This window comes from Scatophagus argus, chromosome 22 (genome assembly GCF_020382885.2).
Source record: "Scatophagus argus isolate fScaArg1 chromosome 22, fScaArg1.pri, whole genome shotgun sequence".
NCBI lineage: Eukaryota > Metazoa > Chordata > Actinopteri > Scatophagidae > Scatophagus > Scatophagus argus.
Window position 1 is genome coordinate 10,988,096 of NC_058514.1, and position 72,089 is coordinate 11,060,184.

Here is a 72,089-nt window from a genome sequence, read left to right on the forward strand (position 1 = left end):
GTGATACAGAGCCCCCCCCCCCAAAAAAAATCTCCAATATTTTCCATGTAACAAAAGATATCAGGCTTGCCAGCCTCCCAGCCACAACCTCACCGCTGCAATCTGTCAGTAATCTGAAAAACAATCTGGAAATCCACCATCCAATGTATCCCTCAAAGCCACACTGTGGCAAAACTGAAAACGCAGCTGACCTGTCAGCTCAGTCCATTGGTCACGAGACGAAGGAGATTTTTTTTTTTTTTTGCTAAGAAGTTGAGTGTACAGTACAGGAGAAGAAAAAAAGAAAAGGAGCCGAGTATAGTACAGCACAGCAAGAGAGGTACGAAGGACAGATAGAAAGAGGTCTTTTCTTCACTGTGGAAGATTATTCACCTATTTCAGCGTTCACATCTCTGCAGAAGTTCAGGGGCATCCTTTGGAACTGCCATCACTTCCAACATTCAAGATTCTTTCCTTTATCACTTTAATCAGCTCTGAACAGACCATATTACTTCTTGACAATTTTAAGTCATGACAAGTGAAATTACGAGGTGTCTAAATGTTCATGTTGGAGTATTTCTGACTTTTGATGCTTTACAAAAAGGCTCCCCTGAGCAGCCAAATTTTGGTGGCTGACCAATTCTGAACTTCTATAGAGATATGAAACACCAACAAATAACTAAATACCCAAATATTAGAGTGTCCTTGGTCTAAAGAAGAAGAGGAAAGTGCAAACAGCACTAAGGGAATTGAAAGGGGGATTCTCAGTCCAGGATTACTCATTCCTCTTGGTTTAAGAGCCTACATGCCCTTCAGGTCCTTGAACCTCAGCATCTCTGTTGGGCTCCTCAGGGCTGCCGGTTGCCATACATCAGCGGTATGATGAAGACTGAGATGTCATCTCCCGAGCCCAAACGCTCATTGGTGATCCTCCAGCCTCTGTCCCTCAGCATCCCACGTGCTCGCATCACTAGGTCTTGTGCTGCCATTGTATACCTGGACATCAGAGGAAACAATAATAAAACTGTTAATCCACAGTATGTAGAACTGAAAGCACCAGCCCTGAGGTGCATAGAATTAAAGCAACAATCCTGTAATGAGAGAGAAAGAAAAAAAACCAAAAAAAACACAGACCTGTGCAGATCATCTGGGTCACAGTTGGCTAGGAATGTGGTCACAGATTCGGCTACTTCCTGGTTGGAGAGGACGTCCCAGAGGCCGTCAGTTGCCATCACCAGAACATCATCAGCCCCGTGCTCATACTGTGTCAGGTTATATACCTTAACCTGCACGCCAAAACACAAAACATGAAGGGTTTTATTAAAAATGCTCTTTGCCAACCAACACTGTGATGCCTGAGATTCTCAAAACTGAAGCAGCAACAAAATTTCTCTGGTACATTTTTCATTGACATCGTCTCATATGGGACACTTTGGTAAGGGTTGAGAGTTGTGTTTGCAAGAGAAAGAAAGAGACACAGACTGAGACACAAAGTGCTGAGAGGAGTTGAGTCTTCCATGTGAACCTGGTATGAACCCTGGTATTAATGAATTAAAGATCAAGCAGAGCGCTGAGGGAGGAAAAATGCAAAACTGTATAAGACAAACTACATCAGGAGATGAAAGCGCTTTGAAACCAGTGCCAGACAGTCAGACAGGTGAGCTCAAGTTCTCCTGCAGCAGAGGACCTTGTTCAGACAGAGATGCAGCAAAAAGCTTCCTCCTGTGACAGTAGTGTAGATACAGATAGAGAAAGAGGTAGTGATAGAGGTAGAGGTAGACATGGAGGTGGGAAAAGTCATGTGACAGACTTATCTTTTCATATAGGGCATCATTTGTGAGACAAAACAAGGTGAGGGATGGGTCTGGCAAGAAAAACTAGTTTGAAAAGGAGAAAAGAAAAGAAGCATCTGCAACATCTGATTCGAATTGTTCATAAGTTCATTCGTTGAGGTTGTAACCGTACCAGCTACAGGAAACAACCCCAGACTGAGGGTTAATGGGTTTAAGGAAACATATGAAGACATATGAGCCCACAAGCCCTTGTGTTCGGAAAGACTAGCATGACAAAATGAAACACAGGCCACCTACAGATGTTTTCTATTCACAAACATACTTCTTCATGTACTCCTTACTGGTATGAGCACTACAGACAGGACAAGTTCGATATGTTCTGCCTGAGATACAACGACCAGAATGGCATTTTGCTGCTAAAGTCTATAACCTGCTGGGATAACAGGACATTAAAAGGTATGTTGAAAAGGTTGCTCATGAGTCCACAGTTTTGTATAAACTGTAAGGTTCATTTGTAGCAGAATCCTAAATGACCCACATACACAAAAGGAGGAGGATAAAATAAAGGAAAATATTCAAGGATTGGCTCCTCCACGGCAAACCTTAGTCAAATGTGTAAAGACTGCAAAACGGGGAAAGAGTTAGTCTGGTGAGATAATGTGTGGTAATTAGTCAGCCATTTTATGCAAAGCAGTTTGGTTAATTAACTATTTGAATCCTTCAACCTGTACCACAAATGGCTGCAAATAATCAACTACTGCTCAACTGAAAGCTAGCAGGACTCAGTTTACATTTGACTTTGTTGCCATTCTGGAGGAAATGTTCCCACACTGAGCTTCATTTTTTTACCTCACATTTCTTTGGTGTGTTTTGTGTGTAAACAAATATTCTAACATTCTCAAGAGTAAACCAGGTAATTACATCTAACTCTTGGCAAAAACAAGTATAAACATATTTCCAAGTGTGTATGATTATTCCCTTTATCACAACTTTAAATCATGCAACATTCTTGCAGTCCATATGTAAAAAAAAGCAGTTTTTTTGCTTTTTGATAATTCTGAAACCTGCATTGTCCACTTCCATGTTTAGCGGTTTTCTTCACCACATTTGCTGGCACACTGCTGTGTTTCTTGGCATGTTGCTGCCAAGAAATGTGTTTTAAGTGCATTATTAATAGTTTTTTTATTATCTAAAAGGGGAAAAATGACAAATGCTTCTTTTTTCTCAGCCAGCTGGAGGGGCGTGTCGGTTTGACTGACAGCAGCTGGCAGGCTGTCAGTGTGCTGGTGTTACGCCGCAGCGTGTTATTAGCGGTACCAAAGAGTAAGGATGAGTCCAGCATCTCAGGTACAGCTATATACTGTCTAATGTGCTGCAGCTGAGCAGCTTATTAGCTACCTAGCCTACACAGTAGCCTACAAGCTTACTTTTTAATGACTGAACGTGTGTCAGGAGGCTGCTTGTAGAACTGGCACTCACCTCAGGGCAACAGGAAAGGAACGGTTTGATGTAGATGTTGGAGTCATGAACTTTGAGGTCATGGTCCCCCAGCCCACGAGTCACACCGATGGTGGCCAACACCCTCGCCTGTAAAACACAGACTGGTTTAGTTGGGGATTCTCAAATATTTGCATTTTTACAAAGAATTTTTGTTGGTTTAAAAGCTATTCTGGTGTTTGTCAGTTAGCCAGTAATGAACATATGGATGTAAATATGGTCCCATATTGACTGACAGTAGCCATGATGGCAGTGTTTCACCGTGTGGTCTCCCAGTCAGGATTTACAACACAAGCAGATGGTTTACCTGGTAATCACTAACAGTACAGTTACAATATAGTGGTGTACTTTTTAGGGGGGAAATACATTTGATGGTGCACTAAACAAATATCTCAACATGAGACAGTGTTCAGAGGTCTGTAGTGTATGTGCTGGAACTCAGCTCCTTTAATTATCAAATTCTCTTTCCATTTTCCTCTAATCTGTCATCCCTGTGTGGAAACTCTTGATTTTATCTGCTCTTTGAATCCAGCAGCCATTCATCAGACGACAATGGCACTGTGCGGTCGTCAGATGCTTTTCTTCCTCTCTGATGGAGACTCTTGTTACGTCTCTCTTTCAAACCGAATTGATTGAAAATACGAAACAAACGCAACACAGCTGAGAATTTGAAGCATTTTGTGCGGTTTATTTGGTGGAATGTTTTCAGTTTCAGGCTCTTCTTCTCATCTCTCCCTCTGCTGTCCCAGTGGGGATTAACTTCACTTCTCAGGGAGACGACTGTCATCTCCCGAGTGGTGTGTGTCTGTCTGAATGTCCGGGTGCGTTAGATGTAGCTACTGGAGTGAAACAGATGGACCGTCTGCTCTATCTTCTAGTGAGGGTGTACACTGACACACACACACACACACACACCCACACACACACACACACAAGGACACACAGTGTGTTACTTGCACATCAGAGAGCAAGTGTTCGCCCACTCACTGGGTGGCTGGCAGGCATGTAGTGTGTGTGTGTGTGTGTGTGTCAGACTGACAATGTTAGAGTGAGTGATTTTTCTCTGCAATGCTGAATTCAAGAGTAAACGTACAGAGCCTCGAGTCGACACACAATCTTACCTTTTTCCCTTCCCCGTATATTAGCGGAAACTTGAGATCTTCATCCTCAATGGTCTTGTATGCCCTGCGTTGGAGGAAAGAAGAGAAAACCAGACCAAGACAGTGAATGAATCTTTTCTTTCTTTCTGTGTGACATTCTGACATACATTCACTCATGAACAATAAACTGCAAAAAACACTCTTAACAAAAGCTTCCTGTTGTCACAACAAACCCATGTTCATAACATAACCAACTGTTGCCACCTGTCGTCAGCCAGGCACTTTCACACTGTCATTGAGAACATCAAATATCAACCATCACAACAAAAACCAGGAGGGAAACTCAATCAAATGTAATTACTAATCTCATTCACAAGACCATGATCACTGATTAACTGAATTGTGGTGGTGGAGACCAAAACAGAGCTAAAAGGAGAGCAAATATTGGAATGACATTCAACAGGTAACCAGAAAAACTTCAGCTTCTGTAAGTTATATGGCAGTGTTTACAGTTTATCCTGCTTCCCCCAAGGCTGCTTTAAGTTCTGCATAATTTTCCTTACACTGTCTTAGATTGTTAAAGGTCTCAAGCCATTTAGTATTGAACATTGATAAAACTGGAGGACTTGTTGGTGTAATATTTTAAAAAGAATGGCCCAAGTTGGTGCAACACGAGCTGAGTTATCCTGTCTTTTTAGTCCCTAGTGTGGAGCGCGCTCCAAAAATTCACTTCCCATAATGCAATCTAAGAGCATCTCTTTGTTAGACTTCACACCTCAGTGTGTAATGCAGGTTTTCTGTTGAGATAAGCTGAGATAATCCAGGCAACATCATTAGAGGTACTACACTTATATTAAACAGTACTCAACATGATGAGTACTCTTCTTGAGCTGCAAATACGGTGGAGCCTCCCTTTAATGTTGCGAGTTAAGGTTTAAGGTCTAATGTTTGTCAGTTTGTCTCACGCTTAAGTTTTTAATTTGTTCTCGCTCTTGCTCAACCCTTTCTAATAAGCATATGAGTGCGAAACAAAGACACTCTTGCAGGTTTTGATTCCGTGTCTCATTGCAAGAGTCTCTCTCTAGAGTGCAATAACAAGTGTTTTTGCTTGTGAAAGAATCTAGCAGGCGTAAGTGAGCGAGCAAACACAAGCAACAGCAAAAAATGAGTTCAGAAGTGCACAAATTGAAGTGGAAGATCAGAAAACACACTTAGAAATGGAGCTTTGAAGTCAGACTGAAAGACTCCACGGCTGACGCCAATGTACTTATACTAGATAGATTAGACTTGGCGTCACCAGTCGGCAGAGAATATCAACTTCAAACGGCTTCTTATCTGACCAGGGTTTGCCCTGTCTGTCAGTCCATGTCTTTCCTTGCCCATTATTCTGTCTCAGAATGGAGAAGTGTACTTTTCCCGACCCAAACACAACACTCTCTCTCTCTCTTGCCTGGCTCTTTTACCCTGTGCCTTTGTGCTGCAGATGTACAGAGACAACATCTTCATCCATCAGTCGCCCTATCATCCCTGTCCGTCACACTTAACACCTCTGATAGCATGAGTCACATACTGCACTAATATCTTCCCACTCTGGGTCGGTAAGGGCTGCCGGCTCGGAATGCTTATTCTCACTGTTCTTCATTTCAGGGTCATACACGTATGTACTTAAATGTGCTTTGCTCATGGGCACCTCAGTTGTAGCTGCTTGCAGAAAATACACCACAGAAGACAAAAGCGGAGCCATCATTCATCTGTTGGCTTTATCAAAAGCTATTCCTGCACTGATTTGTGACCCAAGCTAATCTTCAAGCTGAAGGACATAAACATGGCCCACACAAGAGTCCAGGGTGTGATGTAGAGTTTACCTTTTCAGTGGCATTCCTGTCTGGACAAAGAGGTGACAAAAGAGGAGTCAGAAATGTGCCCATGTATGAGGCATACTACATCTATGATATGGAAATATTCAATAGAGCTTTACTGAAGAAGTCAGCTTTTGAGCAAAAGGAACACAAACAGAAGGGTTCAGCTGTCTTCCTTGTTGTTCCATGCTACAGTAACCCCCTAGCTGCCATGTTCACACTTTAGCTCATGCTTGAAGGGCTTGAACATCACTGCTTCATCGGAACTATCAAGTGCGTCCTGAGCAGCTGCATCACTGCCTGGTTTGGGAACTGCACCATCCTGGACCGCAACTCCCTGCAGTGGATTGTTAGGACAGCTGAGAGCATCACTGGAGTCCCTCTCCCATCTATCACAGACAGTTACACCACACAGTGCATCCGCAAAGCAATTAGCATAGTAGATTACACCTCACACACACTCTTCACCCTTCTGCCGTCTGTTAGGAGGTATCGGAGCATTCGGTCCACCACTACCAGGCACTGAAATAGTCTCTTTACCCAAGCCATCAGACTCCTAAACTCCCAGGGACAGGACTGACACAGTCATACACATACACAAACACACACACACACACACACACACACACACACCCAACACTTGGACACCTCTGCACAACACACACAGTCTTGTCTGTGTACTTGTGTATATCTGTGCATATTTTTTATTCTATATTTCTATTTCTATTCTTCATTTCTATATTTTTATTTTTTACTTATGTGTAGTCTTCTGTGTAGCACCATGTAGCATCCTGGATGAATGCTGTTCCATTGCTCTATGTGCTACACATACTTAGCTGCAAAGACAAATAAAGCTCTTTGAATCCTTGAGTCATTGAATAATGTCAAGTGCAAAAGGTGGGCACTGGATGATTTTTCAAATTCAAAATGTTGTTTGCTTATTCCTTGACCACAGCAAATTCAAGTGAAAGTGTCTGCTTTAACAGCCTGCAAACTTTAATGTTTTTGATTACTTCCTAATTCCTTCTACTCCTACTTCCTATTCCCTACTTCCTAGGGAATATTTGAGGTAATTAAATATAAGTAGCAGTGCAGCACACAGTCCTTTGAAGAAACTGACAATATATATAAAAAATGATTCCAAACAGCAGTAGTCCACATAGTGGCACATCCTGGCTGGCACATTTCTGCTCCTGAGGGGTGGACTTACAGTGAAATATACATCACACAGCACAATACACGCTGTACTGTATGTGTATGTGTGTCAGTGAGTGAGAGCTGAGTGTGTCAGGAAAAGGCACATCTCATTACTGGCTTCCACTGCAGCTACAGTCAAACCGTACGGTGCCTTGCTAAAGTCACAACACCTGCACATACAGGACCACCTCTGCTGTGTCATTATATGGTATCAGCTTAGGCTGCTTTCTCATTAGGTCTCTGCTGCTCTCTTCAGCTTCCTGTATAGAAGAGTGCAAGCAGCAGGAAAGGAGGGAAATTGAGGGAGAAGAGCAGAGATTCAGACTAATGAAATCTTCTTCAGATTATCGTTTCATTTAAGGTGGATGTAGCTGGAGAGGGCTGGAGTTTGCAGTCCCAGAACATCAGCAGATTTCATTTAACAGGTATGATTCATAGTGAAGTCATTTATCTTAGGCTCTCATTTTGAGGACTCAGGAATCTTTCTCTGCTCATTGAAAATAGTGTGTAAAAAAAGAAAATGGAAGACAGGGGAAGACTTACCATCCATTCATGGTGAAATCTCTGTAGAGCATCTTCTTGCCCACCTCCTTCCTCTGAACTCTCCGGGGAAATTCCAAGTGCGTGAACTCATTTCCTAACAGGTGAGGCTGCATAAAACCCTGGAGAACAGATAATGATGGTCACTGGTCAAGCAGATATATGTGTGGCAGATTTACACTCAAAATGTCAACTTCCATCCCTTTGGTTTTTTTTGTCCATATTCCATCTTTTTTCTCTCTCTCCAAAGCCACCAGACTCTTTTGACTGGAATTTTAGCTAACACAACGTAAGTTTAACCGCTGCTTTGATCGATTTATTTGTTTGTGTTATTTGGCTTTTAAAGTTTTAAAGGGTTAGTTCGACTTCACCAAGGGCACACAATAACAAAACTCCTGTGTTCTGTTAATTAAAATTCTTGCTTTTGTAAATGGAGTCCGGTGACTTGAGCAATACAAAGGCTTCACTCTCCTGTTGAAAAGGGCTGTCTGAAAGCAGGAGTGAAAATATTCTAAATATAGCATCCGCTTAAACTAATATTGATCTCCTTAGGTGGCTAAAATGTGTTTTGCTGTTGCCCCCGTCCACACTGCTTACCTTCCTACCTCAGTACTCCTGCTGCTTTTCGCAAACTGGGGGAAGTGCTGACTGCAGTCTACTGTAGGAAATACACAGACTATGGCTAAGAACCTCATATAAACCCATTCCAAATCCAAACTATCTGAACTATCCCTTTAATAATGCAACAACTAGAGCCTGTTTCTTCCTTTGGTTCACATAAAGAAAATTGTGCTGGGTTCTATGAACTATGCAGAGGGAAAGAATTAAGAGGTGAGATTTCCACTCCTTCCAACTAAAGAAGCAACTGTTTATCCAAATATTTATGAGACATTTACTCCTGGAATCAAAAGGAAACACAGCAGTGCAGAGATGTGAATCAGTGCAGACTGCTACTGCCTATAAAAAGGTCAATCACGGCCAGTTATTTTCAGCTGACAAGCTTGTTGAGATTGTTGCACAGCTCTATAGGAAACTGATGGACTTAAAATATCTCGCTGATTGTGTTGCTTGTTGTGTGAACACACAGTTGGAAACTGTGGTCGACAATAAGCACAGCTTCTCTGGTCAACTTAATAAACTGAATTCATGTACAGGGGGGTCTCCAGCTGCTCTTCCGTGTGTGCAGAAGGTGCAGTTTCATATAAGCTAACATGCCTTTTTGTAACTAATCTTAACACATATATTTGTCAAGATTCAAACTGCACATCAGATTAGAACTCACACAGAGTTTTCTTACCAAAAACTGGAGTCGCTGTCGTTCAGATTCTGGCGTGAACTCCGTCGACATGGGAATTATTTCATTGTTTCTAATAATGATAGCCCTGCAGACACACACAAAAAGTCAGAAAAGTAACGTTCATACAAGAAGCGGTTGAAGCTACAAGTGTCTTTGCTCCAGCATGTGCATGTTGTCACAGACAGGCTCAGGGAACGTGACCAGGAGGAAGCCCATGTAAGAGGTGTAATTAAAATCAAACAACTTTATTCAACAGATAAGGTAAGCACACACACCTGCTGTCACCTGCGTTCCCAACGTATAGTTTTCCCAGCAGGTAAACAACAGTGAGGGCTGTGCATCCTCCTGTGACATTATAGACTTGTTTCTCCTTCTCAATCTGGGCATCCTGGGGAAGGGAGAGACAGCGACGGTTTTGTTAATGTTTCATGAAACATCAGTTAAAAAGACAACAGGCAGGGAGCTTTAAAAACCTCCCACATCCACCCACAGACGACAGTAAAAATTAAGAAATGTCAGTGTCATGTCAAAATCCACACTGCAAGCAGCCCACACATGCAGAAGTCTGGGCCTTTGTCTATGCAGCAGCATTCATAAATATGACTATAAGGCCACGAGGGAGAGAGAGAGAGAGAGAGTGAGGCAAGACTGAAAATCTTATCAACATTTTAGAAAGACAGATGGTGTGTGGGCATTGTTGTAGACCATCTATCGCTTGAACCTGAACCTGACGTTGGCCACGCGTCAGTACACAAAGACTTTTCTTACATGAATAATGTAAAACTGACACATGAGGAGGTTTGAATTTTGACCCGAGAAGCCTTATACTGATCATACATGCAGACATTTAAGTGAACATAACGGCTTAATTTGTTACATGAATCCCTCTTGCTTGCTTTTTCTGTTCCAAACCTTCTACAATAGGAATTTAATCACATGAAACCCCGCAGACAGAACTCTGGGAGGAGGAGTGTTTTTCTCCTGCAGGTGGACGTCTTTCTACGGAGGCCACGGCTTTAACCGATGCAGCGATAATCTCCTACAAAGAATGTCAAATCAAGTGTAAGAGTGTTTCTTTTTTTCTGCCAGTGAAAAGGTGACAGGGAGGGGGCTGATCTGAGAGGAGATTTCACAGGAATCTTTTTAATCTGGGCACCACAGGGTCCAGCTTCAGCAGTGTGGGCTGTTTTCCATTGCCATCTAGTGGTAATATGGCATAGACTTTGGCTTGTACAGACACGCACAGAAACACAGAAGTGAATATCAGTTGGGTAATATAAAGACTGCAGATCTCTGTATGAATTAAAACATTTGGGATACATTTAGTTCCAAAAAAGCTGACTGCCCTGATGCTGTTTCTTCAAAAATGAACAAGGCTTTCAGCTAAATGCCCTTTACCTAAAATGACACATTTATCAGATGGTGCCTTTGACTGCGACAAAATGACTGAAATTCATGGTGCAATGTGTACAGTTGAGTGGCGTTCAGCCAGGAACCATTGTTTCATAACCCAGCTCTCTGAGGCCAGATGTCTAAAGTGTGTCTGCACTCAGAGACACTAAAGGTTGTAGTCGACTCTGTAGTGCGACTCTCTCTAAAGTGTGATCAGAATATCACACCGTGTGACTAACTAACTATTATGACAGCAAACACAGGGAGGTTTTATGTGTCTTTACTTGCATGTATTGGCTCCTTCACTAATAAATGCCCATATCTGCTTAGCAAGTTTTAATACATACCCGAGGTGGAATGTAACAAAGTACATTTACTCAAGTCCTGTGCTGAAGATGAACTGATGATCAGGGTTGATGGTAGATTAATAATCCTGTCATCATCCATTTACTGATTATTTCATCTCTAAATTTGTGCACATTTACTTTACAAATATCAGGTAGTTAACAGATAAATCACAAAGCAAAGCATTTGTTAAAACCGTGAAGCCATTGAACTGCAAAAAAAAGAAAAAGCCTCAATAAATATGCGACAAATATTTTGACAGAAGTCGAAGCCTAGAGGAAATGCACAGTATGTCTGAAACTTATTCATGTAACATGCTGTAAGAATGTAACGTACATCAGCTTTCCTGCTGTCAGGTGAGTGTTTTCAAAGTGTGGATAAAGTTTCACAGTGTAGGTGCTACAGCTGCTGATGATGTGGTGATGACAGAGTCAGACAACTGATCCCTGCGAGAAGAAAATGAACACTTCTGAGTGTCAGCTGATGAGGATGTGCAGACTGAAATGATATCTCTCACCATTTCTTTGAAGGCGTTTTCTATGGCTCCTATCACCAGGCTCTCATGCTGGATCTTCTTCTCGATAAAGAAGCGTGGAGGAGGCGGGGTGCTGCACGGAGAGCCGGGTGCACCTGTGGCGCCCCGCAGCGAAGCAGCCCGAGTCAGGGCTCGGTGAGGGCCTGGGGTGTTTCCCTGGAGGTAGGGGTTGTTGTCAGGCTCCTCGCCCAGGACGGTCGGGGGCAGGGAGGCTACATTGCGCAAGATCTCGATGACACCCTGGAGCTGGCAGGCGATGTGGTGCTGCAGTAGGCGGGAAGCGACGACTGCCGCACCTGAACCAGCGTGGCCATCAAACAAGGCCCAGTAGTGGAACACGAATCCTTCACTGTCCTGCAGATACATATACAACATGTGCATTGAATTCATATTCGAGTGGTAGTTTCAACAGCAGACAGTTACAAAGCAACAGCTCAACAGATTCAACCTCATAATCACGACAAAAATTATGATGGGATTATGATTTTTAGCTCAAACATGCATCTCCACATCCACTGATCAGTGTCCCACCCAATGCTTGTGTCACTGTCAAATCAGAACTTTCATAGAAAGGACCTATGAGACCATCAGCATTCAGAGCCATTTATTAAAAAGTCAAAACACCAGAGGGGTTTCTCGGAAAAACTGTGACTGTCCAGAGACATTTGTCTGAACATAAACTATGTCCAGATGTAACACTATTTTCCAGCTGTTGTGCCAAACATAAATACAGTGATGTGAACCGTGGTTCTGACAGTAATGTATTATATTCCAAAGAAAACATGTTGCCAACAGAAAACACAAATGAGCGAAAGATCACTTCCTCGAACATTAAGTGACTAAAACAAGTGTCAAAGCTGATATAAATCAGTGCTGAGAGAAAAGTTATCCCTGTGCCTTTGTCATTTTGTAGCAACAAGACATTGTACTTTAAAATCCTTTTTGACCTTATAGCAAAGCAACAAGCATTAAGTATATGTCAGCCAATTTACCCAAAATGCTAAATAATTTTGACAGAAGTATTCAAAAAACCTCCTCCAGCTCATTAATCCACACTCATTTAAAAATAATTTGAAAAAAAAAAAAGCCAATAAATGACTAATGCTGCAGGCTGAATTTGTAGAGTGTGTGAGTCATCTCCTGGAGGACAGACCCAGAAGACAACATCATGACTCATCCGGTCCAACAGCATGTGGGAGCTGCTGAGGTCAAACGCCCTCCTCCCTTCAATCCAGTCTGGAGGCAGGAACAGAAAGTTTCCCTTCCTGCTTGGTATTGCCTGACCTTGAACACACATACTCCCTCAAATAAAGATGATTTTTATTTTCTGCTGCCATTTCAACTAAAACTCACCAACAGCAGCTTTTACGAAACTGACTGCATTTTTCCCCATTAAAGCAAAGTTCTTTTTTTCACTTTTTAAGTTTGGTTTGTGTAGATACATTCTGCCTCATTAAAACTGTACCAGGATTTACTTTGCTTCTGAGGCTGAAAGGACAATTAACATCTGGAGGTGACAGGAATAGTCAATGAATCAAATGACAATTGATAATTGATTGTCCAAGTCACCAAATGGTTCCAGCTTCTCAGCTGTTGGTTCTGCTGCTTTTCTATGTCTTGTGCTGTGATTGGAAACAAAACATTGTAGAAATTTGAACTGTTGGTCAGACAAAGCAAGAAATTTGAAGATCTCACCTTGGAGGTTTAGGAAAATTGTGATGGACATTTTTCACTAATTTCCAATCATTTTATTGACAAATTGGCAAAGTTATTGAGTGAGATATTTATTAAAATAATTGTGCAGCCTTGGACATGTCATTCTCTACCATTTTCATTTTCAGGATGTGATTTACTGTACATGGCAGCAGTGACCACACTACAGGGACTCTCGACTGCACCCCAACAGCTCCACATGTACAGTACATGATGTGAACATGCACTTGCACTCCAGCTGTTTAGCTCTGGTCGTGAGGTTACTGCTCCTTGTGTGTATACCTGTGAGCAAAACTGCGTTATGTATATACACACTCATTCAATGGAGTGTGCACTTGTGTGTTGCTGTACCTCTCCCAGCCTGCTGTGCTCTATACGGAGCCCCAGGGCCTCCCCGTTGGGCAGGGAGTTGCGTCTCTTGGTCGTGGGAGTCTTGCTGGGCGTGGAAGGAGGGCAGTAGCTCATAGGCCTCCGTCTTGCTACCACCACCTCGCAGCAGGCCTGGTCCTCATTCAGCGCACTCTTACCAGCATTGATCACCCTAAAACAGGAGAGTGATAGGCACAGGTTGACTGATATTTTAGCTTCGACTATAACCTTATCCACAGCCAATCAGAGGTCCTGCTATCGAAAAATCACATTTAGCAACACGTGCGTTCATTTTTTTTCCAGCAACAATTTTTCTACAAGCAACGGATGAACTTGCTACTGTTTCCCAGTGTGACAGCTGTGGTCTGGAACAGGCAGTTGGATGAAAGCTGATGCTTTTTGTCGAATGAAACGGCGCTGCAGTCCTTTCATGGTCATTATGGCTCACTGCAGGATCACAACAATTAGTCTGAGCCACAGCCTGAGGTTTTTATCTGTACGCCCGGCGATGCAGCGGGCTTTGTATGTTTCATCTTCCTGATGAAGATCAAACAGTAGGGCTCATTTGCGGTACTGCTCTGCCCGGACTGTCCTGACGCATTGGGACAGTCGCTTCTTGGTGAATTAGAAGTCATTGTTGGTGTGCGACTGTACATTTATGCCCAAAGCTGTTTGTGTGTGTGCTGCCTTATTCATCTTTGGTCTCTTATTTAACTAGGCAGACCGCAGAGAGACAGCACCAAGAAGACAAAGAAATTGAGGACAGCCACACAATAACTGAGAGGTTTGCATGAAAGTGAATTATGTGTGTTACATTTATACAACTAATACTAAAAGTTGGTTAAAAGTCAAACTGCCAGTAATAAAAACTGAAAAAATAAATAACTGGGAATTACTGAATGAAAGACATTTATTTTTGGGTTGGTTAATGGCACAAGAGAGGGCAATTCATTCTGTCAGCCAGTCAGTCTTCAAACTCAAATATAGCAACAACTATTTGATGGATCACCTGAAATTTCATACAGACATTCATGATCCCCAGAGGACAAATGCCCCCGAATCTGGTGATACCTGACTTTTCATCCAATGCCACAAGAGAACAAAGATCTCATTTAAACAGTAGATCACTTCCATCTATTACTTGGATTTCCAAAGCAGACGATAAATCATACTGATTTTGGTGATCCCCTGACTGTTTCTTCTCTTGCCACCACAAGGTTGAAATGTCTGTTCTTAAAGTAAAATGGCTGAAAAACTGTTGAATGAACTGTCACAAAATTTGCTATAGACATTCATACTCTACAGAATGAAACCCCCTCAACTTTTCATGTGACACCATCATCATAAAGTCAAGTTTGTCCAATATTCTGGTTTATGATCAAATGCCTGCAGCTGCGCTTTCAGGTCCGGAAGCCAGACGGCAGGAAAAATCTTTGCATCTCTGGCAGACATCTCTTACTGGATGTTGATACACCACCTGAAGCTAAATCAGGACAAGACTGATCTGCTTTTCGTGACAGGTAATGGGTCTTCACCCTGCGTCAGTACTGAGGACTGCATGGAACCCGGGTTTGACGCTGGATGACCAGCTATCCTTTCCAGCCAACACTGCATTGACAACCTGCTCCTGAAGATTCACGCTCCTCATTAACATCAGGAGGATGCTTTTGGTCATTGCATTATTACAGACTTAACACAGCAGTTATAGTTTAAAAAACTTAATCCAGCTTCTACTTGCACCAGTGAAAATGAGCATTAAAATCCTGGCACATTAGCCTTTTTGTGTCACCCTAATCTTTTACGAGACGTCTCAAATGTCACTAAACCTTGCTGAATAATAGCTAATGATGGTGCTTGGGTTACCAATAAATAGTGAGAAGTGAGATTGTGGAGGCAGCTCCAATGAGACTGGCAAGTCTGATAGACATCTCTGGAGGGTGTTGTGAATGTGTGTGTGTGTGTGTGTGTGTGTAAGAGAGTTGAGAATTTGGCCTATTTATAGACACAGACTGTGGATGTTTTCTGCTAGGCAGCATCATTGCCTGGTTCTCTGCCTCAAATGCTTGTTAACCTCAGAGGAAGATAAAAATATATGGCAAAGGTGATTATGCATTATGCTCATGCATGCATCGAAAGCCTGCATATGAGTATATGTAATGTATGTACAATATATGCATGTACGTAAAAAATTATGTGCTTAAGCAGAGATGTATTTATATTTTGTTCCAATCTTTCATAGTGTTGAGCTACATATTTGACTATGACTATGGCTGACAAATGCAAATAAAGGCGAATAAAGCGTTTTTCAATCTGAGAGAGAGATAAAGAGAGATAGTAAATGGGACAAAGAGATGGAGATGTTGTCTTGAAAGCCTTGTGTAGCTGTCTGTTGCACCTGTGTGCAGAGAGAGGGAGACGCTGCTGAGAAAACGCATCAGATTTCCTGACAATCTTGCAGCCTTTTAAAACTCCAAACAGGCTATTAAAATGCTTTTGAAACATGGTTAATTAGATTCTGCTGGGACTGCAGAAGCAGTGAAAATACTACACCCAAAATCTATTTCTTCCTCTGTATAACAATCTTAAACCTGCACTACACTCCACATATGCACATTAGACAACTACAAATAGCTGCAACAGGCAAGAATCTGCACATATTTATGAAGTAAATCATCCCATAAAGCATAAGGTGCTTAAACAGAACTGGTTGTGGTATTGAGGGAGTTCCTGTGCTAAAACTGGCTTTATGCTTTGGTTGTGATGTGTCATTCACCATGCGGACGTTGTATAAAAGCCATTAAGTCCAGAGGGCTGTTCTTTGCTCTGATTATTCAGCTCTCCTAATGTTACTGCTGCAGCCATAATTACAGAAGAAAATGCCCCCTGACTTATTACAGTCATAACACATCCTGACAAATCGACCACTTTTGAGTCCAGGAAGCCTTCATTAAAGTCTGCTGTCAACAAACACAATGAAGTGATGACCTGTGTATTTGTGTGGTGTGATTATGGTCTCCTGATGATTTTACATTATTGGGTGTGTAAAAAAAACAACAAAAAATATATATATATTTATATGAACTGTTGAACCATAAATATAAAAACTATTAAAGGAGAATCCTTCATGACTATGATGCATTTAATTTAATAGGTTAAATAATAGTTAGTCATTCTGTTTTACTATATTTCATGGCAGGTGCAGCTACTGCTATGTGTGGTGTGTGTCTGTGTGTGTGTGTGCACACGTGTGGTTTTAAGTACTCTTGCATTTGGCCTCATTTCACCATTTGCAAGAGGAATGATAGTTACCTCATTTCCCTGCCAATCAAACTTTTGTTCCACTAGGATCAATTAGCTTTCCTCCCATTAGGAACAAAACCTAATTTTCCCCTCCATTGTCAGACATCTAATGCCCTCTTTGTTTCTCCAGCCTTGGCAACAGATTCTGGGCCAGACATTGGCCCTAAGGATGAGATAATTATTTTGTGAAGCATAGCTTTGCCTCTGTTTAACGCTACATCAAAGGAACAATAACAGCAAAAGAGCTGGGAGTTAGATACTAAAACCATCTTTCAAAAAGTCCAAATTTGGCACTTTTTCTTCAGGGATTTGGTCAGGATTGCACTAACACCTGAATATATGAGATAAGAAAACACAAAGACAAAATAGGAGAGCTTGAATGGAATGCAGGAATGGGTGGGTTTAGCTATCTTCCTCAATACGTACTCCTGATGGGACTGTGAGGCACATCACTACAAAGGACAACATGTAGTTTACGCTGATAATGGTGGAAAATTTACCACTCATAGTTTTTGATACACCTTTTTTCTGTTTTTTTTTTCTTTTTTTTTTAATTTATTTTACATGTAGAGGACATGGAAACAAGGTGTCTAGAATATGGACTAATCAATGTGATTAATTAGAATAATGCTATCTTGAAGAACAGATATATCTGGGGTTTCTGAAATATAAACTTCTCAAAATCTAATAAAGAGAAGGGTATTGATGCTAACATTACGATAAATTCTGATTTATATTAGCATCCAGGACCAGCTTCCACGAAGTGGAGAAATATTAAGGACTTTCATAAAGCTTGGATGTAAAGCTCAGTTACTGCTAGGTTGTTAGCCTGAAGCTAGTTAGCTGGGCATGTTAACATTTGCAGTTTAGATTAGAGCAGAACACAACAACACTTCCACAATAGTCTATCTTAAGTCTCTGTTAAGCAAAGTAGCTTTCAGTATTGATAGGTCATTTCTCATGATATGTAACCAATCAGAAACTGCTGTGGGCGGGACATGAGTGAGTGAAACTATAGAGTGACGATGTATCGCAAGATACAATACCTATATAATGTAATAAATGGACAAATGAAATAAAAATCATGAATAAATTAAATAATAGTACTTGAATTGGATGTAGAGCCAAAATGGCTGCTGTAATGACAACACAGGATGTTTTAATCACAGATTACGCAGACATGTACTGAACTCATTAAAACACCAGTCCCGAAGAGACACTTCATGCCTGCTCTGAGAATCAGTGTGTGGTGAAAGTGTGTGTTAAAGAGAGAGAAAAAAAGAAAAAGAAAGGGATGTGTGACCAGAGACCAGAGTAAGAACCAGATCATGCAAACTTCATGTGTAATCAAATATAATCTGCATTATTAGACATAGAAATGATGTGGCAATCATGAGGCTAGTCTGCATTTCCTAATACCACGTCACTGTAATGTACTACTTCACTTAAAAAGACACAACTATTGACTAACACTTATGTAATATGGGAGGAACTGACGTGGATTCACGGATATGTAGGAACAACTGTCAGACAATACTTCATTGATGCTATCAATGACACTATTGTAATATCTACAATGGCACCCTTTTCTTCTTTATCCTTATCATCTTTTTTATCAAAGTTAGTCAGGATTATTGCAAAATGTTAAGCACACACTGGTATCAGGGTGGACACCTGGTGACTTTTGTCTTATGTCAACCAAAGGTGGAAACATACAGCAGGCAACATTTGATCAAGTGATACAAACTGTGGCTAAAAGACTTTTGAGCTGCCTTTTCCGCAGACGCTTTATTCTTTAGCAACAAATAAATCTAATCATATCATGTCTTCCTTGGCGAGAGGAAGATCTGGTGTAGGTTTTACATGTCTATCATGTATTGAATGTCTTGAGTGTTCAAAAGAATGCAACAGACACAGACAATCGGATGCTTACTGTGCTATGTATAATGAGCAGTAGTGTTGATTTAATGATCGAAGACCTTCATAAGTTAGAGTTTTACACTGCTTTTAATGCTGCTACTATAGTTGCATTGTGGGGCTTGTACCGTGCCCTTATCCTACAGATGATCGTCTCTCTGCAATACTGCACTCATTGCTGTTAGGACGTTCAGTCATGCCATTAAAGGTACAGTATGTACATTAGGAACATGAGCCAACTTAAAATACACACCCATCTACTGCAGTTCGCAATGAATTTCAAAATATAAGACCTTTTCTCGTGTCATAATTTTGTTTTAAAATTTCATTTTCGCAAGACTGTTTGGCACTTCTCAGTATCAAGAGGAGGAAGAGGAGGATTTGATGCTTTTCTTTGTTATTTATGATAGTAAATAAAGAGACTTTGGACTGTTTGACCAAAGAGGCAATTTGAGGACGTCGCTTTAGAATCTGGGAAATTCAATTCAGTTTTCAATTCAGTTTATTTATATAGCGACAATTCACAACAAAAGTTATCTCATGACATTTTCCAATTAGAGCAGGTCTAGACCAAACTCTTTAATTAAATTGTAATACAGCAAAATGAGCATTTTTCACCAATTTACGACATTCCAGAGACTTATCGGCATATTTGACAAACAGGAATCAATCAATAATGAACATAACCATTATGCATGCGGCCCTGCTTCTCTTCTAGATGCTGACAGAGGCAGCAAACTCTTCATTTAGCTGCATTTAAAACTAGTCAGAGTCAGGAAGGCCAGACCAGAATGTAAGAGTGCAAACTGGTTTTGCTACAGCATATCTAGAAGCTGTTCACATGCAATCCCCCACTGACACACACACAGCCAGCCATAAATAGAACCCAGTTGCAGACTAATACCCAGATGCTCTTGGTAGAAGGTGCATCATCCTCTTGCACGTGAAAACCAGCTCGGGCTGTGATCCTTTGGATGACAGCACGCGATTTAAATTTGTTTCAAAGCGTGGATTGCGCAATGCGAAAGGACTCTGTATGGACCCGATGCCATGCTGGAGATGGATGTGGATCACAACAGGTGCAGCAAGTCAGCTCTTCTCATTTCAGATCTACAGCAGACTTGAGCAGACCAGTGTTGTGATGATCACCTGCACGCACTTGGGCCTCCGCAGGACAGATGCTTTCACGTGACATGCAACTGTGATGACACCTGGAGGGCGACAAGAGCCGCTTTAAGAGCACCTGCAGTCGGGTTACTTACTCAGCGTAGCCGGTGGCCCACGGTAATCTCCTGGTTTCCTTCAGGATGAGGATGGGCCGGGCTATGTGGTCCGCGGAGCACTCGATTTCATCCGGGGACAGTCCAAGGAACTGAGGTCTCATATATGGAAATTTCAGCGGCAGCTCGGAACCAGCGTTGCCCCCTCCGCCGGAGCTGCCCCCGGCCATGATTCCACCCATGAACCCGGCCACGGCGGACTTGACCCTGGTGAGCATGTTGGTGGTGCGTCGCGGCGGAGCGTCCGTCGGCCGGTGCGCGGCGCCGCGGCTCCCTTTCCCCGGATTGCCCCCCAGCTCGGCCTCGCTGGTCGACAACAGGAATATAAGAGGCGGGTGCAGGCGGAGGAGACCCTCAGATGGTTAAAGCTTCATTCATTCAGGGCGGAGAAAGCAGCCGCAGCCGGAGAAGAAGAGGAGGAGGAGGAGGAGGATGAAAACAGCAATGATGCTTTAAGTAAGACCCTGCTCAGCCCCATGGAGAGAGTCATTGATAACAGCTCGGCCGACGTGAACGCGGAAATACACAGGAGATTATCAGAGTCATGTGATCAACCGTGGACGCACACTGCAAAAGATTTCACTCCGATCGTGATCTCCAGGCTCGCGTGTTTGTTTTTTTTTACGTTGAAATTGAAAAGCAACACATTAACATAAATTCTCATTGTTTCCCCCCCCGCTGCTGTAGCGTGACAATTTCAATTGTTAATCAAACAACCAGATCTCATCGGAAGGGAGCGACGGACTGCTGCTTCAGGACAGCTCTGTTTGGGAATTAGAAACAAGCGAGAATTGTTTCTTTTGTAAACAACAGCTTTTGACTTATTTGTACAAAACGGGATTTCGAGGCTCGCAAGGCCAAACGAGAGACGGATATATTTTTTGCAGTGTAGTATGAGCTCAGCTTTCTCATTCTCACAGCGCAGGATGAGCAGCTTACAGCGGCTGACAGGGGGTTAAAGGTAAGCCAGGTCTATAGACATTATAGACTCTGTAGAAACCCGCAGAACTCTGCAGGCCACAATCTCATAGTGGAGGAAGCCTTCTTAAATGGGCTGCTCTGTAGTCTGTGTTGCCAGGGCTTGAGAGGTCCAGCAGATTTACTACTTTTCTAAACGAAAATATACATAAGATAAGAATGTAACACTGACTGCTTTCATTTTCATGTCGGTTATTACAGAAGAAAACAGATACTACTGAGAGCATTTTATTTGGTTACCAACTGCTCATCCAGAGTTTATGAATTGTAAGTTATGTCTGTGAATCATTTCTTTTCACACAGTCTCTTATTATACATCAGCAGTGTTCTCCAGCCTGACTCGCTGTAGCTGGTTATTTTTATGGCAGTCAAATCCTTTGTGTACTTTGTACTTTGTGAGGTGCAGAAAATACTGGTGACTCCAGTAAGGAATCACTTATTAATGACAGACAGACTTGATTCCTCATGATAAATAAAAACCCACTGGATGAATTATTAATAGCTTACCAACATTATTATTATTACAACTGAATTATTGTCACACAGAAAACTAAAGCATGTGTTTCTGAGAAAAGTGTCATTGCTAAATAACAACAAAACAAAACAGAATACACACACACACACACAAACTGTACTGCAATACACACTGAATCCCAGTAGATAGAGCCATTACACCAAAGGAGATGAGGAGGTTTAACCCACTGAAACCACAATGGCTGTCCAAGAGACCTGAGAATTTTCTTCCAAGAGTGTTTAATCAGGAAATGTTTCCGACCATATTTACATTGTTCGTCTGTGAAACAGTAACAAGTGCTGTGAAGAAATCCTCTAATAAACAGGGCTTATGTCAATAGTGCTTTCTTTAGTGCTGCATGCAGACTAGTTTATTTCTTGTTTGCTCCTTGATTGCCCATTAGTTTCCACCTGCCTGACATAGTTTTTTTTGTGTAATTGTGTGTAATTGATTTTGATTCAAGACAACTATGTGTGCGTGTTTGTCTGAAGCAGGGTTGAGCACACTGGTTGGAAGAACAATGGTAACATAGCTGAATAGTAACTACACTTCCATTATTAGGAACATGTAAAACCAGGTCAGAACAATTAGAATTCTTCTGATCTAATTGTTATTTTTTTTGAGGATGTATCCCTAAGATTTACCTTTAGTATATTGTTTAGATAAAAGATTAAATCTGCTTTTAAGGCCATGGCTTCAAGAAACACTTTTGTATAGGCTGACACTGACTGCGGAAGTAATCAGTTTATTGGTCCTGTTGAGTCAGGTCTTTTATGGTCTTGAGCTTTGATGTTATTGCACAACCCAGCATTTAAAGGAAGAGCAGCATTTGACAGTAACTGCAACTTTGCTGTTGTACCCTGACAGGTTTACTGTGGGGAGTCTTTTATCATCATCTTGGAAGAGCTTGGAATATGGCTGATCATTCCCCAGTCTTCTTCCCAGCATTAGAGTAATAAATAAAAACAATATGCAATTCCTTTTGACCTATTTTCAGTCAATACAGTACAAAGCCAAGGCATTCATAGTTCAAACTGATAAACTTTGTTGCTTTTGTAAGTATACATTCATTCTGAGTATGATGCCCGCAACATGTTCCAAACAAGTTGGGATACGTACGACAAAAGACTGGAAAAGTTGACTGATTGGGTATGAAAGGGGTATCCTTGAAAGATTCAGTTGCTGACAAGCAGGGATGGGGGCGAGGTTCACCACACTGTGATAAACTGCATGGGCAGATAGTTCAAAAGTTTAAGAATGTTTTTTTTTCAGTGCGCATTTGCAAAGTATTTAGGGATTTCACCACCTACACTATCACTCAATGATTATGGCCAAGCAAATTCATGATGATGATATTGAGGTGATATCTATGCAAAGTTTTGTCTCTTTTTTTTCAAAATGTAATGTCGGATGAATTGGCGCGGAGTGGAAGAGTGTGCTGTAGTGTAGGTTGCGCAAGGTGAATGTGACATAATAAGGATCATGCTTATATCGAATTTCAGCCACCATATCCCAGCTGTCTTCCTCTCTTGGCTTGACTGAGCGAACCAGATTTAACTGTAGGATTGGTGTGTTCACAGTGAATGTAAAAGGTTTTCTGTTTTCTGTCAAAGAGAAAAAAAAGAAGACGTGCCAGGCACACTTGGTTGTCTGTATGAATCAGTATCATCTGAGGCAATAGTAAAAACATTTTAGTTGGGAAATTTTCGTCTAAATCAAGGTGAAGAGTTGTTGCTGTATTGTTTGTGAGTGTGTAGGGTGCGGCAGTACCACTTCCATCTAATTATGGTTCATTATTATGACAGTCAAAAGGACATTTTAAAGTATGTCATGAGCACTGGTTCCAGAAAGCAGATGAAGGTAAGAGGATGTGCTGTGACATAAACTGAAACCTTATTGGAAGTATTGCAAAAGAGGAAAAGCCTTTGTGTCTGTTTCTGTTTCCTTCACACAACCAATGTTAAATATGCCCTGCAAGCCCCGCCTCTACCCCCCCTCCCACCCCACTGAGGAATATTTAAATTCTCACTATGCTGCAGCCTGCCTTTCACATTGTGTGTTTGGTTCTTCCACAGCACAACTACACACTGACTATCATCACATTCAGGACAAAATAAAGAGAAGAGCATCCTCACCATTCAGATACCTCCCAGAGCTGACCCTCATCACCTGACCCCGGCTAGCCAGCCCGGCCTGAGAAGAAGAGAAAAGAAGAGGGATATAAAGGATAAGAAGAGCCATAGATCACAGGACCTGGAGAAGAAACAGAGCAGAAGAAAAAGAAGAAGTGATGAAAATGATCCTTTGGGTTGCTGTGTTGATGTTCCCTTGTTTTTTGGGTCTGATTGCAGCTGCAACAGGACTGGAGAGGATAGAGAAATGTGGCACCAACTGCTCTCAGGTAAAACTCAGCAGAAACATTAAACTCAAACTGTTAAAAAATATACTCTCACAGATAGTCACAGAGTCACTCAATGCAATTGCTGCTTATTATTCACTTCTAATATTTCCTATTTCTGATGATACTACCACTGCTAATACTAAAGTAAAACACTAATGACTGACTCTACTACTACACATAATAACACTTCTCCTATGACCACGACTAATAATAAGTCCCTGAGGTAAACCATGTGAACAGATTGCCTGCAAGGCTCTCCAAGTCAATTCCTGCCACTGTGTGAATCACCTGTTGAGTCATTTTTAGTATTTTCACTGTTTAAGGGCACATCAAAGGTGAGTGTGCACACTAAACTACAAGCAGTCACACTGTATGATCACGTTACGGAGGGCACACTCACCTGTGTTCACGTTTAGTCATCTCCTCAGATCTAAGGAGGAAACTAGCACAGCTGCCAGTCTTCTTGCAGAGTGGATAGGTGACACCTTTGAGGCAAAAATGACTTATCACACTGCAAATTTCCATGCTCTGTATGAGGTTTTGAATCCAGGACCTCTACTTGTGTTTTCACAGAGAGGTGTTAGCACTTTTCCTTACATGAGGAATCTGAATATTCTCAATAACCTGAGCAGACTCATAAACTCAGATTTCAGCTATATCTCTTTTGTCCTCGTTCCAAGGGCACAATCAAGCCACCTTTCTCTTTTGCGGTTTCTACGGGTATATGTACTCCTAACATAAATCAGGGTCTTGTTGTAACAGGTAACCACCTCTTGTTCCATATATCTGATAACAGTTTGAAACTCAAATATGAAATGTTTTGACTTGTAGACGATGACCTAATGCGAATTGTGGCTGCTGCTGTTGTTATACCAGACACTGTTTGGTCTGACAACAAAATACTGGATGGATACTTCAGAACAGTGCCACCTAAAGAGATGTCATAGACCTGCTCAGACTTTTTTACATAGAAAAATCTCAAAGCCTTCAGTGACGAATGGCATTTTCCATGTCATAAAAGTGAAAGCATACTCTCATACTGTCAGTCATCACTGGGTGCAGACGTAGCAGCAGATGTGAATATCCGGAATAGTTTTTATAGGACATGTTTCCTGACTGATGACTAACCAAACATATTTTGCATGTTTTGGAAGCAAACCCAGGCCTTTAATGTTGATGCACATCACTGCTGCATGTTTTGCATCACTGTGAAACTGAATTCATGTGGATTGAGGACAGACTGCGACTGCCCACAAAAAGCGCAATGTGGGGATTTGAATAAAAGATAGGGCTGCTGTGCTTTTACCCATAGCTAGCTGCAGCAGAAAAAAACTGGTTGGGTGTTACGTGAAGGAACAATGAGGATGTGAAATACTCCATTGTCTGGGAATTCCCTGTTCTGCAGAGCTGTTATCTTTGTTCTCTTTATTGAGAATTACATTATTTATGCAGCTCATTATACTGAAAAAAGCAAAGCAAAACAAAACAAAACAAAAAAACACAGTCTGTTTCACTCGAGTGCCTCTTTTGTCCCCTCCCTCCTTTCAGGGCCTTCACTGCAAGACCAAGCCATATTGTGAGTATAGACATGTGGTGGCTACATCACATCTACACTTATGCATGCACACAAGATATAATTCTGCAAGATTACCAACTTAATGCTGTGTTCTGTTGCCAAAAACCAATATTTTCCACATTTAATTTGTTTTTATTTTATTGTTATATTGCCACAGAAACTGTAATCATAACTCATTTTGGACAGCTTTTACAGAGTGCCCCACCTTAAATTCATAGCTACCTGACATGCATTGAAAATAACTACACTGACAGGACTCTGACTCCTACTCTAGACTATTTGCTCTCTGGATCATGTGCTTTCTAAGAACACAAAGCACCAGTGTGGAATCACAATGCTGTTCATGAGAATAGTAGAGGAAATTCTAGTGTGTTGTTTTCCTCAATGAATAGTCAAGCCTGAATCACCTCAGGACATGGACGTATTCACCCACTGTGATCACTTCCATTGGACTTGTACCCTGAAAGATGATATTTTACATTTATTTTCTTGTATCCTTGTCCTGTCCTGTGTAGTTTTCTTTCCCCCTGCATGTCAGAACGCCGCTGAGGGTCTCAGCACCTCCTCCGTGTTCCACAACATCAGCCTGTCTGCAGTCATGAGGTGTGAGGGCAGGCAGAAGTGCTCACTACACCTCAGAGTCAAAACCAAGCTACAACTTACTGGTATGTAAATGGGATAAATTAAGTACACACAACACATTGCTTTATACTAAAATACCATTCAGCTGCCACTGCGTTGTCCGGTGATTTGTCGTCTAGCTCATTTTTTTCATGCAGTGACTTTCAACTGAGCTACAAAGTCTTACTATATGGAAACACACATGGCTATACACTGTGGGTCTTGCAGTAATAGTAATCCTAAAACAAAAAAAGGTTCTGGCAAGTGAAATTTGTTTTTTTTTCAGGATAATTTTCATGTTGTAAATAGGACTAAAAGCATTCATGTTTTCTTCCAGATGAGCTTTAATTTCTCCATGCACTCTAAACATGACATAATTTCTAGCCAAAATGTATTTTAATTGGCATGACTTGTTTCACAGATGAAAAAAAGTAAGAGTAAGTCACTCTCAGTTCAGGGCCTCAGTTCATCTGTTAGTTTAACAATTTGATTAAAGCCATTTTAAAGAAATTCAAAATTGTGACTTTGGAGCCGAAAATGGTAACAATTTTGCAACAGTACTTATGCAATACTTTAGCTGTCAGTGGCCGCCTATTGTCCTCACTGCCTTTACGTTTTAGAATTAGTGTGCTTTCTCTATAACCAACCTCCATAATGTAAGGTCTGACCCATTTAATTTTGCAATGATGAGGAAGTTTTGTTTGAAACACTTTGGGTGCGGTCAAGCCATGTGACTAGTCATGGCTAGAGACAGTATCATCATGATGCAGATAAATTGTGAAGGAAGTCTCATTCATAAAAAAGAACACTTTCCGTGATCAAACTTCTTCTTTTGCATAATGAATATGTCAAATGACATTTTTTGTTCCTGATTCCGCACACACACGCTGCATGATCTGATTAAGTGTGGATCAAAGCACGCATTCAGGCACATTTGTCTGCATAAGAACTACATTGTAATAACCTTTATGGATTTCCTCACTATCTGGGATGGAGAGGGGAAATCCCTTCGGTCCCATGTGAGCCTTTAATTGACCTGGCCAGTAAAATGTGACACATAGACAGTGCTAATTTTGGAATGGCTAACTGGCTGGTTAACAGTTACTCCTTGACATCTGTGTCTTTGTGTCTTCAAGTCATCTTCTGGCTGCTTACCTTGATATATTTTTCTCTGCAGAGTCCATCCATGGTGTGTCCATCTGCACCATCACTGAAGGGATGATGGAGAACTGCAGAATCCTCAGCTTTACAAGAGCATCCAGAGAACGAATGTCTGGACTGCAGGTACTGTCAACAGATCCACTACCATCAAAGGGTATTTTTTTTTGGACATTTAGTTTAATTAATTAATTTATTCCAGACTGTTTTGCAAGAGTGACTTTTATGTTTGAGTAAGTTTTCATGTCTCACCAGTATTATAATCAAGTAAGTGCACATAGGAAATAAGAGTGTAAACTACATGCAATTTCTGCATCACTCGGGCTTTGCAAGTTGACACCACAAGCTTCCGAATCATGGGATGCACTTTTCTTGTGCGTTGTGACACTACTGTATGCTGACATGGTTTCAAACACGTACAGCAATTTCCACAGAAAGATTGCTGAAATGTGGCTGACATGTAACCGCTATCTCTCTTTATCTGACCTTTTGCTGAAGGTGGAAGTTGAGAATGACTGCACTGATATTTCTCCGAGTCAACACGTCAAAGTGACGGTGAAAACTGTGCCGAGCTACTGTGGCGTAACGTGGACAGGCACTTTTGAAGCTCCTGGTAAGAGCACGTGCATGTTGGCATGACTATGCAGAGCACATATTCATAGAAACATGACTAACTAACAGGAAATTAAGTTGCTGAATCTACACTGCCTTCAGAATGAATAATTGAAGTCAGTAAGCGGTGTTGTGTAAATATTTCCTTGTAAGTGATAGGAGCACGTCACATTGGAGACACTTTAATCCAGTTATATTAAGATGAAGGTAAATGATTCATCGGGAGAAAATGTGGTGGGTGGATGTTATGTAAAGTTCTCACATGCAGTTGTTATGTCACATTTGTCTTGCTGTGATCTTTCCCCAACACAGCTATAAGCACTTTAAACATTGTTACTTTTCTCCACAGGATGCATCAATGAAGATTTGAAAAAACATGTCCCTGAATGCATCAGTAAGTGCTTGTTTTTTCTCAACCAAACTAGGCAATGCGTCATTATGTACAGTATTGTAAGCCAAGTGGTCTGCTCATAGGTTGTATATTACATGCAGTAACGTGTCTTTCAGCTGGCAGGCTGTCCTATGACATAAACCCAGAGAGGAAGGAGCTGAGTGTCAGTGTGTCAGACATGCTGGAGGATTACGACTACCACCTCCGTCTGTGCCGTAAGGATTTCATCTGCATCGGCATGGGGGTCAATACTCTGGTTAGTCCTTTCATTTATTGGAATGACTGTGTTGCAAAATATTGAAAATGAACTTGAAAGATAGGGTAGAATGGTAAAAGGACATATGTTTTTGCCTTCATAGAGTATAGCCACCGACTTTTGAAAGTTTTGTAAGTTTTACTAAAAAGTAAAAAGTGAATCCACTACAAGCACTATGGGATCTACGTCATCACCACGTGGTACTTCTTCCCTCAATTGGCCAAAGGTTTGCAAGTATGAAGAGTCTAAATATAAGCACTACGACCATCTCAACAAATGATTTTCGAATGTCACCATGCCCTTTATTACTTGAAACCTTTCCCCTGCTAACCAGTTGGTGCTTTGGGAGCTCATGCCCTTATTAGGTATTAAATCAACTTGCTCACTGACTCACATCACTTCACTTGATGCCTCTGCATATTTCAAGAGAGCAAAGGTAGCTGCTACTAATGTAGTGCTGTCACTGTTGAAACCTCTCATTGCCTTGCTCGTACAGTAGGACACTGTCAGTGACAAAATCACTTATGTGACTCATGAATCACAAAGAATGGCCAAGCACAAACATATACACACATGGACCCACAAACACACATGCCAAGGAAAGATATATTAATGCTATTCATCTTTGTACTTTCCAGATTAAGAAGGAGGAACCTGTAAAGAGTGTTACCCTCCCATACGGCAGACCTTTGCCTTGCCTCTGCATTGAGGTAAAACACTCCTCTGCAGTTATGATCAGTACTATTCAAGGGATTGAAACCTTGGTAAACATTAACAAATTCCTCACAGGGATGGTCAGCTGTGATGGATGCTCCCAGAGTCCAGGTCTGCCCCTTCAATGACCGTGAGTCAGCTGATTACTTTCAGTCAGATTAAATTCCATAGTAACTAACTAATCAATACCATATCATACAAAAAGATTGTGACCTCTCCTGACCCCTGCAGGTCTCGAGGAGCTGTGGTTTGGAATTACCTTTGACCCAATGGAGGGGATGTTATCGTGGGAGCCGAGCTGTTCAGTTACTGCTGTTGTTACATTGTGTCAGAAAAGAGAGGATGGCATCTGTGTGGATCTGCCTCATGCCTCACAGAGTGTCAGGAGAGAAAAGGTACAAGTCTCATGTTGACATGTTGAAGCGGTAGTTGTGTTTACCTGGCAACATTTCTGACTGCTTGTTATGGTCGCAAATCATTTGAAGTTGGTGTTCGTGTGAGAAAACGCACAAGATCAAGCACATACAAGACGTGCCAGATAACAACACTCTGAGAGGAATTTGAACACATCATGATGCTATTTGAGAAGAATGTCTTGTGATTCATCGGTTTGTAGCTTATGATCTCAGCTGTGCACACAGTATGAATAGTCTTGAGTTACTCTACATCTTCCTCATTGACTCAGCATACTTTAGGTCACAAAGTCATGATGACATGGTTTTTTTTTTTTGATTTTTTGGCTTTTTGTTTTTGCCAGTGACGCCTTTCCAGTCTTAACCTGTTCAGATGATGTCAAAAGAAAGTGTTTATATACTAACATATGCTGTTTAATGTTGTACTTAGCCTCTGTAAGTAAAGCCAGAACCGTACAAAACGTGTCCAAACAGTTGCTGACCTAACAGTAGTGTTACAAGAACAAAGTGAGAGCACCTGAGGCTATGTCACTTGAGAACGGAATGCTCTGTTAACATAAAAATAGCTGGTGACTCATAGTCTCCCACAACTGAAAGCTGAATCCAGCTGGCCCAAAAAAAGAAAAAGAAATAGCAATTACATCTGAACCCAAACAAAACGTGGCTAGTGTAGTGTTTAATGCATCTGATCTAAACCTAAGTATCCACTTTAGTAGTTGCAACGCTGCTCTGTGAGTGAAGGTTATCACCTGTAACTATTCAATCAACCTTTTCTTTTCAGATAACATTTGGTAAAGTGGATCCACACCCTCAGCTATGCATGAAGGTAATGATTACTTTTCCCCCACTGGCTCTTCAGAGGTTTTCACCATAGTGAAATAATCATGACGTGAATCCTGATAATGTTGCTTTATTAACTCACGCTAAGTTAACTGGATGCTGGCAGTAACTTTATATGTACATGATAATGGCAGAAAAACTTTTTACCTTCGACATAAACATAATTATATGTAAATGTTTGGTGGTATGGAGTGACAGAATTTAAACTTTGATAGAAATTAGATAAAAAATAAAGGACCAGACATCTCTTTGGGAATAGCAGTGATACCAGTTCCTCTGTTCAGTTATTTGATTTCTATTTAAGGACACCTACAGTGTATTATCAGACCTTTATTGTGGTAACTACAGTGAAAAAAATGGGGAAGCTGTGTTCAAATCCACATGCCTTCCAGTTTATTTCAGCACTGAGAGATAACTTGTAACCCAACCATAAAGCAGAACTATTGGTGCTGTGTTTTTTTTGTGCACTTATTTACAATAGTGGCTTAAGAGTTCACTGGAACTACTTTCTGTGGGCATGGTGTGACATGTTAAACAGACTCTCTGTTGCAAATTCTCATGTTTAGATTTCTGGGTCATGTTTATGAGCTTTTAATTGTTACAAAATATAATTGTTCTACTTTCTTCAGTTCACTGCAGGCTCTCAGTCTTGGACGAAGTGCCCCTTTGCTGATACACGATTCCAAGGTACCAGTTTTTGCCACATCATGCTAATCTTATCATGAGTATCACCTGGTTATTGCACCATGAGGTCAGTCTATGGCTGTAAATCCTTCTTAGAGTAATTTCAGAGAAACATTTAGATTATATCATAAGGGTGATTACAGAGCATGCTTTTGTAGAATTGATCAGTGTGATAATATCTTCCAGTATGGGAGGTGGTTGTGACGAGAAGACAAGATCATGAAGATGTTAAGATGTTGTCGCAGATCACTGCAACATTTTCTGTGGGGCTGTGTGCAAAGTCCGAAGGGTCTTCTGCATGCCAGATCACCGAAACACACACCGTACATGTGGTAGGTATTACACACTTGCTTGAATTTGGGGGGGAGGGAATTTGGTGTTTGAGGAAGGTGATCAACGCATTGTCAAGCACGTTCTTCCAATTACGCCAGAGCATATGCTTTACATGATTTTCATACTTCTCATAACTTTACTGAGCCCTTGTGTGGAAGCTTTTGCATTGATACGAAGGAGCTGCCAAGACTTGCTTGCAGTGATTTCCGGAAAGCCACACAACAGTTAAAGCTAATTGCACCTTTAAAATGCACCTATAGAAATCACTGGGTATCTGCACATACATTGGTCACAGGAAATCTACAACAGCACTGTTTTTTTGGTATCAATCAATCCTCTCTCTTGTGAGTTACTACAGGGCAGTGACATGACTCATAGCACGTGGAAGAGATAATAAAAGCAAAACAGAATCTCAACCATGACAACTTCCATAACACCTGCACAGTAAAGCTCCTAATGTTTTTCTTGTGTCTTTTGTGTGTTTTTCAGGAGAAACACAAAGCTGTTGGCTTAAACCTGGCAGAGGAACTATGTGACTGTTGTCTTCAGGTATGTTTGTGTAGTTAAGGTAAACCATCCTTTCACTTCTGGACATATTTTCTGACTTTGAGTACACATTCTCTATTTGGATAGGTGACAAGGCTCGATGTGAATTTTGCTGCCACGGTCATTCACTGTCTTGACAAGTGCAGTAAGTATGTTATTTTGGGCTACTGCTCCTTATAAAATAGGGATGAATCCTTCTCTTCTTTTCTCTTATCCTCCTGTGTGGTCTAATCTTGGCGTATTGACATAACTTTTTTTTTTTAACCTTCCTTTTTTGTTAAATATTCACACCCTGAGGCAACACACCAACCTCAAATTTAAATGGCTTCCACCACCACTTCTTCTTCTTTTTCTTCTTCTTCTTTTTGTTTAAATGTGGTTTGAAGCAGCAACAGATCAGAAGCTGCAATTTCTAAAAAGTTTATTTATAGTTTATAACATATGAACCTCTGAAGTTTGGCCTTAAGTGGTTTCTTGGCATCATTCTGAAAAATAAAAGGATTCTTTGTGCCACCATCATTGACTCTACTCTATTTTTTTGAGTTTTGATGAATGAAACCATTATCCATAAACATAAGGGAACTGAAGAAAGCGAAGAAGACCTTCTTTTTGACACACTGTTTTCATTTAACTCCAGTTTCTTTATGCAAACTTAAGAAGACAAAACACTGAGAAACTGTAGGGAGCAGAATGCTTACTGGTTGTATTATCTTTCAAAGGTCTTATAAACACAGAGGACTATGCCATTATCCTCAACAAGAACAGTTCACGTGGTTAATATGCTCATTTACTTTCTTACAGAGAGTTACCTGAGACGGGCAAGACCACTTTAATGTCTCTCTGTATTATATGAAGCTGGAGTCAGTTAGCTTAGCTTAGCATAAAAAGTGAACATAAAGAGGAAACAGCTATTTTGGCTTCAACCTAAGTTTAAAAAAGATCCACCTACCAACACCTTCAAAGCTCACAAGTGAGCATGCTATATCTGATTTGTTTATTATGTACAAATTCTGTTTCCACTATCCAAGCCAAGCTGACTTCTGGGTCTAGATTAATATTTATGCATGTGAAACAAAAAGTCAGCTACTGAATATATTCCTCCTCTGTAAGGAGTGACTGGTGACAGTATGTTTGGTTAATACATGTGATTTACATATTTTGCCCAGATGCCTCATCATTCAGTTTATGTGCTGTTGATTAACGTTCAGCTAAATGTTCTTCACAGATCAATCATTGCATCTCAAACCTGTCATCTCCAGTCAGGCCTCTTGGGACTTGACCTGGGTTGTTGCAGCGGCTGGTGCTCTCCTCTCTAGCATCATAATTGTCACTCTGATGCTTCACACACTGTTAACAGGTAGGTAGAAAACTGCACAGTCATATTCAGGCCTGCGGTATTGTATCTCCTGTTTACATGCTGTTCTGTCAGCACTTGTCAAAAGTGTCCACCCTTCAGATTTTGTTGTGTGCTCCTGATAAGGCCTGATAAGGTCTCAGGACTGGACTTCCCGAGTCCAGCTATTCCTGTTTAGAGCTATTATCTGCGTGTATTTTATCTCTTGTTATCTGATTGAGCAAAATGAATTAGCAATATTACATCCAATGGTGGAACAAGTAATCAGATCTTTCACTTAAGTGAAGATAATATATATATATATATATATAATATACTTAGCACAAAAAGTAAGTACTCATTATACAGAACAGTTCTTTTCAGTATAATGTGTATTATATTATTGAATTATAATCATTGCTTTATTGCAAAATGTGCAAGTCATTTGAAAACTGGCCACTGAATCTTTGGGTATATTTGTCTATTTCCTCACCTCATTCTCCATATTCTGTTTCAGTTTATCAGAGGAGGAAACAAAGAAGAAATGGGGGCTGTACCTCCCAAAAGCAAACAGGTAAAATTACCACAATCATTTTTTGTTGTGTTGATATGTGCATTTTCAAGTTCTTAAAACCTGCACCTGCTCCTTTGTTTCGACAGATCCCGCTTTTGACTATGTGGTCCCTACATTACAAACTAAATCCCTTCTCCATGGACGAACCTTCATACCCGATTCACCGCAGTGTGGAAACACTGAAAAAGCCAACTTAATCTCTGACTGACCTAGGAACAGTGCTCCGCTCTGAAAGCATTACCTGTAAAGTGCAGCCTAAGACTGTAAAGATGTTACCCAAACCAGTAAGTTCTCTGTTGAATGCAGTGTACAACGCTTGCACAGATATTTCAATTGTTATGTATGTTATGTTATGTTACATACTATGTGTCTTTTAATACGCTTGTTAAAGTTATTGGCTGTTGTTTATGTATTCTGTAAAATGTTGTCTCTTTGGGTGAAAGTTAATGTGTATTAAGTTGAAATATTCATTCAGCTTGCAGCTAAACAGTAAGTTCATGTCCTAATTTAAATTTATATTTTCAATAAAAAATGCAAAATATAAAGAAAAACCTGCAGAGCTCTTGTTTTTTTCCTCACTGAACTTCGGTGTGGGGAAGTAAGGATTCACTTCTTCTTAGTTTAGCATTGTCAATATTTTTTTTGGTTTTACATCTTTGATTAAATACAAACATTTTCTTTTCTAATTTTTCTTCCACTAGAAACAAATGTGTCTGACTATACTGTAATGTGTATTTTTTGTTATTTTGTCCACACCCATAGATAACTATCCTTTATACATAACAATATCCAAGAAACGAGTTTTCACTCTTTGTTTGCACACTTGTTCAAACAAGTCACTGTTGCTTTGTTTCCTTTTTGGTAATGCCTCTTTTTTTCTTATACTCACATAATTCTGGTGAATTGGAGAGTACTGCTCCCCTCCTGTGACATTCTTACCAAAATGAATGAAATTATTTATGGAAACTCATAAAGTGTCACAGGTGAAGATGAACACTTTTTATCAATATCGAAACTGCTGTAAATAGAAACTGCAGTAAAAGAACCTCCAAGCCTGCTGTTACGTGTGTTTTTACATTGCCAGTAAATCAAATGAGGTTGTGTAAAGAGAACGGATCAATAATTAACCAATAAACCTACATTATCACCCAAGTCAGCAGCAGTTTCCTTCAGCTGTAGAGTATCTTAGCATCTTTCAGCTCAGTGTTTTGCTTTTCTGCTGTGTTTTGGTTCAGTCTCACCACTTCCATTAACCATGTTTCCTGCAGTAGCTGCTGTCAGTCAGAAAGCTTGAATAAACCAAAGATACACTATCTCCCCTGCACCAAACATCAAAAAAATGGCAAAGTGCTGGTGAACATGGTGGAGCATACAAGATAAAAAGCCATACAGTTTTATCAGGAGTTGTTGAAGACCGGCACTAGAAGGGCTGAGTACTGGACTTACATTCATCAGGTGGACAGAAACTTGACTCAAGAAGAATACTAGTGCTCTGTTGGGAGTAGGAGTATTGCTCAGACACAATGTTTTCAACTTCTGGTCTATTTTTCCTACTGATTCCACTCCATTGCTTTAGCTTGACAAAACTGAATTTAAAGACTGGCCTCTGATTTGCCCTGGAAGTCTGAAAACAGCCAAATGTCCTGAAGAAGAATGTCCTGCAGGCAGAGGTGCTTCCAGCTCTCCCTTCATGCTACCATCTCTTCTCCTACCACTTAGCTGTGCTATCCACATCTCTCTCTTTATGGGAAGGATTTCGGCTTGGTTTACATAGGCAAATGATGTTGCTTTAAGCAGCACACCAATACCAGAAAGTGAATAGAGGCCTCTATGTGCAAATACTTGCGCAAATACGCAAAAGGCCCACAGGTGAGGACAAGCCACCCTGTGACCAGGCTTTCACGCAGGAGGAACTTGTTCCTGTAAAATCTCTAAATGGGTCGGTCTTTTGGTGTGGAACACATTTCCTTGTTAGATTATTTTTGAATTTACAGCAAGCAAGCATGTAAAACACAGTGAGAGGTATAAAATAAACACGAGAAGAAAATAATGGACTCTTTGAAATATACAAGTAACCACATGGCAGGAAGTAGAAACGTAAAAAATAGTGTCTCTTTATCACGAAAATCACACACACACACACACACACACTAGGACTGAGAACATCAAATAATAAAGCCATGTATGTACTATGCTGGCCTTTTCCCTTAAGCTGTATATGCAGAAATGCTTCCGCATAGCAGAAAGTAGTTGAATCTTGCATGAATCACAAAACATGTCCAGATCTGTTTAATGACAACATTAGTGACCTTTACCTTGCCTTATATTATATCTTTGAGGAAACTATCGGTGACAAAGCAAAAAACAAACTAGAGCAGGTATCAGGTGGTAACTTAATTCACAAAGGATCCTCGACCTGAGACAAATATAAGCATATGATTGTGCTTACTCACCTTTTTAAAGGGTAACTCCACCTAATTTTTAATTACATACAAGTAGTTTCTATTTGCCAGCTACTACTTCCAGAATAAGTGCCCTGTTTAGTCAGATTACTCCACACTTCTCAGCTGATCAATACCAATACACAGTGATAGTCTAGCTTCCACCATCTGACTTTCTTTCTTATTTCAGTTTATACAGTGACTGCATCCGCAAGTGTTTATGAAGCATGAACAGTGGCACAACAAGACAAATGTCAACCTCCTTCACTCCACATTGCCAGAAATGTGAAGAAGTACTCAGTCCCTCATTTCTGTTTACTGGCATGAATGTGGACAATTAAATCAATTCAAAATAAAATACAATAAATAAAAATCCTGTGCTGTGAATGGAGCAATCAAGCAAAAAAAAAAAATAAAAATAAAAATAAATAAATAAATAAAATAAAATAAAATAAACAATAAATAGTCAATAAACCCCAAGTTGTACATGGTTAGGAAGGAGAAGTGAAAAAAATACAAGAAGGAAAGAAAACAAGAAAGAAATACAAGAATGAAAGGGCAAGAAAGATGAAACATCTAAAAACAAACAGAACAGAAAACATCAAATGGCAACATGGAGAAAATGATGCACAGATTCCACAATCAACCCAATTTCATGGGAAAAACACAACCACAAGGGTGTTATCGGGAAGGAATGCATGACTGAATGAATGCGTGACTGAGTTTTAGGGACTACTATATTTTTTCTGCTCTCATGGTTTACCACCCATATGAGATCTCAGTTCAAAGCCTTTACTGATAGAAGCAAAATAATCATCATCGTGTATCATAAACACAGCACTACTTGGCTGAATACTCCAACACGAGTTTCACCCATTCAAAGAAAATGTTGGATGCATGTTGGTACCTGCTGGTGCTACGTCACACGGGGGTGGGGTGTGTGTGTGTGTGTGTGTGTGTGTGTGTGGTGGGGAGGAGGATTGGGGGGGGGGGGGCATAATCTCAAATACTCTGTTAAATACTTGATGAACAATGACACCTTCAGGCCAGATTTTCCACAAGAGAGTTTTTACTATTATTATTGTTTATTATTAATGACAGTTGTGTGTTGCAGTATTCACCCAAAAATTTGAAATTTGAAAAAAATTTATTTGAAATTGAGTCTGAGATTGGTGTCATGGTCAACTACAAAACAGCTACCATCATATTGTTAACAATCAAGTTATTAAGGAAGGTAACTTTAAGAAAGTTGATTTAAAACAGCAGGCCACAGACAGAGATACTGATTCAAGGAAATACTTGTGATTTATTTTTATTCATTATGCTGATCAAATCTAGGTTTATGTGGTGCCACACAGTTGAAGAACCTGGACATTGTCAAAGCTCATAAGAATCATCTCAACCTGAGAACACAGTTGAATCCCAGGAGCTGATCTTCTCACCTCCAAAATCAACATACTTTTAAAAAATTCCATCACTATAATAATAATAATAGTAATAATAATAATAATAATAATAATAATAATATGGCTATAGAAAATCATATTAACTGGTTCCTGATCCAGAAGAAGAAGCAGTGATCCAGTGTGCTTTAGTGATTGTCCTAAAACAAGAAATACTGCAGTGCCCTTGGAGCTCAGTCCCTCACAAATTAGAAAACTTCTGCTTCACGGTATTCACCTAATAAAGCACAAACATGAACTATTTGTATTGCTGCAGAAAAAGGTGTTAAACCGCTTATAGTTGATATTTAGGACTTTTTATACAGTGAAAAGCAAATATTTAATATGGTGCAGATAATCTCATTGTCATGTGCTGCCTGTGAGCTGTGTTGGAGGTCTGGCTGATAAATCAAGCTGACAGCTGACCATCATTTTTACTGTCCTACAGGACCATCAGGTCCTACTTGTTGTTCTACAATAACCACAGGATGGCGCTGTTCACCAAGCTTTAGACCAAGGCAGCACCAGAGACGTGAGTGGCTTCTGTCATGGTGCAAAATAGTAGTAAAATTATTACAAATAAGAATTTCATAATTGACTTTTAAACAAACAATAGTGTATATATAAATAACATTAAATAATATTTCTTCAAATATAGATAGATAGATATAATGCTTTCATATAGTTTGTTTTATTTTATTGCTGATGTTATTGTTTAGGTTCTATTCTAATTTAATATTTAATAATATTTAATATTTAAACATATATATTGGAATATGTGCTTGTACATTTTGTGTTTGTGTGACAACAGAAGGAGCCAGGAGTGCAACCTCTAAAGAACAAAGTGGCTTCAGGGCCTCCACGTCAAAAATCTGTGACATATCATCAGTCTGTGTTGTTTAATGCTGTATTTTGTAATGAAGGGCTGTAGTTAACTTTTATTTGATGATTATCCTTCTCAGGCTGGTTTTACTTCAATTAGGGGTTTCCTATATTTGCCTCTTAATAATGTCGATGGGGAGCTGAATGCATTCAGCCGTAGGTTTCACATCTAGCCTATATAGTTAGAAGTACTGTTAATACTGACTCCATAATGTAAGGGAAAGTGAGAGTTTTCCTATTAAGAAGGGAGAACTGCACACTCATTTTTAAAATTCATCACATCTAGACGCTGCATTGCATTTATGTCTATATTTGTATTTTTCAGTGTCCTACAAAGAACTCAGACCGAGTGAGTGTTTAACTTTGATCTCTTCAGATTGTTGAAACATTTCCTAAAATAAACTCTATTGTAGCCTTGCTGGAATTATCTGAACATGATGTCATGCTGTCTAAGCATGGCCGGTGATCCACAGGGATAAAAATGCCAGGTGTAGTGCCAACAGCTGCCTTTGGTGGAGTTTTCCTTCAAAACAATTAGGTAATAAAGTAAGAAAAAACTAAACCAAAGCTTTTTCAGTCTAGAATTGGCACATAAGATGAAGCTTAAGGCCTTCAGGTACAAAAACAAGCATGTTTCTCTGTTTGTCTCTATCTGTCTGTCCATCTCTGCCTCTAAGCCCATGCAGTGAAAGAATGACAAACAGGGAGAGCCAGAGACAACAGACAGGGATGAGCTAATCCTTGTTGGGTGTAATTCCAGACATTCCAATGGGGTGTTGTTCACGGACGGGCTAATCGGTGAGCGCCAACGCAGCGCTCATGCCGGGGCTTTGGGCTAAACAAACAAACACAGGCCTTTAGAGCCCCATAGAGTGGAAAACTGATGTCAAACAGGCAAGTATTCACATAGAGAGGCACTTACAACCTTGGGCATGCATGGAAAGACACATATCAGTAGAACACATAGGTACACTTAGCAGGAGTGCTGCGTAACTGGGATAAAGGTGAAAGGTTCAGGGGTGGAGAATGGATGGGGGTATGGGAAGCAGTAGACTTCATACTGATGAGGGGAAGTTGCTGTTACTTTGGCATTTCAAATAAATGGAAAGCGTTTTGTTTTAAGGCAGTACGTTCTGAAAATTCAAGAATATCGACTTCTTAAACTGACATTTTGTTCCGGTCAGCTTTTGGTAAACTACATTTTCAAGTGACACATGAAGTAGTCTTTAGGTCCAGACCTGCAATTCTTGGAGCTGCCAGGTTTGTAGGCCATTAGGTGAAGAGCACAGGAGGATGAGAAACAACATGAGTACAAAATGAAAGGATGGAGAGAGAAACAGGGGAGGAAGAGGGTAATAGGTACTGCGAGTCTAAGTGGTGACAGATGACAAGGTAAAAGAACCTCCTGTAGATGAAAGGATGAAAGACGGAGGGGGGACTGTCAGGCTGAGAGGACGAGCAGACAGGGAGCCCGGAGAGAAGACGACAAGCGTGTCAGCAGAGGAGAGACAGGCGGGCTTTCGAAGAAAAGTACAGTGCGCGTCGGTAGGTCCTGTTGACGAGGATAGGAAAAGCTCTCTCACACACAGAGGCCTCTTTGTTCCTTTGTGAGTCATTCTAGAAAGGGCACAGCTGTAAACAGTCGAGATCAGTCCATTAGGCCCCCGAGGTGCCAGAGCTCCAGTGTTGACTGTGTATCCGGAAAGAAACGGCAAGCTTGAGTCATCAATAAACAGAACAGTCAGATGAGTGTGTAAGTGTGTGTGTGTGTATGCGTGTGTGTGTGTGGGGGGTGGTGGTGGTAATAGGAGGCAGAGACAGGAGGAGTGCAGGGTTTAGGGGATAATGGCACAGAGTAGCGTGGGGCAATGATCTCATGCCCCTCCCAGCTGGCAAACAAGGCTTTTTCCATGGGCTCCTATCTCGCGGTCACCCCTCTGCTGTCTCTCCATACCCCCCCCTTTCTCACAGTGGCAACTCCTGCACATCCTCACTCTCCCTACCACTTCTCCCTCTGCTCAGTGTTTATACAGGATAGAAATATTTTGTGGCAGTGGTGGCAATTCTTTCCATTCTATCCCAATCTATGCAAATGCTTCAATTCAAAACTAGCGAATGTCTATCCTTTCCACCCTCCAGTACACACGTATATACCACACGCATAATCAAATCCAACCTTTACATTTACCGCTTGCCTTTTAATTAGCAGTCACCTAGCTCATTTTCGACGGGACTTGGGTCAGATCATCAGGGATCGCCCCACAAATGCCAGGTCACTGGTAGTGCAGCATTAAAAGGCTGTGAATGGCTAAAGCCCTGGGCTAGTGCCCCAAGTGGAGTCACTGCCCTCTGTCAGCTTCACTGACCTCTGACCTGTTGTGACCTCGGCACACGCCAGGTCTGTTCTCAACTCCCGCCCCTCCTCTAGGTTGTGTTTGCTGTCACATTACAGCCACGTGAGTACACACCAACAATCAGCCCTTGCCAACCTCTGACACACACACACACACACGCACACACGCACACATACACACACACTCCATCTGTTAGAAGGCAACCTGTGACCCCTGACATTTCGGTAGTTGAGGTCAGGCCATGTGCCGACTGGCCAGCTGTGGAGGTTCCACGCTCTTGTTGTGTGTGTGTGTGTGTATGTGACATGGACAGGTGGACAGGAGTACCAGTACATTATTATAAAGAAAACAAAACAATGGCAAAGGCAGCAGCAGGATACAAAGAGCTCACACAGCACAAACATTGTGGCAGAAAGAGAGGGCAAAATGAAGGGCCAAAATCTGGCTGCCTAGTTGAGTACCGGGGACAGTGTTTCTGACGGAGATGTTGGAGCTGAATTGTCTCAGATGTAATCGTTTAAAAGCTGTGAGCACCACACGTAAAAAGCCCATCATCTCTACAGCACATGTGTGACTAAGAAGATCTACACAGATGTGTACCTCAAAATCTGAACAAACTGCAGTAAGCCACTTCCATTACAACATATCACTTAGAGATAAATGGAAAAAAGAAATCACTGACCCTTCAATCCACATCCCTTGAGGCTTCATGTTAAAATATCTCATTTTGTTTTGCTCATGAAATTAAACAAGGACAAGTATGTGATTCAGTGTGACCGGAGCATGCTGCAGGCTTATTTTGTGTATCTGCCCCCAAACACTTTGATGTGGGCAAGTCTTTGTTAGTGAAAGCTCAGCTGATACACACCACTCCTGTCTTCACTGAGAACGCTGGGATTGGCTGAAAAAGAAGAATAACACGGAAACACACAATACAGAAGCTGTTTTTTCTGCAGGGGGTGGATGTGGTGTGTGTGTGTGTGTGTGTGTGTGCACATACTGACCCCCCACTGTGTGCTAAGCAGATAGGGTGGGGGTGGGGGTAAGAGGCCTGCGGGTGGATGAGTGCCAGGTCTTCCCTGCAGTTCCATAAGCTCCCCACTTGTCGGGCTTTGCTTGATAATCACTCGTGTGTGTGTGTGTGTGTGTGTGTGTGAGTGTGTGCATGCTTGGCACAGGAACTGGCATGGCTTCATAGGGATCTGCCAACCCCCCATGCACAATGGCTTTTGTCAGTACAGGCCCACTGTACCAGACCTCAGTCATATTCTATGCAAGATACCAGGATCCCATCAAAGAAAAGATGAGAGAGTGTGTGTGTGTGTGATGAGGAGCATCAGCTCATACTGAGTAATTGAAAAAGAAGGGTAAAAAGAAAGGGAGCGGAAGAGAAACTGGTTAATTACAGAGGAGAGAGACAGAGGGACAAGGGAAAGGAAAGAAAAAAAGTTGGAATAGGAAAAGATAACTCAGACTGGGACAAAAGAAACTGTTGTGAAAAGAAAAGCAACTGGAAGAGGAGAAACACACTCACATGCAGTGTGTCATGCTGTCCACCAGCGACTATACATCACCACACTTGGAGGAACCATTGCTGGTACTCACATATGGCTCAGATACTGGCAGCCGTTTGAAGCTGACTTTTTATCCACTGAGTTCATCGCAGTGATATACTGCTACTCTTAAAATCCAAGGCAATGCCAATGACACACTTACACCTCCATATGGGAATTTTCTCGTGCATATCACATAACACAAACATTCATTGTGGGTATTTTTTTTAATATACATTTTTTTCCTCAGTTTTCCACTAATGCTACAAATTTCCACCAAAACCCAACTGATGCCTTGTTGCTCTTATTAGCTGATTCCAGCATCAACGTACAAGTCAACTGATATCAAGTATCAAGATGTTTCCGTCTCTCTATTACATAGTTTGTCCATAAAAGAGCACTGACATGTTTATTTTAATAAAATCCTGTTCAGTCCACACATAGGTCACAATGCATAGATATCCACATTTTAGGCATCCTGGCCCAATTTAAATGTAAGTGATTGTAAGTGTGTAATGTAAGTTTAGCCAAAGCTGAATTAGACAAATAAAGTGGGTATGAGCAGAAGTTACAGTTTTGCTGAAAAAACTTCCCTCTATTGACATGTCTTTAGGAAGGAATATCTTCACAATGCAGACAGGCTCAATGACCATGGCGACCAATAAGTCTTTCAGCGCACGTATCTGCACGTAATTATTGTCTTAAGCTTCACTTCAGAAGTGTGAACCCACCTTTTCACCAAACATTTATTTTCCTGCTGATGATCTCTCATAGGAAAATCAAGCCTGTGAGTCAGCTCGGGCTGCGTCCAACATTCCAGTCCATACAGTACACACAGATATATAATACTGTACTGGCAGAGCGCCCTGGCAGCCATGGCACACTACAGTTACACTGCAGCAGTAGTGGAATGAACCCAATGGCCTTTATGTAGTAAATGGTGAACAAAAAAGGAGAACCACAGCATTGTTTAGCTTGAGGGATGCACATTGTATTCCTCCACAGCAATGTCTTTCATCATCACAGCACATCCATATGGTTGGCCTATATTCCAGCCTGCGTCCTCTCACATATAGGGCCCCTGTGGGAATTCAGTTTCGCTGTAACCGTGATGGTTGGATCCCCCCCCCTCCCCAACACACACACACGCACACACACACACACACACACACACACACACCTCACACACCACACTACCTCGTCCAAGCCTTTATTATTATTGTCACCTTAGGGGCCAGATTTGGCCCTGTTGGCCCTCAGACCTTTACAAGGCGTATGTCCCCAGGGAGAACACAGCTACAACTCGTAAAACTTCATTGTGGTGTATGCATATATGAATACTGTGATATTTGTGCATGCACATTAACCATGCTCTTTGACTGTTTAGCTCACTAGCCTGCATGTGTGAGGCAGCCGACAGCCATGTTCAGCTTAAACAAACCTGATTTCAAACGGCAGAAGTCCTCTCAGTGCACTTTGTGATGTCCCTCTTGGGGAAGTCTCTCAGCGTGGACATCAGAGTGGCCCTGGGGGTGAATGCCCGGTAATTATACTACAATACCCACGGGGGCATGGAGCCAGCCCATTAATGCCAAAGCACTGATGGACTGTTGGTAATTGCCATTTTGGAGAGCTGGAGGTTTGGGAGGAGGGGTAGCTGAGGTCACACACCAACACCTTCAGAGATGCTGAGATGGCAGTTTCAGTAAAGCTGAACATATTAGACATCAGCTGTGCCTCGCATTGTTTTCTCTGTTTTTTCATTTTATTACTCCAGGTTGCCACTTTGAAAACTCATTACTGTCCCATAATCTACGTAGAGATTCCTATTTGGGCCAATAACAGTTGATGACTGCGGGTCTCCGACCAGTTAGCAGCTCTTGCAGTACTTGAGATTTTTTTAGTATATCCGAAACCTGGATGAAAAAAAATATTATATGAACTGCATTCTATTTCCAAGGAAATATTGTACTATGCAAGCTCTGTACACTGGCATAAATATCCCACAATGTAATGCAGTAGTGACTACAGCAACAACGTAAGTGATTAGACAGCTTTGATATAAGTGTAAGTAAAAGGTTTTGTTAAGCATATTATGTTTAAATTAGTTCATAATTAAAGTTACTTCAATTATGTTTCTACAACTGGCAAGGAATACTGGGCAGTACACAGTAACATTTAATCACACAAAAGTATGCTGAATGATAGTACATACATTGAGGTTGTACTTCATGACATATGATTTAAAATGTAGTGTTAGTTAAGCCGTATGTAAGTAGTAAGTTGGCATGTTAATTAGCACTAAACACAATGTACAGCTGCAGCTGGTGGATCATTGTTTCTGCATGTATTTAGTCATTAACTAAAGTTATGGAAAAACTGAAATTTTGATCTGATGATGATGTTAGATTGCCACAGGGAGCACCAGCACTGTAGAGACAAAAGTATTGGGGCACCTGATCATTACACCAACAGGGACTTAATGACATTGCATTCTAAAACCATAAACAGCTTTGCAGCTGTTAGTCTATTAGCTATTAGTCTTCCCCAAACCGTTACCACATTACAGTGAAGTAATGCTTCGGCTTGTCATGTCCCATCAGAAGAAATCAAGCAGCAGTAGCAGTAGCTACAGTTTTAAGATTTAATCATTAAAAAACTGAATCCATCTAGGACTTTTCTCCTACAATATTAAAGGTCTGCCATGGATCATATGAATTCTCTTCTAGTCTACTCTCCACCCAGAATATAATTCAGCCATTTCCAACCAACCCACAGTGACAGCCACATGTCAATAATGGATGAATAGCTGCCCAGTAATGGAACATACATGTGCGTGCACACACACTCACACAGCTGGCCAGCCTATTTTAAGGCTGATCCACAATTCATCCAGTTGTCAGTCACAAGCCGCGACAGGCTGTCTCCTTCTGAAACTGGAACAATACATCAAGACACAAAGAGCCAGACACTTGTTACCACTCTCACTGAGGATCCTGTGTCTTTCTCTGCCTCACCCTCCCTTTATCCTTCAGGCTTTCTTTTTCTCCCTCACTTTTTTCTCTTCTTTTCTTTTCACCTACCTCTCTCTCCCTTACCGCTGTGTGTTTTGTGGTGGCGGTGATTTTTCCATCCTTTAATTCAAGCGATGCCCTGATTCAAACAGTGAATGTGAGTGTTTGCACGCGTGCTTCTGCGTACACGAGTTGCCACAGTACACACACACACACACACACACTCACACACAGCTGTTGTGTAAGGAGCATGTGAGTGATTGTCTGCTGTTACTTTTTCTTCGGGGGCAGGTAAGTGTACACTGTGCTGTGTGCGTGCTTTTCCAAAAACCATACGCAGGCACGTGTGCATTGTTTGTGGTTGTAAAGTGTGTGGGGGTAATTCGGGGGTGGGTCACTCGTTCATTGAAGGTGGAAGCGGTGCACACGCGCACATGCACACATACAGCAACACACACACACACACAAACACCCACATACAAGGATTTCTTTTCACGGTGGATTAAAGGAAACAATCCTCCGAGGACCCTGAAAAAGGCGGGAGAGGTGGATGTGCAGCGAAGAGAGGAGGGTGGAGTGTGTGTGTGTGTGTGTGTGTGTGTGTGGGGGGGGGGGGTCAGAAGTCAGAGCAGATGGCAGACATTGCTGCCCCTCCCCCACTACTCTTTCTCTTCTCCTCCCCCTCCTCCCCCATGGCAGCTCAGCGGGTTATGGAGTAGGGGCAATTAACAAGCAGGGAGGAGGCCTCAACCCAACCACCACCCACCTTCACCCAATTGTGTGTGTGTGTGTGTGTCACAGAGGACCACTCCATCAAGCTGCATCCTCGGGGGAGGGGGGGTTTGCGCACTCTAAAGTGCACACACGCACACACTCACTCCACCTTATCTGTTCACAGCTCCATTACTGATGCCAGAGACAGGTGCTGAGAAGCTCTACTGCTGTCAATCAAACAAAAATCGTTTTTAAAGCATACGCACAGCTCTTTAAATGTGCCACAGATTTGTACGCATGCAGAACACAAACTGATGCACACTCAACACGTGCATGCGAACAGAAACTCACACTCACAGTCAGCCTCCATTAAAGCTACCAATTCAATCTGTGATCAAACAGAAGGAGATCTTCAACCAGCAAGAGATCAATTTATTAATTCTGAGAATTTCTCCTGGAAGGATGACACAATAGTAAAATTACAGGCTTCAAAACAACCATATAATAACCCGACTATCTTAGCAATCAGTTGTGAAAGCTGTCTTTGCCACCTTGTCCTCTCTCCCTCGCTCCTTTTCCCCCTCTTCATTCCTTCCCCTGTTTGCTCCTCTCCCTCCTCTTTCTATCCCCTCTCCTGCCTCCTCTCCTCCCAGTGGCACGGCCTGTCATGTACAGCCTATGATTAAAATAATAAGACTAATTAAATCCATATCACTGAGGCTCTGAAGCACAGCAGTGTCTGTGTGTGTGTGTGTGTGTGTGTGTGTGTGTGTGTGTGTGTGTGTGTGTGTGTGTGTGTGTGAGAGAGAGAGAGAGAGTGTGTGCGTGCGTGTGTGTGTGTGTGTGCACTTCCCCCCCCCCCACTCCTCCTGCTACTGTTGCTTACCATTCGATCCAGGCTCCACACATGACAGTGGGTTACTGTGGAAAGCCCTTTCAAACATAAACAAACCATTATAAATGCTCAGCTGTTGAACGGAGGTCTTTGGCCCTCACAGACGGGCAGCATGTATAGACTTTCCATTTAAGGCTTCGTCCAAGAGCAGGAGACTCTTAAAAGAGCCAAGAGAGGGAACAGTAATGCTGTGTATAAATAGAGGGAGTGTGTGTGTGTGTGAGAGAGAGATGTTAAAAGGAGAGCAGAGAGAATACCAATATTGTGTATCAACAGAGACAGAAACAGTAAGTGAGACAGTCTAAAAGCTAAGACAGAATAATATCAGTGTATAAACCTAAGAAAGGAGACAGCGAGTCATACTGAGAGAAAGAGAGACAAGGAACTATGGTGGAAAGTATCTGGTTTTTGCACTAAAAGCATTGCACTAAAATACAATTTAAGGTACCTATACTACATTTCAGATTCCTATATAAAAACATTCATACCGTCAGAGTTAGTTTTATCAAAATGCTTCTGGTACAGTTTGAGCCAGAAGCACCATCTTCTCCTCACACCTTTCTGTTGTTTTTAATACTTTTGATGGCACTATTTGCAAAGTTTCCAAAAATAGGCGACCCAGCAAGTGCATCCACGTCACATAGGTACTGGCCAGATGTGCTGAGGTGTGAAACTATTCGGGATCTGACTGACTTTCCCAAGCTCTCAGTTTCATTAGGTTATGTTTTCAGCCTAGTGTGTTGGTTTGTCTGTTTGTCCGTAGGATTATGAGAAAACTACTGGCCCAGTTTTCTTGAAAGTTGATGGAAGGGTGTAGCAGAGCATTTGTTTTTGTCATTTCGTCTAGTTGCCTTTTAATGATTTATTAAGTGTAATTGTTCTTTTTGCTTTTGGACAGTTATAGTTATGGTTCATCCCAAAAGTGTTGGATGGGGTTGAGGTCAGGACTCTGTGTGGGCCAGTCAAGTTCACCAAACTCATTCAACCATGTCTTTAAGGAGCTTTGCTGGGATAGAAAAGGGCCGTCACCAAACTGTTGACACAAAGTTGGAAGCAATGCATTGTCCAAAATGTCTTGGTATGCTGAAGCATCAAGATTCACTGGAAGTGAAGGGAAATCTTAAAAACAGCCCCATACAGAGGTCTGTCTGAATACGTTTGTCTATGTAGGGTAGTTAACCTGACTGGTGTATCTTCATTAGGCTCCAAACACAGAGAAGCGTACTCAGCAGGCTTGTATGACTGAAATAAATTACAAAAAGGTGTGTCCAAATACTTTTGTCTATATGTTGTATCATTCTTGTGAAAGATAACAATATAGTGACAATCCAGGCTGAATTCAATTTGCTGTATGGTGGACTTCCAATCATTGGCTGATCCAGTGATGGTGTGGATTCATTTGAATTTCAGTCTGAAACTTTGCTGTTATGATGACCCACCAGGTCCCATGATGGTGATATGATGCATCATCAGCATACAAGTGTTGCTTACATGCTAGTTCATCAGTTATATTATGGTGATAACATTGCAAAATTTGTAGCGGAGTATTTTCACATTGTTGTACTGCTGCTGTTTCTTCAGTAAATCATCTGAATACATCTTTTATTAGCGACAGCGACCCAGACAGAGGGAGAGACAGACGGGAGGCAGACATGAAGTCTTGAGCTCCAGGTTACAGAGGACTCTTTCTACTGAAAGAGAAAAGCTCGCCTTTCCCTCTCTCTGCGCCTTGTTCCCTGTTCAGGAGAGTTTACGTTTTCTATTAACTGTGTGGTACTGACGGGGGCAACTCAGGGGATCCCCTACCTGATATAAGACACACACACACACACACAGTGGAGTTCTGTCAGTGTTGCAGACTGTCTGTCTCCTTGTCGATCCAGCGGTGACTGTAACTAGGTGTAATGGCCAGCCTGTGGTTAGCAACACTATGGGCCTATTCACAACCCCATCCCCACCCCCCACCCCCTTCTACACATGCACACACACACACCGCACACACATAGACAAAACACACACAGTGTTTACAGTATTTGGACTGAGCTGCTAATTGAAACATATTTCTTTTTCCATCCAAAAGAGTAAAGGGCATCCCTATTTTCCCAGTGTGAAGGTGTAGTGTGTGTGCCTCTTTGTGTGTGTGTATGTGTGTGTGTGCTCCTGTGGAATAACCCGACGGCAGGGTCCACTTTGGCTGGGGGCCAAAAGCATTACCATACAAATCCAAGTGGCGCTGGCCCTCACATTCTCAGCCAAGTTATTTGGGGTGTATTGCACTCTGTGACACACACACACACACACACACACACAGGTACAAATTCTATACATGGCCAGAAACTTAAAATGCATAATGGATTTTTTTCCCAGCAAGTAAACATTTATGTACTGGCTCGTAGTTATTCCCAGCGCTGTATATGTAACAAGCTTAGAGCTGTGAAGCCTACTGTATATATTTGGCTGAGGCCTTGGAAACATTATATAATTTAAGGGGAAAAAATCTATCATGAATATATACACGTAACCTATGATCATCTGTTAATATCCTAAAGATACAGAATCTTCTTTATGGGGAATTTCAAACCTCAAACTAAAGAAAGGAAACAGTAACATGTAATTAATTTTAAAAACATCATTTCTTTTAATTTTATTTGCTCACAAATGTCACCAAAATCCTGTCCTTCGACACTTCCTTCATATTTCTTTTTTTGGTTGACTATTTTAAAGCATATTGCATTTTATCATTTGCAATACAAATAAGCTCCGCTGTAAGTAAACAACCTCTGCGTCTGGTTTGATTTCCCTCTAGTGTGATGTTCTCACACTTTTGCCAAACTGCTAGTCGCTGTGGCAAACATGACCGAATACGCTTGTTACGGTAGAGATGAAGCAGCGTGCTCAGCATATTTTTGCCAAACTGGGATTGTTTGGAAAATATAACAGCAGAGAAGTGGATCATGCTACAGGACAGAGTTGTTTGGATAATTTGATCTTACCTGTTTCTGCAGCTAGCTTTGTTGAGATTTCAAAAATCTGAATTTCAGCTGCTGTAGCACCAACACCTGTCCTTCAAGAGTGGTTAAGCAAACTTTTTACAGCCCCTTTTTCACCTTGTGTTTCATACTTAAATACTCTATGTTGCTTGCAGACAAAAAGAACTTTACAGCTGTGGACTCCTTTGACACAGTATGGCAGCTTTATGAACTCCTGCGTCGGCCGGAACAGTTTGGACAGTGACATCTGCTCATGAGTACGTGTTACCACTGCTTCAGTTGCCTAAATTGTTAATATATCCAGTTGAAAACCTCTTCATGAGCAAAGATGGTTTGTTGTCATGGCGCAGCCCAGTAAAACTAGGAATTTCTGCACCTCACGATTTATGTGAAGCACCAAAGTTGGTGGTTGGGGTGGTGGATGGGAATCTAGCACCACCGACTTTCGCATGTTCACAGACCGGCAATTAGCATGGTCAGTTTTAGCTGAAATATGCAGATATTGTAGAAAGGAGTATTCAAAAACAGTGGCATTGGATGTAAAAAATGTCTTCATTTTACAAATGCATTATGGCCACAGCTATAACGAAGTGTAAAGATGCAAATCGTGAATTGTATTTAATTCTGAACATGGTTTGTCTGCGTTTTAGATTCATTCACAGAAGACGACGCACAGCTGAGCCTGAGATCTGTGCTTGTTTGCATGTCGGCGTCATTACTGATGCTGCCATTGAGAGAGCAGTGCAGTGTCAGTGCTTGCACTTTGCAAAACAAATCCAGTGAGGCTAATTAGACCCAAAGCCAGCAAACAGCAGTGGCAGGCAGAACAGAAAATGAAATTCATCCAACTGATGTTCAATTAGAAAATAAAAAGCTTCTATTGCATGACATCTGAACTAGTCTTTTATCACAAAATGAAATATTAGTGAAAGAGAATAATGGTCTACTTCACATAATATGCAATTTAAAATGAATGGAAATGAATGTGTTATCTGGCAGTGACCATGTACTCTACACCTATCAGTTATCTTTAACTGAGCAGAACAGATGGTACTCTTTCTTTGCTCTTTTCTGCACAAATCCACATTTTTCGTTAAATAAAGATTGTACAGTTTGCACTTCAACAGATGCGCAAATATGTCATTTGACCACAGTAGTTGGGGCTTGTCCAAAAAATACTGTAAATATTTCTGAATCTGATGCATACCTATCCTCCTTCATGTCTCACTGCTTCATCTTTTTTTTTTTGCCATGTTCTTCGACTTGTTACCAAAGGGGTCTCTTGAGGAGAAATGCAAATGATTCCTTTGCTCACTCCGCCAGCCTCCCCTGCGACCCCAGTCACACTCCTCTGCCTTCTCTCTTGTAACTCATGCGGAGAGACCCGGTCATTTACAACGGCCCTGACTCCAATTCTAAGTGGATTTGAATGGATAAAAGGGAAAGTCAAGCAATGAAAAGCTATTAAAAGGTTTCTGTGGGTCACTCCAGCTACATCTGTTTTCCAGCTCACCTTGCATCATGTCAACTGGATTTGTGGAGATTGGAAGGTGTGTGACTGTGTGTGTGTGCAAATGTGGGTATGTTGTCGGCAGTGCCCACGGGCTGAGATAAAAGGAATATTGATGGTGATTGTACTAAGGAGGGTGAAATTAAACCTTTTTCCCTCTCCAGAGGCTAAAGGAAGTCTGGATTTGTATGGAAATCAGCTGCGAGGAGGTTGTCCTCAGATAGAAGGTCACCATGTGTGAAATGAGAGTCATACTGCAGAGGTATATGTTGAAGCATTGCAGAGGAAGGCACACTACACAATGGAAACTCCAAAAATAAATTATTTCAATGCAAGTCAGACGTCACTGACTTTTAATTTCTCAAGTTTTAATGGAGTCAAGCCTGTTCTGTCAGATGACATCCGTGCTCTTGTGAATTAAAAGCAGCCTTAGCAGAGGAACGCTTGATTCAAATCATCAAGGGGAGCGGATAATAAAAGGGAACATTGTGTCCTTCAGAGCCACAGACAAGCTGATAATCCAGTATAATGAAAACCATAGGGTTAAAAAGGCAAAACTCTTGTAGCTTCAGCAACAATTACACACGAATCTTTTCAGCAATACTGTGAATTATTGTGATGTTCTTATAGAGCTTCAAAGTCTGAGGAAGGTAAAAGATTGGGGTTTATTAGGTCAACACAATAATAGACTTTGAGATGATAGAATGCTGATTGCTTGCCATAACCTTGATCGCTCTCTAAGTGGAACCAAAAGGTTATTCTCACCCAGACCACCATGTCTTCAAAACCCTAACCAAGTCATTTTTCTGTGCCTGAACCAAAAAGGTTTGTATGTACATTGAGAAACCACTAAAAATGATATGTCTCCACCAACGAGAGCTTCAGATCAGAAAATGCTTTTATGTGTTGCTCCTCAGAGGGCAACTCTAAACAATTCATTGGACTCGTTGAGCGGTGAAGTCAATTCCTAATGAGTCTGTCCATGTTAGGCTTTTGATCTAACCTCACCAGAAAAACAACAGAACTGGCTCTTTGCTCAAGGTTGGAAGTGGGGGGATTTTGTAATAGCACAGCAAAAATAATTGTTTAGGCAAATGTGAAGAAAGAAGGAATGACGATTTTCTGTAGCAAGTTTCAAACTGTTGGAACTACATGTCCCGTAATTAGGGGACAGCTCACAGCCAATCAGAAATTAGCACTGTGGCAAAATTTTGCACCCACTGAATTTTGGTGCCACAAATCCACAGAAGTGATGAAGATGAGGATGATACCTCATTTGACCTCAACTCATCATTGTATTTGCATTAATGCCAAGTAGCCAAGTCCACCCATTCACACAAGCTCTCAACAACCAGGAGATGAACACGGTGTGAGTGTATATATGTTAAATGTTTCTCTCTACCTTCCTGTAATGCAACAAAAGGAGCCATCTGTAGCTTTTGTCTCGGGGATAAGCCGAAGCCAATCCAGTCCTCTCAGGACTGATCTGCAGTGGGGCCGGCATTCCCATAATCCTATTAGGAGTGGGTGATTTCTTGAGATCCAACCAGGGGTATGGAAGGTAGATAAACTGAAGCTCTTGGACAAAGAGCCACATGAGAGTTTCACTCGATTAGGAGGTATCCAGCTTTTGTGTAAATCTGACAGATGAGGCAAGAAATTAAGAACTCATCACTGAATGATAAGAATGTTCATGTGGTGCTGAGTAAGAAGGTTGTTAAAATCTATGGTTGAGTTACATAGGGAAGGTAATGGGAAAGAGGTCACTTGTAGAGACGAGCCCACAGAGAATTACCAAGATGTCTCTCTGCTTTAGCATCGTTCAGCTCATTTTTTTCTTTGGTTTACAACTTGTTTACTGTTGCAGAGTAAGAAATTTCCCTCAGGACTCAGCGAAGACCAGAAAAGAGCTAAAAGAAGAGTGAATATTGAGCTTACATTTATCAGGCGTCTAGAAACATGAGTCCAAATGAATGCTGATGTTGATGTCTGCTATTAGTGACAACCTTTGCCACATATAAGGTGTGTCAGAGTTGCATTTACTGTTTGTTTGGCTGTGCTGAAGCCATTATAAAAACATTTAATACTACTTCAAAATAAATGTATAGAAATGTACATGTATCTAAAACACTACTTACTATCAGGAAGAAATTCTATTAAAATTGAATAACTAACTCAAGAATATGAAGTGTAATTGTTCAAATAATGACCAGTGAACAAGAGGTTAATCTTCATAATCCCATTTGAAACAGGTCATGCCATGTGTTTACCAGTAGTCCATCTGTATTACGTTGTATTCATGTTCCTACTCCGTCACACTTCAGCTAAGGTTGAAATTTCCATTAAATTTAGGGATTTATTATGTTGATATTTGGAATCTGCTAACACTTAACCAAAATAACAAAATTGCTGAAACTCTTTAAATAATGAACATACTAAAAATTTATGTCCCAAAATTTCTGCAAAGAGGCTTTAAAATGTTTTGGCACATGATCAGGGTGAAAGAGGTTGTTCTCTGAGAAAACAAAGGCAGCGAACCCTGCAAGAGGCCAACTTTTGACAGCTGCATGTGAAAGAGTGTGTTTTTGAGGAAAGAGCGGCAAGATAGTGTGTGTGTGTGTGTGTGTTTGTGTGCACGCACACGTGCATGCCTGTCTGTTATTGTTTTGATCTGACCTTGCCGTCACCTGATTCTTCTCATGTGCATAGAGTTTCTGTCACATGATGCTCAGCATACTCTCTCCCTCTCTCTCTCTCTCTCTCTCTCTCTCTCTCTCTCTCTCTCACACACACACACACACACATATAAACACACCACCTTGACACTCTTCTCTGAAAAACACCACTCACACCCTGGGGTTTCAGCTGCTGACTGTAAGCAGGGAGGCAAATTGACAGAGATGAGAAGATCATAATAGTGGAATTAATAACAAATAGTTCTGGCTGAAGGCAGGGTGGCTGTTCTGGGAACAGAGTGGTATGATCCTCCTGAAGAAATATTTACCACACAGTAGGACGTGAGCCAGCTTACACACATAAACACACATTCTCCAGAGCTTTGCATGACTATCACAGAATATTTTCACTTCTAAGCAGAAAATAATTTGAAGAGCTGGTGAGTGTGTATAGTGTTACACTCTGCACATGTGTTCTCGTTTCTCTTAATGTTCTCTGTAATGTACAAGTCACAGTTAGCTATAATATTAGCTATGTCTTATTTTCATCTACACTCCGTGGACTGCTTGATGTTATACCTATTTACAGTTAAACCATTACAGGACAGACACATACATGAGGACTTTACAGAAACTTTATGCTTAAAGTTTATGATTAGCGACACCTTTGAATAATTCATGTGAAAAGGAAAGGAAGATGTCACATGTTGGTGGGTTGGGGGTCTCACATTTTTCAATTTACAATCTGCCACAGCAGGAAAAATTCTCAAAGTTTTCACCTGATCCATGACAACCTCTGTTCTGCTGCTGCAAAGCAGATTTTCCCTGAATTCCCTGCTTCAACACAAAGTAGGACAGATTTGAGTAGATGCTGCCAAACATTTTTCACCCAGTTCTTCTGCTGTGTCTTTACACTAAAATCTTAAAATCCAAATTGCTAAATCACGTTATAATTCGTTTATTTATTTCATACAAAACTATTTTGTTCAAGAGACTTTTGGGTTAATTTGACCCTGCGGTTCATTAATTTTCCCGCTTGTCCATTGACAAATTTTCTTTTGGGGCGATGTTTTATTCTGAAATCTGCTGCTTTTGCCATTTTAATGTGTGGTGGCCTCCTGGCTTCACTGTCCCACTGCACAGCTTTAGGGAATGTTAGCTAGATAGCTATCATAACATATGCAGGAATCTCTCATGGTGCAATGGTATGAAGGTGAGTTAAAAGGGCTTAGTCAGCATAATCAAATGTAATAAGGTTAATGTTAGAAGATCTCAAGGTTAGACACTGAGAAAAGTTCAACGATAATGGCGGAGAAAAATAAAAACAGTGACATTAATTTACTAAATGTAAGGGATGTCACAGGAAACACAACATTGTGTTCATGAGCATATTTTTGGTGAGGAGTGTTCATGTTGTGACGCTCTGAGGCACCCACACATTTCCATTAAAGCTTTCCATTGCTTGCAGATTATGGAGGCCACTGTGCTCTTTGGGACTTTTAATGCAGCAGAAATCTTTCTGTACCCTTCCCCAGATCTGTGCCTCAACACAATCCTGTCTCAGAGGTCTACAGACAATTCTTTTGACTTCATAGCTTGGTTTGTGCTCTGACGCGCACTGTCAACTGTGAGGGCTTATATAGACTCCTGTGTGCCTTTCCACATCATGCCCAATCAACTGAATTTACCACAGGTGGACTCAACTCAAGTTGTAGAAACCTCTGAAGGATGATCAGTGGAAACAGGAGGCACCTGAGCTCAATTCTGAGTGTCATGGCAAAGGGTGTGAATTCTTATGTACATGTTACATTTTTTGTTTTTCATTTTTAATAAATTTGCAAAAAAATCAAGCAAACTTGTTTCACTTTGTTATTATGAGGTATTTTGTGTAGAATTTCGAGGGAATTAAATTGAATCCATTTTGGAATGAGACTGTAACACAACAAAATGTGCAAAAAGTGAAGCAGGGTGAATACTTTCTGGATGTACTGTATATTGCACTTGGCATTTATTATTCAGATATTAACTGAGGCAACAAAATATTAAACTCAATGAGCAATGCATGCTTTTGTAACCTTGTAGATCCTATGCTTGTCTTTAAAACTGCACAGTTTGAGCTGCTTTCAGAGGCTGTGGTCTCACTCAGCACACAATGTGCCAAGCACACTTTAGGAAAATACTTTTTAAAATAACCAGAACTGGAGGTGGGAGAGCCACTGGGAGCCATGTGAGGTGAGTGTGGTGGAGTGTGGAATTTGGCACAGATACCAACTCTGTCCCGGCACACTGAGCTGCCAAGGAGACCGAGGGGAGGCAAACCTCCACGTGAGGTGCAACACACACTGCAAACATACGCTCACATGCACATTAAAGTGGACACACACAAAGTCCAACCACAGTGTGCATGCAGTTATTGTGTTCGCACAAGTACAGTACCTACACACAGACAGGCACACGCACTGTAAAGCACCCACGCAGGACACACATGCATGATGTAAGGACACACTCGAACACACACACACACACAAATTCTAAAAATATGTGTCAGCCAGTAAATGGGACTGATTCCCTCTGTATACTGTATGTGACCATGTACTCTAGCCTATGTCTGAGCATACACATTGATACGGACAAACATAACTCTCTGTTTATTCGGTGCTGAATAAAACATGTAAAACCTTGACAAATAGCCCCCTTCAGCACGCAACTCATAAATACTAAGTAATTTTCTGTGTTTTTTCATAGCTGGACATTTATCATGTTTTGCAGTATTCCCAAGCTTCAGCATTGTTACACACAGTATGATGGGGAAAAGGTTGCTTGTTAGTGCTTTTTAGGTTGTGCTCTCTCTGGGTTCATTTGTTGAATGCAAACCTGACTTTGATATCCCCAACCAATATGCTTTTACACTTGTTTACTGTTGTTGTGGTCTTTTTTATGCAATGCTTTCATTATGAAAGTGCAGGTGTTTACCACTGGGAAATGATGTCAGAGCCTTATTTGTCTTACATAGGGAAAATGGAGAATAATGTGCTGGCGAGTGGACCCAGATGTGCATGATTGAAGTGAGTACAGCTAACAGCACAGGCTTCAATGAATACAAAACTAAGCTACCTGCCCAGGAAGAAAACAACATGTGGAACATCTGTGAGGTAATTCATCACTTTTCCTCTTGTTTTGCTGCTAAAAAAAAAATCAGGACAAATAAATATGAATTTAAAAAAGCTTAGATATTATTTGAAATTATAGGTCAGCCACTTTCATATTTGCACCGAAACGTTTGGCCAGTTATGGGCAGGAAAAACAAGTTGCAAACATTGACATATACAACTTTTAATGGCAAACGGCTGCTCTACACATTCAGCAGAAACGTGTTTGTGACTATCTTACAAATGTAAGTCAAATTTTCACCCTCCTTTCACTCCTGTTTTGGATTCCAAAAACGCCTGAAGGAAGTATTTGACTCTTGTGTTCACCAGCTAACTTTGTTGTTTGGTGCTGAGCAGGAAGTGTACAGTAGGGTAATATGAGCCTTTGCAACAATGCTAATGAGTGTGGTTAGGGTGAACCAAAACATTAAAGCTGCTGCAGGCCATAAAACCAAAACAATGATCAAAAAGGAAGCTAAAACATCACATAAAGTTAAGGGAAACTACAGAGTCAGGCAAATTCTCACCGCGTACCCCTTCCACACTACAAATAGTCAGTTCATCAGTTGTTGATGTAAAAGGTTTGATTAGAGCACCTTTAAAATCAGAGGGAAAAATTAGCAAGTTAATATAAACCTCTTAGATATACTGTATATTTCTTTAGCGCTTTGCAAGTCAGAAATCCAGTTGGGGGGAGGGATAATGAGTCATTCAACTGCAAAATAAGTTAGAAAATCCATCATTTAGACAAGCATTATCTGCCCAGAATGATCCACTAATGTGATGGGTTTCATGTGTGAAGGGAGCTATAGAGTCACACTGTTTGCATCCCTTCGAATACCAAGAGCTTCATCAACTCACTGTGTCAGCATGTAATGAATGTTCATATGTTTATGTGTGGCCGATGTATGGATGGGTGGACAGATGGGTGGGCCGTCACTAGAGCTGATTGACAGAAGCACAAATAAACTAATACACATGCTCCCCCTGAGAGTGTTTGATTGACAGATGGATGTCTAGAGGGGGTCTTTGTATTCAGTGCTCCCTGCTGCAGCTGCCACTTCTAAGCTACTAAGTACACTAAGAGACACATATATACAGTAAAGACAAACACATTTAGATGCACACACGTATGCTCAGAGACCCATGCAGTCATGCTCACATGTATTTTGTCAGTGACACAATTATTCACACACATACATGCATGGATGCATAGATGGACGCACAACTATCTACTTGGTCCATGCATAATGCAGCAGCGCCTCTGTGTTTACACTTTAATATAATCAATACTTTCATGAAAAGCTTCCACCTTGCACCTCACACACACTCATATATGTCACAGTGGATTAACCACATGGGACCCACCTCATCTGCGTCCGTAGAATAACTTGAATACCTTAACAGATGATTGATCAGATGCATGACCATCAGGGGGAGGTCACCCTGTGTGTGTGTGGGTGTGTGTGTGTGTGTGTGTGTGTGAGAGAGTGTACATGTGTGTTGCCCTACCCCCGCCATACACATACACTCCCACATACGCACATACAAACAGAAGCACACAAAGTGGCCTTTGACCTAGGTGTAATAAGGTCCTCTGAGCAGAGCGGGAATGGGCCGTAAATGCCACTGAATGCTGACATTCTCATCCTCCGCGAGGTTACCAAGAGGCCACAGAGAGAGAGAGAGAGAGAGAGAGAGAGAGAGAGAGAGAGAGAGATGAAGGAGGGATGGTTTGGTTGACCTTTAGCCTGGCAGAAGATTGACTGAATGCATGTGTCCCCCTCCATAAACTCACAGTATCCCCTCAGCTTGCAGCTTTGTAAAATCAGGCTGCCATCAAGCCAATAATAGTTACTCTTGCAAATTACAGCCCAAGGACAGTTGATGTATATTAATGTTCATGTTGAAGACGGTCGACTGTTAAGGTATAATCATAAAACAGGTTATAGAATATCACCCTGTCATTGGTTAAATGGACTTTAAGAGCTGCACCCACTTTAAAAGATTGGGTGAATTTCATCCAAAATGAAATGGAAGGACAAGTCTATTTGGGTTTTCTGTCATCTAGGTCATGTGACGTCATGCAGATGTGAAACAAAAAAGCAGCTGGACTGAATTACAAGTGTAGCTGCTCTTGTTTAACAGTTGTAACATTTGGCTTCCATTTGACATGGACTGAAACAACCGTTTTCATGTTGCAAGGCATGAATTCTGTCTCAGATTCTTCGAAAAACGTTTCAGAAGTAATTTAAAGCTTTTCCGATGAAATTGAAGTATTTCAAGCAGTTGGTATGTGAGTGTATATATGTGTGTGTGTGTGTGTTTGTGGCACATGAGCAGGTTCAGTAACCATGGAAACCTTTCAACATGAAGTTGACCCCTGGTTGTCTTGGCAGTTGATGTCATTTCATGGTTACTGACTCTGTGTGAGTATGTGTGCATGCACCTGTGTGTGTGTGTGTGTGTGTGTGTGTGTGTGTTAAGGGGTCACCGCTGACCGATAAAGTTGTCAAGCGGAGTTAAAATCATTGACACGTTCAACAACATCAAAGAAGGACCTTGAATTCCTTGCGTAAAAATACATAGAAAAGTTTAATTTACAATAGGTTTCAGAGAAAAGGTGGTTTTACCAAGCTTTGTACTGACACGGCCGTTTGTTTTTCTTACCCAGTTTGCAGAATTTCTCTTGCAGTTTGGACTGGGTTGGGCTTTCACCATCGCATATCTTCTGATGATCAGTCCAAGCAATAAATTAGCTGTGGTAAGCTATAACCGTGCCCTGCAGGAGATAAAAAGATGGAATTGTGCCAAGACATTGGAGTAAGACCAAAATTACACCCTTAATAAAATTAGACGCTGTAGATTTACGATTTCAGATCCCGTAGAAACCAGTCAGAATTATGCCTTTTGTCAGAAACATGTCTGGATGTGCTTTTAAGGCTTACATAACATTACAGAGAACAGTATTCACGCTAAACACCCTCAGCTAAAATTTGCCCTTATTTCAAACTTTCTCTTCACCAAAGTGACACATGTTGGTGAGGGTCATCTAAAGGAACAGTTTGACATTTTGGGAAACACACTCATTAATTTTATTACTGTGAGATAGATGAGAAACTTGATGCCACATTTCATATGTCTGTACGATAAATATGAAGGTACGATTAGCCAACTCGACTTAGTTCAAGAAAAAGATTAGGCTCTGTACAAAGGTAGGTTTGTTTTTTTATAGTTTCTGTGCCAAAACAAAGTAAAAGCAAATCTAAATGTAAACCTAATATGACACACAGTAAATGCCAACCGTCTCCTTATAAGTGGTGGATGATGTACAGCCTCGTCTCCACTCCCCTGTAGTAGACCAGCGGTTGAGAGTCATCCGCTGCCACTGAGTGACAGACTGCGGCTGGTCTACTTGGCAGGAGGGAGAGCAGAGATGGACGCTCATATCTCACTGCCTGCCAGCCGCGCCGCAGGAGTCGTCCGCTGTAATAGGCTTGAGCCACACACATGTTGGAGAGGACCCGGGCCACGTGCACTCAGTCCACACAGATGAAGGTGCGACGCGTGCACGCAAACATGCGACATTTACACACAGACTCTGATTGTGCGAGCAGGCTGACACAAACACATGGAGGTAGTTTGATACACGCAGTTACATGCAGAGGTTGCATGCTTGCACATGCACATTTAACAAATGCATGCATGTTTGATACACATCCATGTAAATATACACACTCCACAGGGGCTGTCTAGTGTAATATAACTTGTGCAGTTATTAGTCACGCTATACTGTGGCTACCGCAGTGTTCGGATTAGGGCTGGCTCATATGGACGGATCATAGTCTTAACTGAAATGACTTAGATTTGGACATGGAATATTAAGACCGCCTTATATGGACATCAAACCCAGTTCATGCTACTGAGCTAATGGACATAACCAAAATTAAAGCCATCAGCAGCCATTTGATCTTTGCACATGCTGCACGCAAAACGGTCATCTGGTGTTGGAAGGTCTTTACACATCCTCGTTCTGAGTGCATATTTTGATTTATTTACCCCCCCCCACCCCCATCCCTGTACAACACGATATTTATTTGAAAATCTGACATTGGTGCAGCCCGTCTAAAATAACTGTCGCCATTTTTACACAGCGTGACTGATCTCTATATCGTAAAAAGCAGCCATAATGTTCTCAGATGGGCTAGTTATGCTATATATGGCCTTACAGCTGAATCCAGTGGCCTTTATACAGTATATCAAAGGTAGATCCATGGGTGTGTGTGCGTGTGTGTCTTTTGTCCTCATGTCATTTACAGAATTACAGTCCTTTTGCAGGGAAACATACTATTATTACAGCATCACACACACACACACACACACACACACACACACAGTCGTGTGTCCATCACTTCTGGGGACATTACATTATAGATGTAGATTATCATCCTAATATTCAATGATTTACACTGTGGACACAAAGTAAGGTTGGTCCTCACAATGTGACTGTGTAAACAGATTTCTGTCCCCACAACTACAGGAATACACGTACACACACACACACACACACACACACACACACGCTTTAATGCAACCTTCGCCTAACAAGCCAGCACCATTCAATTACAACTTCTCATTAGAAACGACAGCCTGGGAAGGAAAACAAGCGGGAAAGGAGGAAGAGATTTGGCTGAGGGGGATGAGAAAGAGAGAGATGGATGGGGAAAGGAAAAGAGGAGAGGAATCGTGACCACAGCACCAGCGAAATGTCACCAGTGTGCCTGACTGTTGCAGTGGAGTCGCAGGGCACTGCTGTGACTCAGGAGGCGGCAGTGTGTCACGTTAGAGGAAACAATGCCTTGCTCAAATATGGAGAACATTTCTATCAAAAAAATGACTATTGCTGTTAAATAGTGTATATACATGTTGTTGTATTGTGATCATAATAGCAGTCACAAACAAAAGCAGTAAACAAAAAGAAGGCTTTCGTGTTTTTATTTGTATGGAAACACGGGCTGTCATTACTGATTAATCTGCTGTTTATTTTCTCTGTAAATCGATTAATTCTATGAGTTTGAAAATGTCAAAATCTGCACCCCTCAAAACTTTCTGGACAAACACACATGATGTGTTCAGTCTTCAATAGTTACCACATCAGCACCATCAAAATGAGTTCTTGTTCTTTCGACATCTTTCTGTTGTCCTTTACTCAGCACTCGAGGTTCAATCATCATATGAAACGACAGATACGAGATCATGTAGTGCCTCATGAAGCCTCTGGGACACACAGATGTACATTCACACACAGAAACACATGTAGGCTCCTGCCACAAGCCAAACAGAACAAGAAACCCTCAATGAAAGATTCTGGGGAACGTATTTAAAGGAATTACTGAAAAAACAAACAATCTCACAACACATCATGTGATGCTGATCACCAGCAATAGCTGCAGGATGTGCTAAATATTGTTCCTCCTAGTTTACGTAATCTTCACTTTCTCTATTACTCCATTGATCTTTTTTTTCTGTAAGACATCAGTAAACTGCGGAAAATGCAAATTACAATATACCAAAGCCCAAGATAGGGATTTAACAGTTAGAAATGTAAAGATATGTAGTTCACTGTCATACGATACATAATGTTTGATGATACATACGATACATGAACTAATTGTCGCAGCAACCACCCAACTCTTTGTTGTTTAACAGGAGCTGAAGAGAAAGCACAGAACAAAAAAAAGGAACAGCAGGTTGCCCTCCCTGCTTGCTGCTGTCCTCAGCTAACCCCACCCCAATTGCTCCCGATACTCCACCTGATGCTGCATGCATGTGCATCTCTTTGTGTGTGTGTGTGTGTGTGTGTGTGTGTGCGTGTATGTGCACTTGCATCTGGTGCATCGCATGCAGTGTTTGTATTGGCACAGCTGCTTCTGAAAAGAACTATTACTTGCTCAATTACTCAAACATGATTGACACTTAAGTGGCATCTACACTGAGACATGTTTTAAATAATAGCACTGGTAGTCGTGGAACACAATAGCAGCAATACGCCATGCAAATCCGGCCAGTGTGTCAGATGACTGTGTGCCCTGTCGGGACAAAGAAAAATAGAAGCAAACGGCCACATGAGTGTAGAAATTTGACGTGTCTGAAGCTGTGTGCGGAGGTGCGTGGTGTCGTATATGTGTGGAGTTTTCTGTCTGCCTCTGTGCTTGGAATTGATATGACATTCCCTCTGCATGCTATATCTGTTTTGGCATGTCTGTCTGTCTGTCTGTTTGTGAGCTGCATCAGGGACAAAGAGTTCACACTGCAGCACTGCTGTCTATCTCCTTCCCCTCTCAGTCTCCTCTCCCACATCCCTCCCTCCCTTATTCCACATCCACATCCATCTCCATCTCTCTTGTCTTTTTCTTTTTCCCTGGCACTCTGTTTCCTTGTCCTCAAATGATCTCTCAGTATTTCTGTTTATCTGAATGCACAACGCGTGTCGCTCTTTCTCTCTCGTTCACATGCACACGGTGAGATTCACATACTGTCTGTACATTTTGTGCCACACGTGCCAGTCAGCTCGTACAAAGCTGTTTGTGCTCAGAATGATACATATTTGAGGTATTTGGTCATTTTTATCCCCTTTCAGATAATTATAGCATTTGAGGGAGCACTGATCTCTTAATCTCACCCAATTATTTAGCTATTTTTTAAGCTACTTTTTAAAAGCTGCCTTATACAAGACATCCATGTGTGTGCAGCTTTCTTCTCTCCGTGCTCTTTGACATGTAATGATCTGTGTGCATGGCTGTCTATTCCTTTTATTCCAGCTGTTCTCCCTCCATCTCCTCATTTGACCTCTCTGTCTCTCTTCCTCTCAGCCTCTCCCCCGCTGTCTGCCTATGTCTCTCTCTCGCACTCCCTTTCACTCTCCATCTTTTGGCAGTGTATGTTGGATCCTCCCACGTTTGTGTGGTTTACCCTATGTCTGCCTGTGTGTGTGTGTGTGTGTGTGTGTGTGTGTGTGTGTGTGTGTGTGTGTGAATGGGACCGTTTGATGCATCCTTTTTTGAAGCTGTCGGGTCTGCCTCCGATGGAGATGCTTGATGTGTGTGAAGCTGTGTGGTACTGATGTCTATTTGTGATGAGCAGTGTAGAACTCTGCAGAACTGTGTGTGTGTGTGTGTGTGTGTGTGTGTGTGTAACCATAACTCCAATTTATTACAATGTACTTGGATCCAGGTGTGTCAACAGTGTGTGTGCATCTAAGTACCAGTGTGATTGTGTGTGACCACAGGTCTGCAGTGTGCAGTTGTGTGCTTTGTGGTTTAGCATGTGGTGTGTGTGTGTGTGTGTGTGTGTGTGTGTGTGTGTGTGTGTGTGTGTGTGTGTGTGCGTAGACAGGGAGGGAAGCAGACAGAATGTGACTTGAGTGTCGGGAACACAGAGTTCAGACTACTGCACCATCCCTCCCTTTTAGCCTTGTCTCCTCTCCTTGCTTCCTACCTTCCTTCCCTCTTCCTCCTCTTCTTTTTTTATCCTTCCTTGCACCTCTCTTTCATTCCTCCCTTTTTATTTTCACTCCTCCTTCTCTTCCCTCCTCCTTCTCCATCCATACTGCCATTTCCTCTTCACTTCCTCTTTTCTTCCCTCTGCTTTCACTTCTTCCTCCTTCATCTACTCTTTCCTTCCCCACTCATCCCCTCTTCCTCTTTCTCTCCACTCTCTCCACCTCTCTCTTTGTCTTTCCCTCCGTCTCTCCGTCTGTAGCGACCCACTCAGACGTCGATGAATAATTCAGACCGTGTTGCACTGCAGGTTTTCCCCCTCTCCGCCCCTGTGCCCCCCTCTCCTCCTCTCTCCCTCTGCATCATCCCTCTGTCCTTCCTTCTTCTATGTAAAAAACAGGAAAAAATTCTGCCCTTTTGGTGTTTTGAATCTTATTTTGGATAACTGATTGAACAACTGCACATGTAAGAGCGTGTGTTTGTGTTTAATAAAGAAAAGAGGGAGAAATCCCCTTTCGTGTTTAGTATTCTGCAGATATTCTGCAGGGGGGTTCTGGGTGTGTGGTGTCTCCCCTCTCTCTCTCTTTCTCTCTCTATTTTACACACACACTTTTTTTAGGGGAGGTGCCATGCGCACACTCAACAGTGGGGCTCTTCCACCACCCCTCCCACCCACACACCTCCATCAGCATCACCCTTCTCATCCTGGCTCCCTCTTCTTCTCTGGGTATCTATTTCCCGCTACTACTTATTTGTGATGAGTCGTAATGCTTGAGTGAGAAGGAGGAGGAGGAGAAGGAGAAAGGATGGAGAGATGGAAAGAGGGTGAGAGAGTGTCGGAAGGAGTGAGTCACGGAGTGGACGGTCAGTCAGAAGCAACGTGATGATCGCTCAGCAACCAGGAAACAGGCACGCTGCAGGCTGAGCTTTCCAAGAATCTGCATGTGACATTTCACTGATAATCCACAACAACACACACACACACATATACACACTTCACCTGCTTTACAGGAGAAATGACGCTCCAGAGTACACATGTCTGTGAAAGCAAGTTTGAAGAAAAATAAAATAGTGACTCTTTAAAGATATTGTGTCATTATCAGTCACTGTGGCTCTCGGGAGATTAAGCATATCAATACTGTAATACAAGTGCAAACATTGTACCTCATGAAATATGCACTTACTACAGATGATTTATATCTTATAGCATTAATCCCGATGTGGGTAGACAGCAACATCTTCCACAAAAATGGATTTAATAGGTGATAATAATAAATGACCTTCACTTAAACGTGAAATTACAGAGGCAGTCTACAATAAATCATGGAATGTGTGGGTGGTCCTGATGTTTTAAACATATCATGAGTGTGTTTGACGAGTTATAGCCTCTTCATGTGTGTGTACATCAGTAGGTAGCCAGAAATGGGCAGTGGAATTTAGATGGAGGGATGTAAATTTGGGAACAGGCTCCAGCCAGTCGTCTTCATGACAGAAAAGACTTTTATTTGGTGTAAAGACTAAAATGAGATTCATGTGGAAACTATGAGGTAATAAATTGCAAATAAAAACACAACCATGTGTGTTTTTTTCCCCTAACAAAACAAAACCCACATCACATTGATGTTTCTTATCTTTTTACATCCACAAGGTGGGTATCAGTCCTAAAAAGGAAGAGACCAAAACAGAATGAGACGGGTCATGCTGGAAAAAGGAGAGAAAGACAAACAACCAAAAAGAAGGATGGAAGGGGAGGAATAGGAGCAAAGAGACCAAAACACATGGCAGAGGAGGAGACGGGGGTAAAGAAGCCATGTAAAATAAGGGGATATTTACATGAGGCGACCCTCCTCAAGTGGTAGTTGCTATGGAGACGTTGCCCGAGCGTCTGAGCACTCCAGGTTTGGAGGCAACGGGAGGGGCCGGACGGTGGGGGAGTGTGCCCTGTGAGCCAATCACAGCTCTCTGCTGAGCTCTGACACATTTCCCACATGCAGAGCCCCGGCGTTAACAAGATTACACAATGGTCTTCCAAAAAACACAGAATCACATCGCTTCAAAACAAGGCTGGGTCCCTTCAGGCTGTAGGGGGATGACTCAGGCTCTCTGTCAAAGGAGAGCCAAATGAAACAGAAAAAGACGAGCAGAAACACAAATACAGACTTGTGACTGATTTACATACACACAAAGTATGGACACTATAAGTGACAAGACACTCCAACACGCACAACCTGAAAAATAGCAATTCACTTGTGTTATGTAATTAATTGGCTGACAAAGCAGACCTGGAGATGCTGAGTATACAGAGTGCTGGAATGTTCTGTGTCTCTATCACCATGTGATCAAGAAATAGAAAATCACCATCTATTCTAAATGGGGGGAGGAAAATGAGGATGACAGTCACATTAAACTCCTTGTTTCTCTTTTACTCTTTTACAGCTTGTGTTTTGTTTATGTGGATTCTTTCATATTCGATGTGAAAAATGAGTGTGAACAGCAAAAAGCTGGATTTTATCATTTGCAAAGTGGGCAGCATGCATGTGTGACAAAATTCGAACCTTATCAATGTGCTATACATGTGACTTACACTGAAATGAGCTACAGTCAGTAGATGTCTACATGTCTGACTGAAATCAACGGGAAGCAATAATGTTAAGCCCTGCTCCAGTCTCATTCCACAGCATGGAGTCTTTGAATTCGTGCAGAATGATATACAGTTTGTCACTACAAGGCTGATTTCACATTCATGGTTGAAAATGTACATTTTCTTTTTGCACACTGAAAATCTGATTTGAAGAGGAGGAACCTACGAGCACAATTTTTGACATCATAAGTAGTTTGGAAGCCGATCCCGGTCCAACATTCAGCATATACAAGAGTGACGGGGAAGCTTGAAGCCTCCAGTGCACGCTGGACACGGAGATGGAAGAGAATCTACAGTGAAACAGGAGACATCATGTGGCTGGCAGTGCAATTTGTGAAATGAAAAGTATTTGCATATTCATAAATTCTGGAATTTTTGATGATGGAGAAGGAATAGGTGCCATTTTAAGGCATTTAATGTGGTAGTTATACTTGTTCTCCAAATCATGCCAACCAAACATTAGAGGATTTTTATTCACATGGTGGATGTCCAACGGTAAATAAAATCCACCTTCCAGCACCTGTAAAACTCACCATTTAACACATTATAGCTTATTATTTCTATCTGCACAAAAAAGTAGAAGTATTAAAACAGCTATCTGGTGTTTTAAGGGGTGTCACATTCTAAACTATATTTTTCACACAGATCCAGACTTCTCAGTTGTTGTTTTCCGCTCAAAAGAGCTTAGTCATGAGAGTCATAAGAGTGGTATTGATCTTCTTATTCAAAGCAAATAAGTGCATTTTACAAAACGTCAAACCATTCTCGCAAGTGAATTTTTCCATCTTTTACCTGACAGTACTGTTGTGATTTTCCAGCCCTGAACTGCAAGAAGACACAACAGCAGCAGATGTGTTTGCTTTTTGTCTCAGCTCACTTCAAGCGTTGCCTAACCTGAGATACATCTGAAACAAACCAAACGTTGCGTCTGTTTGCCATACTTCTGTGCACATGCAGATTTTTAACTTTTTTTCCAGCTCATATTTGCATCAGATGTGGGTTACCTCCTATGATAGATCTGAACAGCCAAGCAGAAAATTCAATTTGAGCAGCAGTGTGGAGCTGATCAGGAAGGCCTGCAGTCCATGAGAAGACACTGCTGTTTCTGTTGTGTTGTATGTTTGTTTGCCAGCTGTGTGTGCTGGTGGATACTGTCTGACCTTGTACTGATTTGGGTTTGGGATCTGACTGTATGTGTAACACTGTCCTAAATTTTTAATCCCAAACATGTCCAGTTCAGGTAATTCCATGACAGGTTTTCAGCTGCCACAGGCAATACACCACTTGTACTCATTTCAGATGGACTAATTCATTTGTTTTATGGTTATAATGAAATCAGTGGTCAGCTGTCAAGGTCTCATGATCCCTTTGGTCCAGACTGAAATATCTCAACAACTGCTGGGTGGTCATGAAAGTTTGCAAAGCCATTGATAGCCCCCAGGGGATGAATCATAATGCGTTTGGTGATCACATGATATTCCCTCTAGTTCCAGCGGTAGGTCAAACACTTCACTCATCCAGTCAAATATCCCAACATCTACTACATGAACTGGTACACATTTTATGAAGACATTCATGGTCCCTTCAGACCATTCCATGACTGCACCTAAAAAAATATTGGAAAAAAAAACATAAAAATGAAACGACAAAAGCAGATATAAAATCACAAAACAAGCTTTTTTTTTTTTTTTTCAAACTAGGTCAAAGGTATCCTGTGTGTCTGCAGATTGACGGTATCTGGCACTTAGCACGAGGTTTGTAAACATCCTGACGACATCCACTAACATGCAAATCTTCTGAATAACAAATGCAAACGCATTAGCAAACAAAGGCTCAAAAGACATGTTTGCACAACACCCAGATGAGTGTACACCTGTAGGTTTAACAGCTTGTAAAAGTCATACTCGCCAGTTGTCAACTTCCACAAACGGATAAACAGTGCTAGAATGCAAATGAGCTTGATCTTTAGCTGGGTGACTGGGCAGCGAGAATTTCCTCTTTTCCTCTTCTCCCTTTCAGGTTAATTAAGGTGAAGGGGATACATGCAAAGTGAGTCTGAGTCCATCATGGGCTCAGATGATGGACTGCAGACAAAAGCTGCAGGTTTGAATGTTGTCAGGGCAGTCGTGGATCAGCGGTTAGGGTGTCGCTGGTTCGATTCCCCGTACCGGTGTCCCTGGCTGAGGTACCCTTGAGCAAGGTATCTAACCCCCCACTGCTCCCCGGGCACTGCACGCGGTCGCCCACTGCCCCGGGTTTGCTGTGTGTGTGTGCACGTCACTTGGGTGGGTTAAATGCAGAGCACAAATTTCGTTGGAGTGAGTTCCCTCCAATGACAAAATATGTCACTTTCACTTTCTTTCATATCCATCAATATCCACAGGTCCTGGTGTGGTGCTTGTGAGTAAATTGCAAATGCACCACTTGGTGTACGCCTTTCCCTGTTGCACACTTAATGTGTAACTCTGGACAAAAGCAAGAGCATAATTAATGCATATTTTTTTTTTTAAATATATCTTTTATTTATTTATTTATTTTTGTTTTGTTGCTGTTGAGCTTGGGGTTAGACTGCACCACAGGCTAGCAGAGAAGACACAAATAAAATAAACAAAACTTTTTCTCAAGATTTCTGAATGTATAATGATACATCCAATAAAACCAAATACACAAAAAACTTTGAGAACCTGTGTTTTGAAGAATTGTCTCTTTCTTTTATCCCAATGGAAGTCAGACATGTTGGCAAAGGTTAGCAGCTTAGTGCTGAGGGAAGAGAATAATGCTTTCACCCTCCACAGCTAAAGTCAAGGTGCCCTTGACCGAGGCATTTCCTCCCGGCAGATCCAGATCAACTGCTCAGTGGTCCTAGTTAGAGGGCAATTTGGACTCCAAGGTGTGTCTGTAGATGTGGTTGAGAAATGGATGCTGCTGAAAAGAAAGTACACACTTAGGGTCATGTTTGTGACTGAATAAATTTAATTTACACCTTATAGAAGATCTTTTTGGTTTCTTTCCTCACCTCCACAACCATTGTCTTACTTTCATCAGTAAATTACCACCTCATCTCAAATGTATGAATACAGAGAAATAAACAATAAATAAATCAACACTTTTCACATGGAGTAATCTGAATTTGAAGGTCTTTGTTGCTAAGCCAACTGATGTACTTCTACTTGGAACAAACACAGGCAGGAAAGTCTTCAAAATGAAGATAAAATTAAAGAAAAGAATGTTGATTATGTATCTGAGTCCCTCTAAGTAAGTGATAATAACACAAGATGGTTAAATATTTGAATGTGTAGACCAAACCTCGGTCTGTCTGTGCAGGAATCAAATGTTTCATGTTTCTGATTCACAGTAAGGCATTTTGATGAATGAAACTGAATGCAGCACAACTGTGAAAGGTGAAACTTCAAAGATGGCTGCATCTGTGTAAAGAATACGATCAGGAAGCGTCCTGCCACGAGCTGACAGCCCCTCTGTTGCTGAGGTGTGGCATGTTGGCAAACTGCGAGACTGAAATAAACATTTCAGCTGTCATTTGAAAGACTGCTTCTGTTTTATTCTTCAGTATGTTCTCTGAAAAGACTGTTTCTCAGATCTCTTTTTATACTTCATAAGCTGCATTCTTTCTGAGGCTACTTCATTCTACAGAAACACACACACGCGCACACACACACACACGCTCACTCCAACGCTCAGACAAATCTTGACCTTTGACCCTCCAGAGCCTTCACAGAGGATCAGGGCATACAGTTATACATTCAGACACTCCTTCATCCTTCCTGATGGAGCACTGCAATATGGCAAGAAAAAGTAATCCCCATTGTCTCTCCACGAGTTATCCAGCGAAAGGCTAATCCATTAAACGCTGGAGTTCATTCAACGGTTAACAGATTAACCCACTGCATCTTGGGACACACACAGACACACACACACACACACACACACACACACACACACACAGACAGACACAAACACCCTCACAAACACACTCACTCCTACCCTGTCAATATATTTCTAATAATGAAGCAGAACTGGAGGTGTACAAGCAGTAAGCACTAGTGGAATCTAATTAATTACATTTTACTCAAGCAGTAGTATTTCCATTTTATACTACTCTACACATCATAGAGTAAGCTTATAAAAGTAGTAAGCTTACAAAAGCTTATAAAATACAATTCATTATGAAAGAATATTTGTACTATAGATTTATATTTGAGACTTTATGTACATTTTACTGATATATTCTAAATATATGCTAACTTTTACTTGC

At 41.4% G+C, this 72,089-nt stretch overlaps 2 protein-coding genes across 3 annotated transcripts; one reads left to right on the forward strand and one right to left on the reverse strand.

The window, feature by feature from the left end:
* Positions 1-257: 257 nt before the first annotated feature.
* Positions 258-20,599, reverse strand: LOC124053705 (protein phosphatase 1H-like). The gene is made up of 10 exons (XM_046379120.1): positions 20,096-20,599; positions 13,599-13,788; positions 11,517-11,888; positions 9,538-9,650; positions 9,263-9,347; positions 7,969-8,087; positions 4,391-4,454; positions 3,252-3,359; positions 1,114-1,265; positions 258-975 (listed from the first exon to the last, which is right to left on the reverse strand). Exons 1-10 carry the CDS (start codon positions 20,329-20,331, stop codon positions 828-830), a joined length of 1,587 nt encoding a protein of 528 aa, XP_046235076.1. The 5' UTR covers positions 20,332-20,599; the 3' UTR covers positions 258-827.
* Positions 20,600-20,690: 91 nt separating this feature from the next.
* il17rel (interleukin 17 receptor E-like) lies at positions 20,691-34,608 on the forward strand. 2 transcript variants are annotated; one of them, XM_046379119.1, is made up of 19 exons: positions 20,691-21,074; positions 23,681-24,006; positions 25,555-25,582; positions 26,098-26,247; positions 27,381-27,487; positions 27,860-27,974; positions 28,323-28,367; positions 28,481-28,620; positions 29,259-29,330; positions 29,410-29,464; positions 29,566-29,729; positions 30,529-30,573; positions 31,217-31,274; positions 31,458-31,603; positions 32,094-32,153; positions 32,238-32,295; positions 33,376-33,507; positions 34,001-34,057; positions 34,144-34,608. In XM_046379119.1, the coding sequence occupies exons 2-19, from the start codon at positions 23,896-23,898 to the stop codon at positions 34,263-34,265; spliced, it is 1,665 nt and encodes a 554-aa protein (XP_046235075.1). In that variant the 5' UTR covers positions 20,691-21,074; positions 23,681-23,895; the 3' UTR covers positions 34,266-34,608. The 2 variants fall into 2 exon arrangements, 1 of the variants encoding a protein (XP_046235075.1); XR_006842210.1 differs by lacking the exon at positions 34,144-34,608 and having other exon boundaries at positions 33,410-33,507.
* The last annotated feature ends 37,481 nt before the right edge of the window (positions 34,609-72,089 follow it).

Coding starts and splice junctions, on each gene's coding strand:
- il17rel (XM_046379119.1), top strand. CDS start 23,896: ATGAAAATGATCCTTTGGGTTGCTGTGTTGATGTTCCCTTGTTTTTTG. Junction 27,488..27,859: donor AACGAATGTCTGGACTGCAG/GTACTGTCAACA, acceptor CTTTTGCTGAAG/GTGGAAGTTGAGAATGACTG. Junction 28,621..29,258: donor GCATGGGGGTCAATACTCTG/GTTAGTCCTTTC, acceptor TGTACTTTCCAG/ATTAAGAAGGAGGAACCTGT.
- LOC124053705 (XM_046379120.1), bottom strand. CDS start 20,331: ATGCTCACCAGGGTCAAGTCCGCCGTGGCCGGGTTCATGGGTGGAATC. Junction 11,889..13,598: donor AGCACAGCAGGCTGGGAGAG/GTACAGCAACAC, acceptor ATGTATCTGCAG/GACAGTGAAGGATTCGTGTT. Junction 9,348..9,537: donor GGGAACGCAGGTGACAGCAG/GTGTGTGTGCTT, acceptor GTGTGTCTGCAG/GGCTATCATTATTAGAAACA.